This window comes from Rhea pennata, chromosome 9 (genome assembly GCF_028389875.1).
Source record: "Rhea pennata isolate bPtePen1 chromosome 9, bPtePen1.pri, whole genome shotgun sequence".
NCBI lineage: Eukaryota > Metazoa > Chordata > Aves > Rheiformes > Rheidae > Rhea > Rhea pennata.
In genome coordinates, this window is record NC_084671.1 from 10,599,004 (window position 1) to 10,670,340 (window position 71,337).

Here is a 71,337-nt window from a genome sequence, read left to right on the forward strand (position 1 = left end):
AAGAGGTAATATGAGGTGAGGGTTGTTATGTTACTGTGAATCTGCGTTAAGTGTTGAAACTCCTTCATTGTACCCTGTGCAAAGGAGAGATTTCAGGATCTGAGGTATTAGAAAAGTATGATAAAAAGTGAATAGTAGTAGGGAGCTGGCATTAAGGCTTGTGAAATGGCTTCAGGAGAGTCTGGGGGATACCAGGAGAGTGGAAGAACAGTTGGTACTCTGCTTGTTCACTACCTTCTGAATTTCTGGAAGACAGGTGAAATTTGGGAAAGTGATGGGCAGCTGTGTGACCCCTCATTATGGCTCCCTGATTTTGTCTTACAAATCTTAGTCAACTTCTTACTGAACACTATAAAAATGTTCTTTTCACTGAATAGACAGTATCATTAGATGATATCCTCGGTGAACTTTTGTCAAGGAGCAGTCAGGGATTCTTTCATGAGCATCTTTTTTCCTCTTCTTTCCTCAAAAAAGTCCTATATTTGTCAAAACTGAAACCATTCATAAAGCAGGATCTTTTTCCTCTGGTCTCTCAGTGCAACCAAAGCATGGAATTGCTTTTTCAGAATGTGCATGACTGGATGTTTTGACATTTTTGAACCAGAAATCTTCATAATTTTATTTCAGTTGAGGCAACTTTGTACTTTGAAGTTTTAGGAAATAGAGATCAGAAAAATTAACTGAAAAAACATTAAAATAGAAACAAAATGTTTAAAAATAATGACAACAAAACACTCTGAGTGACCTAGACTGAATGTTTTGTTCAGCTCTCAGGTTCTGAGTTTTCAGTATTTTACTGCAACACAGATGCAAGATTTTGGCAAAACAGCATTCTTAGATTAGACCAGTGGTTCCTCTTGCCCTGCAGCAAGCACATAAAATTCTGCAGTAGCAAAATCATCCCTTAGAAACAGGATATAGATTGGTGTCCTGAGTATATTCTGACATTTCTAATAATTTTGTGAATGGCAAATTTTTCCTGTCTGTGTATTCTTGCCTCCCTTGAACCACTGCAAACTAAGGGGAGACCAATGTTTAACTTGGTGCTACCACTTTCTTTGGATCAAATTAGCGAAAGGCTTCTTGTAGGTGCGTAATGGGACTCAAATATTAGTAGCATATATTATCATGTTTATAAGAATGTAAGAACAGAGCAGAAAACCGGCAATTGCAGTCCTTTCACTCTGCATCCATCCATTCAGTTAGTTGTCCCTTTTGAGAAACGGGCTGTTTTGGGTCTCCTCTGCCCAGGTCTTTCTGTAAGGGTGCTGCTGCCTGCTGAGCCAGCCCGGTGCCTGACCAGCCTGCGTGCCTGAGCGCCTGTTGGAGCACCAGGCCCCGGGCCTAGCCCTTGCCAGGCCACACAGCGGGTTTTGCTGCTGCCTTTGTGCAGAGCTGTGGGGTGGATGTACAAAGTCCTAGCAGAAAGACATGCTGCTCAAACCAGTGTGGCTATACTTACAAACCTCCCCCCCCCCCACCAAACCTACACGCAGGTAAAGTAATGCAGTTAACCACTACTTTGGGCTATGCTGTCATTCTGTATCAAGACGAATTAGTGTACTCGGAAGCAATCAGAAGTAATTACTCTTTAAGAAACAATAGGTATCACTCTGTGGCTTCTATCTGACAGCTAAAGAACTTGGCTTCCTGTGAAAAAACCCATACAGCTTAATCTTCTTGTGTCAGATCGTATTTCCCTGTCTTCTCTCGGTAAATGTTTACATTGCTGCAGTAAAAGGGGCACTATGTGATCGCGGCTAACAGGGGACTGTGTGTTTAGAGACGGTAATGGGATCCAACATCTTTCAGCTATCATTCTCAAAATGAATGCCAGGAGGGTTTGGAGGTACTGGAGAGCCTCCCTGCAGGGGCTTGAGTGGCCCCATTTTCAGGATAAAATCCCAGTTCTGTGAAGCCAGTTTCTAGTGTTAGATTACTGCGGCATAGCAATGATAGGAAATGAGTATGGAAACCTGGCTATTCTTTTGCTCTTTAGGAAAGACTGAAGGATATTCCAACCGATTCATTTTAAGAGTGTTTATAGTCACACTGAACCTTCTTTTGCCATTCCAACTACTGCATTTACATTCTGATCCCTGCTTGTCATTTTTAGGGGTTCCCTTAAAGAATTCAGCCTTCTTAAGGGCTCCTCTCGGATCCTCTGAGTGTTATGCAAATCTAAATTCAGTTAGTAAATAGAGCCTGTTTTTGAAATTCTCCAGAAAAGGTAAACTGTAGTATTCACCCTTGTGAAGATGAAGCCTAAAATGGGCAGACTGAGATACTGGTGAGCTCTATACTCATAATGAAGTTTACCCCTTTTTAAGACAGTGAAGTAGGAGTCTACTCCCTCTATCTTCAAGCCTTGGAAAATACTGTTGTCTCCGTAATTCTATTTTATTAAACTGGCTTCTGTCGTAACTGATGCTGTCATGAGAAGGTTGTTTCAGCCTTTCATAACTTTGCATTAGTTTGTGAGAAAGATTAGCTGACTAATGACAAAGTGGTCTTGTGGCTAACGCAGTGAAGTAGTGGATAGGAAATCTGGATTCATTTCCTGGCTTTGTTTTGATGTCCTGTGTGGCTGAGTACACAGTTGCTGTTCACCTCAGCATTCCTCTACATCAGATAAAACCAAGAACATTTCCCTACCATCAGAAGATGATTGTGAGGATTTGTTCATTGGTGAGAGATTGAAATATTCCATGGTACTGGGTGTTTGGAAGTAAAATAGAGATACACTTCCTTAAATGGGATCTGTGAGAGTTAACAGTGAGACAAGGTTTTTAAGGAGAGGCAGTCTCTTTCATCAGACCAAACCTTAACTGACCTTAACTTGTCTTTTAAAAAATCCCACAATTCTCAGTAAACCTTGTCTTGTTTAATTTCTTAGGGTGGTGTAGTGTTGGAACAGGTCACACAAAGAGGTTATAAAGTCTCCATCTTTGGATGTTCTTAAGACTCAGTCAGGGCAAGTCATAAGTGACCTGATGTAGCATTGGCAGTAGTCCAGCTTTGAATGGGAGGTTGAACTGAGGACCTCCAGGAGGTCCCTTCCAACCGGCGTTTCTGTGATTCTATGATTCTAGTTAGGTTTGTCCTTCTAAACTGTTACATGGAAGTAGAGAAAATTATGTTAGGAAATGTTTGTAACCTTGTGCAGTGGAAGCAAAGAAGATTATGAGTTTATTACCATTTATTACTAGTATTAAGTAAGAATTTTAACAAAAGCAGACTCTTAGTGATTCTTATGTGAATAGCCTTGCTTTCTTGGTCTCTCTAAAAAAGATAAAGGATAAATATAAGATTAGAGTAGCTATACTATCTACCCTTCCTATGGCTTTTTATATTTTACCCATTGGTTATGTACATTACATAATACTTCCTTTATTTGATAGCATCATATTTATATCACTTCTGTGTAATAATGAGGCAAAAATTGTCAGCCATAAACTTTATAAACGTGTTGAAAAATACAGTGTAAGTATGTCAGTGTCTAATGAGGACACTTGAGACTAAAATATCTTTCTGACCTACAAACATTTAAAACTAACACATGAATCCTCTACAGAGTTAACAGCTCTACTATTCCATTAATGGAAAGTATCTTTCTTATGAAGAAGATAAATCATTATTCAGCTATTTCTTTCTTGTGTTCAGAGTCCACATACTCTTATCTCCGTAACAGAAACCAGCAGAACTAAATTAGTCTTCTCAAAACCCAAAGTGGTTTCTGTATATACTCCTCTAGCTATTAGCACTAAAAGCTCTCATGTAAAGAACAAAAACTAGTGTAGAAAAACATGAGGTTCTCATTTTATATTTTTATGTTTACTATTTATTACTGTTTCATGTACATGAAATGATATAAAAAGATACTCTGTGTGTATGTTTGCAAGGGTACACAATGTCACAGACGTGTCTGTTTGGTGTTCTGTTAACAGGCTTGGAAATCCTGGTTTTGTCTGTGGAAGCAGATTGTTGCCTTTGCATCTGTCATTGATACATATATGCAAAAGACATGAATGGCAAGTGCCAGGAATTAGGAAGATGAAACACACAGCCAGTCAAAGCACTGAGTGGATGTTCGTTTGTCACAGCTTATTCCTCCTGTTATCTTGCAATCACCATCTTACATACATACTAAATACCTAAATTCTCCTGTCTTGCTGCTTATGTCATGGAAAGAATGTCATAATTTTGGAAACAATAATCATTTTCCTTTGACGTTCATCCGGGGATGTACATGTTCTTTTTAAGCACAAAGGACTGGTTTGCTACTCTGTGTGTGCGTGTACTGGGAAAAAATGGAAGGAATCTTCCCATTCCCTTCTGTTCCCGCTGAGTGTTGACTGGGTGCCTGCCTTGTTCCCATCTAGCCGTGGCCTCCAGGAGTGGGGACAGAAGAGGTGCTATGACAACACTATCTTTGCTGGTACTCTGGGAGCTCCAAAGCTGAATGTACGAGCTGCCATAGCATGAACTCCAACATCCTGGCTCCCAAGTGTCACTGCGGTAGATTTGTATCATTGGTACCTCAGAGAAGGGGCTGGTAATGCACTGCCTGTGGCATCCATGGCATGTCTTTTTCCCTCAGCTATGAGAACTCATGAAATGCAGGGAGAGGTGCACATTATACTGTCCCATGAGGTATCCAAAGGGGAGCTTTCTTCCTAGGTGTATAGATGCCTAAGGAGAGAGACAAGACTGTAAGAGGCCTGTTACAGGTCTGGATCGAGACTCAGCCAGGTCCAAGGCCACAATAAAGTAAAGCATCACAAGCATGGAAGAGGGCACGCTTTGGCTGGACTGTGAACCATAGCTGTCTCCTTTATCTCTTACAGACAATTATTCTTGTGGGGACTGTGGAGGACAGTATTTCACTAAGAGGCAGAAGACCACGCAGAAGTACCAGTTGAGAGTAGCTGCAGTCAATATACACAATGTATGTATGGCATATGGTGGTCCACTGCCCCAAGTAATCTTTTTGTGTTCCTCTCCAGGTGAGAAATTTTTGCGTAATACTGTGGCTTATTGTTTAAATTGGTGATTAATACCAAATCACAGTATGCTCCAATCTTTTAGCATCAATTGTCTTAAAAAAATGAATTGAATGGCCTGATCAAGAGACAAGCATCAGTGGAGGGTGCTGACCTGGCCTGGACTCGCTCTGGAATGGTATTTGAACACAGAAACCCATGTTACTCTTTCTGTTATGTAGATGTCCTTGCACTATGCTTTCAGCCATAATATCGAAAGACTGTGAATTAAGCAATGTAGCTAACAGCTGTCCTGTGTCATTTGCTGTCTTGTTCTCTGCTTAGGCATGGCGTAGTGTGCTTCCTTCAGCAGGGATTGTCTGTCTAAATGTATGCTCTGTGTTTATGTTGGAAATGGAATGCTCAAGGATTATGTGCTAGGAGTTAAAAATGGAGGATGTGTAATTACAGACATCATCTCATTCCCAGTCTCGTGTATGTATGTTTATGTACATGTGTATGCCCACGGCCCTCATCACCACTGGAAACTGGGGATGCTCCGTGTCTCTGAAATGTAAGCTGTTCCTTTAGGTGACCATCAGAGGTCAGGGCTGCCTTTGAAGGGAAGTGGACTTAACCTTATCTCTGACTAATTCGTTGTCTCCTTTGTAATAAGGAGAGACCCAAGATCAGGTGATAAAAGTGGCTCTGCTGAATCAGAACAAAGCTACATCTAACTTGATGTCCTGTCTTTGGGAGTGCAAGTAATGTAAGGACAACAAAAGCACATAAAGAAGCACAAAGGCAGGAGTCCTTTTTCTAATATGCCCTTTCAGCTTCTGTCATTTTGCATGGAAGCACTTCCTGAGTTCAAGGTAGCATCTGAACTGCTGTATTTAATAGCTGTTGGTGGATCCCCACACATTTATTTAAACTGTTTCAAACCATTTATTCCTGTACATCAGTGACTTCCATATTCAACTACACATTGTGTGAAAAGTGATTTTCTTTTTTAGATATGCCATCTGATAATTTCATTGGATGTTACAAAGAGCAAAGGATAATTATTCCCTATTTATTTTCCCCATCTCATTGCATATTGAATACCTCCATTATATCCAAGTCCAGTTGTCTCTTTTATAAGCAAATGAGTCCTTGTCTATGAGGTCTCTTCACTTATAGAAGCTGCTTAGTATCTCTGATCACCCTCTTTGATGTTCTTGCTGCCTCTCCTAGCTTTTTTTTGAGATGATGTGACCAGAATTGCATGCAGTGCTTAAGATATGGGCACACCAGGGACTGACAAAATTGTAAAATGATTTTTTCCATTATGTTGTTTCTTCCTTTCCTGGTTGTTCCTAGCATTGTTTGAGAGTTAACAAGTAGCTCTATTGTTAGGGGACCATACAGGGAGAGTCTCTCAGGCTCCTCCTGGAGAAAGGACCTAGGTAATAGGACATGATTTATCTGTTTAATTCATGTTGGACTGCCTATTTTGAGAAATTAACTTCCTCCCTGAAGAAAGATACTGGATGAGATTTTCAATTGAAAGGTGTAAGGACAGAGTGCGAGATTAGTGTCGAGAGCAGTGCAAAGCTGTATGCTTTGAACCTTCTTTCTTGTTGCTCTGCTCTACAGTGTATCTTGCCTACAGAACAAAGTTTGGGGGCAGGACTGGAGAGACTGCCTTATCCAGAAACTGCCAACCAGATTGTTTCTCTTGGATCAGGTCCTATCTCAGCAGATATGTCCTTGACTTTTCGCAGGCAAAAGAAGCACTTTAATAAAAAAACAAGATACTTCCCAGAGTCCCATGGCTTGCATTTTGAACTATCGCCCCTAACAAGGGACCTTAAAACTGACCCCGAGATGTTAATTTAACCATTACAATTCCATTAGTCTAATTTGTCATGAAACATCTTTAACTAATTACCTGCATTTGTAAGTTATTCCACATGTCATGAGATAAGAAATGTAGCAAGTCATAGGTCACTGCTTTGGACTGCCATCACATAACACAGACCCTAGATGAAAGAGAATTTGGAGTTGATAGCAGGAATCTAAATGACAGCTACTCAGTCAGTACGAGGGAGCCATGGCTGTAATGTAAAAATTGGACTGTTGTTTTAGAAGTGGTGTTTTGGAAAGGATAGGGCATGCCCTCATTAGTAGAAGAAGTTCTAGGCAGACTGAGCATAATGCATCCCTCTAAGCATTTATCTTAAAGGTGGTAATTTGATAAATACAGGCCCCTACTAAAGCCATTTGCTGAATTTGGCAGGCAATAGTATTAAAAATTTATGATGGAATATGGAACTGTCCCTTTTCAAAGAGATCTGGTTATGTCCTGAACATCACTTAAAAAGCGCATTTGGGAACTGCTGTTGATTTCTTCACATGACAAATGTTGAAACGAAGGAAAAGACCGATTAAGAATCTGATTAACAGTTGCTCAAGCCTTTCATTGGCTTTGTGTGTTTGAACTAGGCTCCCTCTTACTTGCTATTGGAGATTTGTCCATGAATTTACAGTGGGATTTGCAACATGATGCATGCCACAAGCACCTCTCTCTCTTAGATTTAGGTGACTGCAAACTTCCCTTCATTTCTCTTGTTGCAGAGCATGTAACACTCCCTCTAGAGACTAAATGAAGAGGACTTTATATATGATTAAAGCAAGGTGAAACATTAAGGATATGTTCTCTTTCACGTTTCCATTTCCTTCTCCACTGAAGTTGGAGGGAGGGAGAGAGGTATCTGAGAGAGATTCCCCTCCCATCAACGTGCGGAGTGTCATCACATTTTTGGCTGCACGTGCTGGGTGTGAGGGGTAATTAACTCCTCCGCTACCCTTCTGTCCCTTAGCTGATCCTTACCAGATAGCAAATAGAATTGAATTCTTTCCTTCTCATCACTCATTTGATCAAAACAGAGGGCCAGCTATGACACAGCTATGCTGCTCAGGCCAGCCTTACCTTTGTACTCCCTAAGTACAGGCTTTCTTCAAGCCATAAATCACAGCTACTTTAAATTGTAGAGGCTGCCAACACATCAGAGGGGTGGAGCAGGAGCTCCTTGTGATCATAGCAGGGAGATGAGGATAAGAAAGCCCCTGACCAAGCTGTCTTTTCTATAGTCAGGGCTTTATTCAGACAGCAAGGAATAGAGTGGACTTAGGAGCCTCTGGGCTCCTCTCACAGCCACAAACCAGCTGCAGTGGCTTAACAGCATTCTGGTGTTACCAACTATCCTGAGGAAAAGCTGAAATCCTCTTCTTTCTTCAGGCCGTAAAGCAGTCACTGAGATTAGGGGGAAAATTCCCTTGGTGAGGTATTACTGCAGACTTTATACTTCCCTACAAATACCCCTTCCTGACGTAGCCGGGGGGAGAAAGGGCTAATTGATTTGTATCTCCCCTTTATCATCAGCCAGCACTGGGTGTGCTCTGTCCTCTGTAAGAAGGAGCAGCTGCATTGCTGCGCTGCCCCCAACCCCTGCCACACAGCAACGACCAACCCCGTGCTATAGCACAGCCTGTTCGTGCGAACACCATGGTGCTTCCTTCTTTCCTATGTGGAAATTTGCCTGTTATTTTTCTGCCTGATATTCCTACATATCTCCAGGTCTCCAGATCCTTAGCCTGTCTGTAATGGGCATAAGGTATCTACCAGTTTGCAGTGAAAAAGCAGACAATCCATCCCTTCAATCTCTTGCTTTTATCCTAAGCTGCAAAGGGAGGCCCTCCTGTGCTTGTCGGCTTTGCATTCTTGGTGTGTGCAGCATAGCTGGGTATTGTAGATTAAAAGTGAAGAGTTGAGCAGGGAAAAAAAGCAGGAGCGAAGCAGCTGTTTAATGAGATAGAGCGGCTTTCCTCTTGAAAACTGCTTATCCATATCCTCTCTGTTGGTAATTGCACAGAGTATTTTCTTCATGGAGCATATAAGCACTGTTTTCCCAGTTTAATATATTTTACCCTTTTGCAGGATCATCTTTTCGCCTTGGTAGCATTAAATCATTCTTGATTGTAAGCAACCCACACATACTTTTTCAAGCTGCTTAGTTCTGCCCTGTGCATCTTTTGCCATATAGTTATGACAAAGTTCAAGTGTGCTGAAGGGTCAAAGCTTAGATGGTATCAGGCTGTCACTAAGTTTGGGCCCATGCAGTCCCAGATTTCAGTGATATTTGGAAACTCCTTTCCACCCAAAATTGTCTCAGGCTATAACAGAACCTATAAAGTTTCAAATCCAAATATTGTAGAAATTACTTACGGTGCTAGGATGTGTTATGCTGACAGTCGGGGCAAACCTTGGAAAGATTAGCTTCTTGGATGCTGTTTTAGCTTTGGCATTTCACTGCCTGTCTTTTTTTTTCTGCTGGAGTTATTTTCATTTTTGCTGACTCCTCCCTATGCCTTGCTCTGTTTTTCATGTATCTCCATTGCCTCTAGGTGCCCCTAAGAACCTCATGCGAGATACCTACACTGCTGCATCTCATGGCTCCATCAGTGTTGTCATTTGCTGAGATTCATCTCTGGAAAGAGACCTAGGAATCCATCATTACAAAATCTGCCTCAGCCTGTGGGAACAAGAGGAGCCCATCATGGCAGCTAAGAAAGATCATTGGAAAATGGGTAGCGTATGTATGCTGCCACTGCAGCATACACTCTCTCTGTTGATCCCTGGAGGGGCCCTGGGAGTGTACAACAGTTGCTGATGGAGAAAAGCGAGAAAAGAGAAAGGATGCCTCTGTTAGGAAGATCATGATGATACCTGCTTAGTGTGATAAAAAGCATGTGCTGCTCAGAGGTATGGTCATGGACAGGTCAAATTCCACTGATGGCTCCCCAGCTAGCTCCTGGAGGTCCTCTCACTATGACTAATGTGAACAAACCTGATTCTTTATGTCACCTTCCAGCAGTTGGGATCTACTGGATTGCAGATTAGAGATGGGAGCAGGGACATTTCAATGTGGGGAAAAGACCAGTCTGGGAATTTCCTGATGCCAAAAGGTTTCTGATGTGACTTGTATATTTAACATCACCAGGTATAAATGATACAGAGGGTTGGTGAAATGAGAGGACCCTGGGCTGGGATTAAGAGTGGTTTGCTCTGGGGTGAGGACTTGTAAAATGGGAGAGGCTTTGAGAATGTGGAGAAGATGGAAACCCTGGCTTGAAGAGCTTTGTGAGAGTCTATAATAGGAAGGGTTAGTGGGATTGAGCCTTGGGGTAGAAGAGAGAATCCACCTCACAAGGGATTGAAGGAGCTTATTTTGGGGATATTTTTGCCCGTCCTCCATCCTGTGCACATGACTGCATGTGACAGTCATTTTTGCTGATGGAAATATAGTAGCCCTATTTTCTGCCCCACCTTCATCCTTCTGTCTTTTACTTGTCCATACAGTATCAAATACCCTATGGCATCATATAATTAAAATAGATGATTATGCAGATGTAAATGGATCCCTAAGGAAGCCTAGTACATGGACATAACACCAGGGGCAAGTTCTAACTGATTATGCAGCTATAAAAAAAGTTTCTTCTTTTTAAAATTAAAAATACTTTTACATTTTTTTCCTTCTTTTTTAATGCTAGCTCCTTAACATTTTCCTCTCCAGATAAATTGTGAAATAGAGAGGGAGCTCAAGCCTAACAAAGAGTGCCTTGTGAAAGGGCTGTAGCTTTCTGGGCTTAGAAACCTCTGAAGACCACAGAATCTTTCCTCTGTTTTGCAACACCCTTCCCCCTTCCATGCAGAGTGCAAACACTTTGTGTATTTATCTTCCAGAGCTGCAACTTCCACTCTCATTTTTACTAGCTGTGAATTTTCTCCATTTCAAAGCAGAGATTCCTCCTTTGGGAAAGTTTTGGCACTGCAAGTGCCCTGGGTTTAAATAGGGTGGAAACTCCTTGTTTTATTCTGTTTCTTCACTGCTACCTCCAGTTCATGATTTCTGCTCCTCTGCGGCCTCTGCTAATATGCAGCATGGCATGAATATGGTGGTTATCTCCCCAGTTCTAATGAAATGTGGCTGTGTTACAGGCACAGATAAGGATGTTGGAGGGACTGTAGGCCTCTCACTAGCTCCATTTATTGTTATGTAGTGGAGAACTTTCCATTTTTCCTTCATCAGCCTAATTTTATTCAGCCTTTTCAATTACCAGCAAGTGATGGCATCACTACCCATGTTTCCTTGTCGCAAGGTTGAAAAGATATGTTCAATGCCCATGTTAAGCCTTCTCCATCCTCAGTAGCACTTTTATGATGGTATTACCTTTCTAAGCCACAGCGATCTTGCAAGCCTTCACACCAGATAATCCAATCTCTCTGGCTTCATTCCCAGAGGCATGGCATTCTAAGGGGAAAGCTCAGTGAGGATATTTTCCCCTGATATTGGTGGATCCACATCTCTAGGGCTGCCCAGCCCTTTCCCATTGCTCTTAGACAAATTCTAGTTACAGAGTACAATCCTTTTTTTAAAGAGCAATAAGAAAGAAGAGTCTAAGCCAAAGTTACCTACATTTTCTGTCACAAGGTACAAACAAGGTGGAGCTGCCCTGGCACTCATACTACTGATTAATGGATAATAGGTTATGTAAAGAGAAATGCAGTCTTCTCTAAAAGTGAATCTGCAGCGGAGAAGGAGATGCCGTGTGTGTGGAGGGACCAAGGGGTAGTTGGTGCCTGATGCAGAGACTGCACCTCGGAGAGCAGTCCTCAGAACAGCATCAGGAACTCTGGCAGACCATAGCAGAACTTTTCTACCTCATTATGTGCTGAAAAGCAACTGGTTTCTACTCATTAGACTCTAATCAAGGTCACCTCATTGTTACTGAATGCTGTGCATTCACTGCACTCTTGGCAGGAGGGCTTGCTCTGCTCCTGTGTTCAACAGAATAAATAAATAAATAAATAAAAGAAGTCCTTTGGCCAACCATCTGTTGGAGCATGGGCCACAGACACAGTGTGGGTGCAAACGCCTGAATGCTTTTTGGAGGTGTGCCCTGTGACCCATCTTTCCGTGGAGGAATTCACTGAGAAAATAGATTGCACTAGACTGCTCCTGGAACTGCAGTTAATCATGCCTCTTCTGTATTACTGCTACAGGATTAACACAAACATTGCTCCTGTTTTCAAGCTTATCAAAGGCAGCAGCACATCTCTCTAATCTCCTATTTCCCTGCTCTCTTTAAAGTGTTTAAATGAATGGAGAGCTGATGAGCAAGGATGTGGTGCCAGCAGGGATGGTGTCATTTAATGTCTCGTTATTTGTGCTATTTAATGCCTGTGTGGCTTTATGTGTCCTGGGTGGCTTGCTAAACATCTGGCATCTTCCACCCTTTCATAGGACAGACGGAGGTGTAGACAGCATCTTCATTTCTCTTACTGGAGGATGAAGCTTGCAGGCCATGGTTTGGTGACCCTTGAGACCAGGCAGCTTAGATGTGAATGAGCTATGGGCACATAATTGTATTGCTGTTGAATTAGCTGGCATACACAACCTGGATTTTTCTTCCAGCTGTGAAAGGAGGAACATATCTGATCTGCCTTAGCACCTGTTTGTACACAGTTAACTCATCAAAGGATTTTAGACAAGCTAAAATCAGCAGAATGGTGCATATTGCATTGGCTCCTTGTTCTAAGAGCCCTACATCTGGATTTACTGTATCATTGAATCATTGCCTGAATTTTCAGCTTTATTACTTTCACTAATCACAAATAGTTGGGTTGTGTCCTCCAGTCTGCTAGGAAGTAGGCTGAGATCCATCCTGCTGCTTTCACACCACTGTCAGCTGACATTAACTTTCAGTCATCTTCTCCTTTGAGGCCAAATTGAAGTTGGTGACCTAGAAATAAAATACTCTATATTGTGTTAGCAGGTGATTCCTCGATTTTTTCAGTCTAAGTTGGGATGTTTTCTCAGCTAGGTCTCATGTATATATGTGTGGCCTTTGTACTGTAACTATCAACAGTTCTCTTTGGTAGCAGGTTTATTAATTGCTTTCTACTTTCTCCTATGTATAGCTGCTCAGATCACAACTAAATGAGGGCTTTCTTTAGTCTGTGGAGTGGTCATGATATCTACTATAAAACATCCATTTTCAACAATGACATTCTAAGGCATTAAATTACAGATTCACTAGTACTTCTGAAAGGACAAACTGGAGTCTGTGTTACTCTACTGGCTGTTAATGATACAGATGTGGGATCAGACCCTGCAAATGCTCAAGCCTGTGGGAGTATTTGCAGGAAGGAATAAGGATTAGTCATGTATATAAGCATTTTCACCGTCAGCCTGTATGTTGTAGGGTCAATTCTGGACAGAGTTGATTGTCTACTGGGAGGTGTTGGCTACCCTTTTCAATGATGTTGCTGAGAGTTCATTTTATTCAGTATTTTATGGAGGTGCCCAGCTCATGTTTTAACTTTAATGTGGACTGTTAATATGAGTAAGTTATATCTTTTTTTTTTTTTTTTTTTTTTTTTTTTTTTTGCATTCAGATTTAAGGTCAGATCCAGTTGGCCAATTTGTGGAGGTATCTAATGAATTGCCAACATTTCATAAAGTATACAATTTGAGATTAGAAGCAGCATTGCCTTATTACCATGATAGTCAATTGCAAGAGGAAATGCAGTGGAAAAAAGGGCAAAGTAATGTAACGTGGGTGGAATAGCACTCAATCCACACATTCTGAAATTGTCATTCTGTACCACTGTTCAACATAAATGGACTAATCTTCGATTTGAAAATGAGGAGAGCTTGACTGTTAAAGAATAGGTCATTTGGCTTCTGACAGCAGGAGAAGACGCTATAATATTAACTATAAGAACTTGTGCATTTTTGGTAAAGGAGATAAAAATGATTGAATTGTACTACTTGCTTCTCTGTCTTCTGAAGTAATTCATATTTGGACCTGGATTCATCTAAGTATTTGCATAATTCCTGAGGCTATTCTTATTCAGCCATGCATTTCAGCTTGTGCTTAAACTTAAGCAAGTGCTGAAGTTATATTCAGTTCCTGGGGCTTAAGATGTGCTGGACAAAGTCTTAGTTATTACTTTAAAATGTTTCAGTAGCTTCTGAGAAGTCTATGCTATAGCAAATGGAATTTTGCTGTATTTGTTGTATTATGGGCTGAATATTCTTTAATGACTCAGTAAGGTTAAGGGCAAACCTCTTGGGACCCTGGAGAGAATCAAGAATCATTTTCTATTGGGTATGCAAGAGCCAGAGAACTAGAGTGATGCCTCCTAAGAGTTTTATGGACTCTGCAAAACTGGCAGTCAAACTGGTAGCCTTTTTTCTGTTGGATATTCTTCAAAGGGGATGAGTAGCACTAAGAAAATGTTTTGGGGGGGCTTCTTGGGACATGGAATTCTTGAGACCAAATTCTGCTCTTAATTACACTTCATTAATCCAGAATCCAGAATCTGTCTTTGGTAGGGCTATGCCAGATAGTAGCCATTGCCGATGTGAATTGTAGTACAGTTAAAGTATCTTTAAGAAATTCCAGTATTGGAGAATATATTTCTGTCCAAACCTGGGGCAGCTTGTGGGGAGAATTAATGTATCATGGAAGAAGCAGTCAGAGAACTCATGGGCCTTAGAGGAAGGCCTACAGTTTTCTGGTGGATTAAAAGAGCAGTGGTGGCTAAGAAGTAAAGACTGACACTAATTCTGCTGTCTCTGTGATGGATACAGGAACTTTCTGCAATGGGTGGAAGGCATTGCTGCAGTAACATCTTAAATCCTCCTCTGGTTGCTCTCTAGAACTTGCGAGTCAGGTTAGGAGACAAATAGTTTTGAATTTGGGTTGAACCCAATCTAAAATTAAATATTTGGTTACAGTTTATTGAAATAAAATACAATTAAGGCTTTCTTTTTCCTTTGGAAAAAAAAACATTGTCAAAGTTTTTGATAGAAAATCCATTATAGATTTATGACCTGAAGTCTTGTTCACAGTGAAACTTGTAGGAATTTTGCTGTTAACTTCCATGTAGCCAAAATTTCACTGGGGTTTCCTTTGCAGCAGGCAGGATTGTGTGGCCCTTTATCTAGAGGCATTAATGTTGCTTCAAAGCTTCTTGGCCCACTTAAATAAAAAGTGTTCTTACATACCTCATTGATTTACCAGAGAACTTGTTCCAGTGAAGGTAACATGATTTTAGTTTCTATCCCAGAGACTCACAAGGATCTTAATACATATTTGTTAAAAAGGAAACTATTAACATGTACTTCTAACATGCCAGTGGCAGAAGATAGGGCAAATGTTCAGGTTAGTGCTATTCTTTGCTGGGCTGTGTTCAGAACATTACTGCAAAATATTTGTTCTGTGAAGGGGAATCACTGCAGGTACCAGATGTAGGTGTTTACAGTGGGATCATATTTCTGTTTTAATGTAGTGCTGTATATCACACTGTCTCTGTTTGCATGGTCCCAGTGCATACAATGATTCATCTACTGCAAAATTTTCCTGTCTGTACAACAGATTTTATTAACCCCTAGAGATGTCTATTTGGAAGCTGATTTTCCATCCTAGATTGAGGTCCCACTATTAAGAGTCTTCCCTGAGCAAGGAGCAGTACATTCCATTACTGGGTGACTGGACCCTTCCGTTACCTCTTCTTAACCTGAGGCAAGGTGTCACCAACAGTGAGAGAGGAAAGAGAAAGGAGCAGAAAAATCAAAGGGAATTGGGAAGGAAAAAAAAACATTTCTAAATTAAAAGGGATATTCAGTGAACTATTTTCATAAGATACATGTATTTGGAAATTTGCTAAAACGTGTTTGGAATATTTTTGATAACATTAAATGAAAGTACAGCTAGTTCTGGACTTAGTTTATTGATTCTTCCTTGGACTTAGGGCAAACTCAGAAAAATTGGCTAATTTTGCACTTTTAGCCCATATCTACATGCTTTACTGGCATGCTTCACTGTACCGACGACAGCTCTGATAGACACATAAAGAATAAGCTCCTCCATGGAAGAAATGGTCCCTAGAAGGGCCCTCAGAGTAGAGTTTCAAAAGCACCATGTTCCCAAAGGAGGGCCAACTTTTTCAGAAGAGCTTAGCAATGAGCACTCCTGCTGTGACAGATGGCTCAGTATTTCAAAAGATCTTGGCATTAAAGCTGGCTGGAAGTTGTCTATTCTCTTGTTTTTGTCAGGAAGTTGGGTTTTCTATTAAAAATAGTAAGTGTGGAACAGGCAGATTTCCTTTCAGCATTCTATTTTTTAATGTGGGAGTTTCATCTGTTTTGGTCAGAGGAATTCTTACTCCAGTAATACATTCATGTACAACTCACTGTGCTTGGAGAGCTATGTGATAGATGGTCCTGAAAATCTGATCACTTGTTCTGATACCTCAGTTGCGTGAAGCTTTTCTGAAGATCTATCCCAACACAAAGCATCCAGTGAGTGATACAGTGGACAGAGCACTCAAATGTGCTACTTGCCATTCAGGTTTTCCTAGGTAAGTTCCCATTCAGTTTTTCTAGAGTGAGATAAGTTTTGAGAGATCTGATTTGGGATCCTGAGCCCAAGATAGTGGGTTGAATGCCTTCACTTCTTGATTGTTCACAATCAGGATTGGAAGTACTCAGCCCTCTGGAAGTCAAACTGTGTTTATGTGTAGCTGGACACTCAGCAAGTGTTACCAAGAAACAAATAGAGGATGTTTTTTGAAATGTGTTCTTTAAAATTTCTGTGGTTTAACTTTCCTATCCATAAACTGGAGGTCATTCTTCATTCTCAGTAAAGAGGTTTGAAAGTTCAGTGTTCATGCATGCAACTTGGAAGAAACAGAAACACACACACAATAAAATCCTTCATTTCCATCTGAATGTCTCAGAGCTCTTTTAAACTATTAAATAATTGAGCAATCATAATGATGCTTCTGTGGGGATTAAGGGGGAGGAATAATTTACAGGTGGGAGAAATGAGGCATGAATGACTTCCTAGCCTTACCTGTGCCATGCTGTTAGTCTTTGACATATTCAGACAGATACCTTCTGTCCTGTCTCCTTTTGCATCTGTGATGGATATCTGGGAACATCAGCTTCCTCCCCCTTTCCTCCTCTTTGTCTGTAGAGGATCCATTTCCTCATCACTGGGCTGCTGTTTGATTGCAAGTACAAGGAGCCTATGCAGCCCATCTCTGGGAAATTTGTTTTGACTCACAAATGCCACCTGCTGAATGAGACATGGCCAAAGAGTCTCCACCGCACAGCAGAAAAAGAGTCAGGAAATTAAACCTTTGGGTGCTCTTAGCACAACTGTACATCCTGCCCTGCCTCCCTCCTCCTGGGATTCATCCATGGCTGGATTATAGTGTATTGTCTTCTGTGCATTTCCTGTCACGCAGGCAAGACATGCCTGGGTTTGCAAGACATACCTGGGGTTGCTTCCATACATTTTTCTCTGCAGCCCCTGCAGAGAAACTATGAAAACTATGCTCCAAGCTCTGGCAGCTTCACCAAGCACTTCAGATTATCTCTCTGCTGTGCTGAGCTGAGTGGCTGAAGGGTATCTGCCCTGGCTCTGAAATACCAGCTCACATCTGAAGGGCAATGTGACCACTCTGTGTCACCTTCTCTTTCCTGTCTGTACAAGGAACTTCAGGTCAGTAGGCTCCTGCACAAAAACAGTGTGAGTACTCCAAGTATGTGTAGAATAAATGAGCACAGAGTTAGTCCATATTGTTTAGAACTTGTGGGCTAGGCAGGATAAAATACTGCTTTGGAAAAGGCTCCAAGACACAATTTCATTTACAGATTGGCTGGGAATCTTATTTAAATTTAATTCTTAAACACACAGCTGTGAACCTCATGAAGATGTCACATTGGCTGCTTACCCAGCAACCTTTATTGCCTCCTGAGAAAATAATAAAAACAGCAACAGTAAGCAGTAATTCTAACAGGCTGTTTTGCCACATTCTTCTGCATGGTACTGACTGCTACCTGTTGTGGTCCTGCGATTCCAGGCATAAAGTTTTTCTTTTTGATAGTTTTCTTCCAGTGAACCTTGTTGCAGACTACATCTCCCTATCAATTATTCATATATAGAGAGGAAAAAAGTACTGGTATAATTTGCTGGTCCCTGGAATGCTAAGCTTTTGATTTAGCTCATAGTGCTTTTAGTTACCTTTAGCCATAGCTTTTTAAATAGCTTTTAGCTGGTAACAATAAACTCTATAGGAAAGATCAGTGGTAAATGGTTGCTTATGATATATATTTTGTACTCCTGTCTGTGGTAGTATATGGTATTTTTTTTCAATTTATGTACTTTGTAAAATGTTTCTGGTAAAGCTGTTGCCCCCTGTGAGGTGAATTTAAGCCGATTGACTTCTGGCTTTCCTAATTGCATTTTACAAACCCTCTCCTGCATCTGGGACCAGAGCTTAGAGAGCCTTTTTTAATGAAAAAATTTGTCTTGTGTAGGTCATTGACACCCTATATTCTTCCTTACCTAAATTAGGTGGTCTCCAGTATTCTCTGATCTTATCTCTAAAGTAAAGATGGTGTGTTATGTGCAGATATAATGCTTTCATATAAATTTCCTACTGAATAGTTATTAAAAAAGGAGACGAGAGCAGGTAAAGCTTGACCTCACAGCTGAGTGCGCGTGCTGTCAGGGACGCAATGCCTGTGAACAGCTGGCTTTTCTGCACCACGGCAGGTGATGCAGTTCCCACTAGTTCAGGAGCCCACTGCCAATGGTTATCACATGCTGTTGTGAGAAATCTCATCAGTCAAGTATCTCATAAATAATGTAGAGGAAAGCAATTAGCACACACAGCTGTAGCTGTTTGCAAAGTCACAGTCATACCTGTCATGGCAATATGGAAATGGCAATTTCAAAACCAATTTTTAACTGCCCAGGCTGGTCTAGCTAGGTGCTGGGGCTGGTGAGTAAGAAATAATTGCATTTTCGTGTCTTTTTATAGAGATATAATGCATGAAGATTAAAAATCCATGAGAGAGAATTTTAGGAGTCTTTCTAGATTGGGAAAGGGATAAAAGAGATGCACATGGTTTGAAAAATCCCAGCAATCAAAGCCTTATCCTTCCAGAGGTTTGCAGCTCACTCAGCTTCAAAGTGGAGGGGACAAGTTTTATGAGAGCCTTAGACTTGGATTTTGAAGGCATCAGTTAGTTATAGTTTACCTATATCAACAGACTGTCCAGGAAGTATAGGCAGGAGGAAAAGGAAGAAGATATTGCTTGAAATATCTCATCTGAGTACATTTGCCATGACAGATTGATGGGAGGTAAATTGTCTGAGACCTTCTGAGTAATGATAGAAGGGAGATGAACGTATTCTTTAAGAGTCTCAAAAAACTAAAGGGAAGGTGTGATGAGAGAGTATTTTTTATTATTTAGGTGAGCGCTGGGAAAAGGATTTCCTTAATGAGGATAGGCTTAGAATTCAAAATCATCATGATATGGTGATTCAAGGAAGGCTAATTGGAGCCCAGATGAAAGCAATAAGAGGGAGGAAAAGAGGTCTAGAAAATAGGAGTTCTAAGGAAAAGTTAGGTTGTTTAGTCTGTGAAGAGAAGGCCATGGAATATCTGATAACGGTCTTGAACTAGGTAAAAGGTAGCTTCAGGGAGGAGGGGAACGAATTGTTTTCTAGCCTAAGTGAAAAATACTAGGCTAAGGTTAAAGCAAGGGGAGATTTAGACTTTGGGAAAATCTAATGGGAAGAATGAAAACAACTAGAATAGACTGCCTAGGGAGTCAGCAATATTAGGCTGTCAGAAATGATGTAGATATTATTCATCCTACCCTAGGACGCAGGATGAACCAGACAACGCGACAAGGTCCTCTCCAGCTCTCATAGCTGTGCCCTCAGTAATGATGGCTCTGTTAAAGGAGTACCCAGAATATGTTCATTTTTAGAATATCCTCTTTTGGTAAGGAGTTATCATTCCAGTTTTACAAACTGGAAACTGAGTCACAGCGTATTGCTAAACTAGAATGTCTCAGTCCCAGATGCTGAGATTCCTTCCTCTTCCTAAAAGAAAGTTCAGCATTGTGTTGTGAAAGATGAATTCAAATCCTTTTGTTCATCTCGTGAATGCTGAAAATTAGTTCAATCCATGCTTAATGACCAGATGAATTACAAAAGATTGGAGTTACAATTTCTAGCTGTGACACAGAGTAGTATTTTCCTCTCTGTGGTTCTCCTGTGCAAAAAGGATCACAGTTACTGCTGTTGTCTGCACCATTTGACTTGTTCTCCTAAATCAGTGCGCCATCATCTGGCCAAGAAAGTGGCACAGAAGTCCAAGGATCTGACAGCTGCTTTCTGGTGGCCAAGGCCTTCATCCAACCTGAGTTTCACTGGCTGGGCTTTTATGGTCACCAAAAGCAGCAGCTAGTCATTGGCTACCAGCTGGACAAAAATCTATGTGGTCTATCGACAAGCTGTGCCTACTGGCCTGGTCTCACAGAGACAAATAAGTCCTCCTTTAAATGAAATTAATTGCAGACTACCCAGAAATCCCATATAGTAGATTTTGTTAGCTTGAAATGGGAACTTTCTGTAATATATTATTGAGAACATTAGGGAGAACATTATGGCTGTGTGCCTTTTAGGACTGCATAATGATTAGCCATCAGTGGATTTTGCTAACATGCTGGACTCAAATCTTTAACTTGTTTCTTTCTTTCATTTATTTATACTGATTAAGTTTAGTAGAATCTGGGGAGAATGAAGAACTTCCTCTGGAACTACAAATGGATAATTGCTCAACAGCCAGAACTGTAATAACTTTAAAAGTCTTTATTGAGCAGACATTCAGCCTTCAGGGCACTGGGGTGAGTCTGGAGCAATTTTGGTTTGTCTTCTTAGTAGTTAATCCAACTTTATTCCAGTGTAACATGTTAGCTAGCCATGATAAGTGTCTGGCTCTTCTTAAGCCAATCTTCACCAAATTAACACATTTTTAAAGATGCTAGATCACGTTATATGTTGGATCACAAGTAAGTGTCCAAGAAATGTGAGTTAAAATCATTATCATCTAATGTGTTTTAAATTAACATCTCTTCTTCCTGTCTAGAGAAGAGTAATGAATGCAGAATTTGAATTGCTATCCATAAAACTGGAGTTACTCCTCTTGAAACAAGCTGAGCCTCTGATCTTTGTAACAGTGTTGCAGGTGTATATTGACAGTGCTGCAATGCAGATATTATTTAAGGCAGAAACTGTTCTTCACTAAAGGTAGGATTCATCTCCCTCAACTTTAACTTTTAGGAACTGCTTTCTGTAATGAATGGAGCAAGGTTGGTATCTCCAGCTAGAGATTCCTCCTTTCCTAATCTAAATGGGATGACTTTCCAGTGGTAGTGTATGTACTCTGCTGTCCATTTCAGAAGGACCTCAAGCAGCAAGGTGGAACTGGATGTCTCCTTTCTAGATACTCAATTTTGGTTATTTCCACAATACATTTCAGCACAGTGGGGTTCCTAATATTTCTTGGTGCTACCATAATTCCAGTAACATTGTACAGATTCCACTTTGGTTAGATTTTTTTTTCCTCTGTAAATTAAAGACAATATGGAAGTATCCTGTAATGAACCTAAATTTCCCTTTTTAGGATCATCCATTAGCAATAATCTATCTGCTTAGTCTTCAACATTTATCAGGTTGAAGTTTAGGTGTTTTCAGTCATTGGCCGTGGACCAACTATACTGGAAACATTTCAAATGCTAGAAACTGATGCTTGAAGCTAGTAAGGTTGCTTTTTGCTTATGGCTCAGCCTTGCACTGCTTGTGTGAGAGCTCATATTCATTCTGAAAATACACATTATATAGAAGACTTTTTAATTAAGAGGTTTTGCCCCTTTAGCAGTGAGATGTGGCCTTTTCTATAACTCCTTCTGGGACTGTAAAGGATAAGAGGTTGTGTTTGAACACCTTTACTTCTCTCCGTGTGGTCAGGATGCTAATCCACCTGGCATTTAGAAAATTCAAGTACATAGAATGGACTGATGTGTCTGAGGTATAGACTGACAAAGCTGCATTTCTTGAAATAGCAGATGAAATCATACCTATCACTATAAGATGGTAGCTCCTAAGTTGGAAGGACCCCATGCTTGAGCTGGAGCCTTCCCCTTTCACTTGTAACTTCAACTCAGAAGATGGCAGATACCAGAGTAATGAATCTGTTATCACAAACACTTTCTGTACATGCCAGTCTCCTAATATGTTGCCTGCATTTTTTTTCTTTGAATATTTTTTGAGTAGAGATAACATTTTTTATTTTATTCATCAGTAGTAATTTGAAAAAGTGAAGTTCCTTATTTATCAAAAGTCTTAGATATAGCAGACCAGCTCTGGATGACGTTACATGAATGTCTTGGTGGGACACCAGGAAAGGCTGACATCCTTGCTTGTTTCGTTCTGAACTCCCTGCTATCATCTTATCTCTGCTAGTTTTTTAAGTTTCTCTCAAGAAAAAATCATAAACACAATCCCCTTTCACTGATCTGAAAATATGGTGGAAGGCACCTCCCCAAGCATTTCATTTTCTGAAGATGGTCTCAGCTTCTTCAGTGTCTCATGATAATGTAGATTTCGTTGACTATAACATCCTCATTTCTATCCACTGCACACTTCCCATGTAATAGTACAGTTCTCACACTGCCATGACCATAGCTGTGTATTGCTTTAGAAGCAGTTTGACTATTACAATAATGGTACAATTTGCAGCAACTTGTAATTAAATCTCTGCTGTAAGAGGATTTTGCCTCTTGTTCTTTCTTTAAAGTCCTATGACAGCTTCATCCTGCTTCTCCCTTATTCCATTTCATTCTTGTTTCAGATGAAACAACCCCTCACAGTCTGAGTGAAACACAGCACAGTGTCAAACGGAAGTCCCACATTTGGCTGCCAAGCAAAAGACAAAATGTACCAATAGGATGCTGTGTATCTGTACCGTTTCCAGGAGGCAGCCCTCTTCCAGGTCTTGCCCCCAGTGTGTCACTGTTAGAGAGAACACATCCAGCCTGTTCTAATCAAAAGTAGTGGCAGTCAGTGGGAAGAGAAGAGACCACATTTTTGCTTTCTGTAACCCTATTTGCCCTAACATCATTTATACGTGCTTAAGCGTTTCTGTTCACTGCAGTAAGCAGAGCAGTGCCTGGGCATACCCCTGCTGAGACTGTGGTTCCGTATACATTATCCTTGGTGGCTGACTGGATTCCTGCCTGCCCTTCCCCTGTTGACTGCTCATGCCTGCCTCTGCCCTCCAGTGGTCCCTATGCAATTCCAGAGAAAAGCTGTTGGATGTTGTTTCTTTTTCTTTTATTCATGTGGCTGATTTCAAGCATTCGGTTTCCAGTGAGCTGCACGCATGCTTGTATTGCCATGCCAGAGGAGGAGAGAGGCAAAGATACAGGAATGAAAAAGAGTGACTAGAGGCAAGAAATTCCCCAGTTTCAATATGCCTGTTTTCAAAACATGCTGAGTGTCTTAAACCACCAATGAGGCTGGCCTGAGCTACTCTGACTTGCATGTGAAGTGGACTGGAAACATATATATTTTCTGCCCTACTGCCTAGGCTAGAGAGGCAGCAGCCTCCAGCCAGCAAGTGTGGTGGCCATTGTGGGGCCTACTGCCCTGAAATGCGAGATATTGAGAGGTTCGGTGTAGGAGTTTGTGGCGGGGCAGAATATTAACACGTAATTCTTAATCATTAAGTATCTTTTCTCCCTCAAGAAAATCAGCCTTCCCTCTGAAATTTTTGTCAATATTGTAATTACAAAAGTATACATATTTTAAATCTGGTTGAGTAAGTATGCTAGACGTGGTTTTGTACTTAAAAAGCCCTGGCTGTATTTATATAAATGGGTATATAAACATAGAGAAGGAAACTGAAAAACTCTCTGTACAATGATGGAAATATCAAAGGTCTCCTCACCCCTCTCTCTGCCAAAAGCTCCCCCGATTGAATTGTGGAGCCCACTATGCACACATGGAGGTCGAAACCAGCTGTGAGAAGTCTGTTCTCAAACTTCTGTGCTCTTCTTTTAAACCGGGACACTTTGTGGATCCATTTCAGCATGTGCTGCACACTTTATTGCCACCCTCTGCTTTGCGCTAACCTGGATGTACTAAAATGGGTGGCTAGAAATTTGGGATCCTCATAAATGAGGCTTGCCTCTATCAGACAGTGATGCAGCATCACAGATCAAGTCCCTTTGCTGTTTCAGAGATGCTGGTCAGTGTAATATGAAACTGTAGTGATATAGGGCTTAGACTTTATCAAATGTGTTGAAATTGAGAGAAAGGCTACTTTTTGTTAACCAGGAGATAGAATCCAACATTTAGATGTTCGGAGACTCACTGCTGAGAAACATTCAAGTGATCTTATTTTCAGCAGCTGCTTTGCACTTGTTCCTGATTGGGAGGGCAAACTGGGTGGGTAGAGATGGAGGCACCAGAATCACTGGTAGAGCATGAAGATGCAGGCTGGTCAGCAGCAGGGGCAGAGCTGCTCCGACTGATCGAGGTTCTCTTCAGTAACTGGGAATCTGTCATACTGCTGTGCTGTGGGAAGGTTAACTTTATGTTGTGCCTGCAAAAACTTTATCCTTGGCTCCCTGGAGCATGGTGCAAGAGCCATGGCCCAACTCCATAGTCTGTAGCTGAGTTCAGTTTAGGATTTATTTGTTATGAATATACCTTTTTTAAGCTTTTTTATTTTGTTACAGTTTAACAACAACTGTCAATATATTTATTGACAAGTATCTGTTGAGATGTACAGCTATTTCTGTGCATAGATATAGTCTTTACAATCACAGTCTTGAAACTATAGAGTAAGTCAGCTCTTTGGAGTAATCCTTAATTTTATTCCTATTCAGAAATGGAAAAATAGGCAGTGACAATGAAGAAAAATGTATTTTCTCTTCTAAAACCATGCCAGTTTGAAATTTTCGCTGAGTTTCCTGATGTGGCTATTTGCATTCTTTGGTGAATACAGACTGACTGTTAGCAGCCTCCAAATAAAACATGGTTATACGGAGATTTACTTGGCCCTATGTTTGGTTGGCTACATGAAGCACATAGCAGCCAACTGGTTCAGATCATGCTATACGTCCTCTTGCAACAACTGCTTCCTGTAAGAGCTCGCTGCTGTCGAAGTTAATGGGATTGTTCCTTTAGCTCAAGAAGTAGAAGATTTAGTTCTAGTGGCTGTATTTGATGATCAGGGAGCTCAGGAAACTGCATTTACACAGCATTCAAAAGCTCTTTTATTCTGAAAGAATAAAATCCAGGCTTTTGTTAAATGCAGTAAAGTCTACCATCGTTAAAACACTGAGGCTGCAAGTCTGACCACAAAAATGTTACAGTAATGTAGTTGGTATTCAGCCCTTTCTGTTAAGTCAGTGTTGCCAAGTCTGGCGTTATTTATTTATTTTTTAATTTTTACAAGTCTCATGTCTTTCATGCATTTCATAAAGCCCCAGTGTTTACAGACATCTTATTCATCTGAGAATCTCAGCTTCCAGTTTTAAAAAATCCGCTACTAGCCCATGTGGACAAAGAGGAAGCATGAGCACGTGGTAAGACTGATCCTGAGAGGCAAAACCAGGCGGCTTATAAAAATCCACATTTAAAAGTCAAATCATGTTTTTTTAAGAGGATCTCCTGAGTTTGGGCTCTCGGGTTTCTCTAGTGCCTGGGGCTGACTGTACTAATGAATGTCCGGGTCAGGCCGTGGCCTCAGTGCGGAGGTGCTGTTATATACAGGGGGCCAGAGAGCACTGAAGTGCTGTGATGGGTTGGGTGAGGAATCCTCTTTCCAATTATTAAAATCCTGTTTTACCTTCACAGCCTGAACTTTGTGTTGTGCACCCTGTTTACTGCATGTTTCATAAAGGCCGGAGGACTCATCCTGTTGTTCTGAAATGCTTAGCCCATGTTTGGCTGGATATACTGAACAGGAAGAGCAAATGGTTGCTTAGGAGAGGGCTGTATTTAATGAGGGAGCTGGTCTGGACATTTCTCAAACAAAAGCCAGCAACTCTCAATCTGGCCCTCACTTCACTCTTTTGTTTGCAGCATCGCCCCATTGTATTCCACATCCCCTTCTTTTATTTCTCTTTTTTACAGTATTTCACAATGCACGTCCTGGATACTGTAATTCCTGGAGGAATGCACAGCATAATAGATACTGCGTGATCACAATATAGTTCACCTACGCCCCACAAGGCAAAGCTGTAGCAAAAATGCTGCAGCATGCCCGTTCCCCAGTGTTCCTGCTTCGCTGACTTTCTTGTATTTGGAGAAATTCCTTTACCTTCCCCTCACAGGGGCTGCCGCCTGGGAGGAAGCGCAATCTTCCTCCGCCCAGCGACAAAGCTGCAATGGTTTTGGAGCACTTCCCGCTTGGATGACGTCTGGGTACAACACAGCACGGCAATAAAAACTGCCCGGTATTTTTATCCCCGTGCTTCAGGCGGAGGGGGTGGGTACCGAGACGCGAGGTGACCCACGTAAGGCACCGCGAGCAGAACGGCTCCGGCGGCCTCTGCTGCAGCCCTGCCTGCAGCCGCGGGTAGGCCCCTGTGCCAGGCCGCCGAAGCTGCAGTAACTACAACGGCGTTTCTCAAGCCGCGTTTTCTAGGGACGCAGCGCGGGAGGAGCGGGGCGGAGGGAGCGGGGCAGGCTGCGGGCGCACCGCGCTCGGGGCCTCGCCGGCGGGCAACGGCCGCTCGCTGCCGCGCGGCCCCTTTAAGGCGCGGCGCGGGGCGCGACCCTGCCCCCGCGCGCCCTCGGCCTAACGGTCGCAGGGGGGTGACGCGGCGGCGCAGCGCGCACGCGTGGCGGCGGCGGGGGGCGGGGCGGAGCGCGGCCCTGGCGGCGGCCGGGAGGCGCCGGGCGGCGCCGGCGGGCAGAGGTGAGGCGAGGGCGGCGTGGCCGTTACGGCGGTTACGGCCGTTGGCAGCGGCCCGCTCCGCGGGGAGCCCTGCGGGCAGCGAGGAGCGGGCTCGGGCGGCGTGCGGCGCCCGGGGCCGGGGCTGCGGGAGGCGCCGGGGCGGCCGCTGCCCGGCCCGCAGCTCCCTGCGGCAGAGCTCCGGGCTGGCTGCGCCGGGCTCGCTCCTGCCGTGGGGGCCGGGGGCTGGCAGGCGCTCGGGGCGGGGGCGGCCCGGCGCCGTGCCCTGCCCTGCCGGAGCGGCTGCGGGAGCGGGGCGGCCGGCTGGCTCGTGGCAGGCCGGCGGGGCGCAGAGCTGGCAGCCCTGTTTCTCACCGTGTCTTGCCTGTATGCCGCCTACTCAGAGCGTGGGCGTTGCGTGGCGCGAGCTGCCCCTTGGTTCCCCCTTAGCGCTGTTACAATGTTTTAACTGTGTTAGCGGGAATAAGGAGGTCAGGGAAAATACTGAGCTGGTGTCGAGTCATTGAAGCACCAGTCTGCTCTGGGGAGCACGGTTAGACTCCTCAGCCTGGATAAATAAAAGAGCTGGAGAATATGGAGCATTTACAGAACTGGGCGCTAGGAAGGCTGGAGAAAGCAGAGGGAAGAGATAAGAGATTTGGGGATTTTCTGTTGTTTGCCAAGACCTTTTTCTTCTTCTCCCATTTTTGAACTTGCAAGTTCTCTTCTCCACTCCCTAGTTATATCTTGCCTGCAGAGCCTCCTAGCCTTGCTGATCTACTCTGTCAGTAGACAACTTACCTGCTCCAGTACAGTTTGTTCACCCCTCGCTGTGCCTTTCCAAACAGGGCTGTGCTGGTCAGACAGTAACTGGGAACTCTGCAAAGATGTCTGTCACAGGTGGGAGTGCTTCTTTAGGTAGAAAGAAGCAGAGCAGTGCTCTTTAGTTGAGGGCTTGATTTAACTAAAGTGTGCCTCCTGGAGCTGTGTGTAAACTAGAGAAACTGCTCTTAGCCAGAACATTCAGAGAAGCCGATTACCTTTAGTAACAGCTTTCTTTATTTTTGCTTATCTGCATGTGTGTCACTAATATGAGTAATGACTTTATCTTTTCTCAAAGCTTTTGGAAGGTGTGTGAGTGTGTTTAACAACCCTAAAAATATACATGTGTTAAAGAAAGTCTTGTTTTTTTTTTTTTTTTTTTTTTTTAAAAAGTCAAGGAGACCCTTGATCCCTGATATGTGAAGGGACTTTGAAATTCTAATTCCTGTTTTTACGTGGATAATAAGGATCAACAGAGTGTATTTTAGCTACTTCCGTGCTTCCATGAACACCATAGAAAGGTGTTCAGGAAGGGATGGATAAAATTTGAATAATACACAATTAACATCAATTCAAAACTTGAAGGTTAAAAGAGGCTTATGTCCTTACTGTGCTTCTGTGCCTTCTTTGTGTAAAGAGTAAATATGATCTCTTTAATCCAGTTTTTGTTTAGCCTAGAGGAAGGCATTGACATAAGTAAATTATAATGACCTTGCCAAAAGTAAATTTAGTAGATGTCTAGCCAGTTGGGTGAGATTCTGTGTTGGTTCCCCAAAAGTGGTAGTTCAAGCCTTTATAATAGCTGACTGTGATAACTGAGGTCATCAACTTCATACCCTGTTTTGTTTCATCCTGTCTCATGAATTGGTGATTTTGGACTTCAGCAGTTTCTGTAGAATCTTGTGTTAATATGTAGTGTTTTGTTAAAGTGTGTTTCCCTATGGCCTTTTTCACCTCTAGGTCAAAAACTTGATGTTTGGTTAGCAGTTCACAGAAGTGTGCTAGGCAGGTCAGAAAAGGAAGCAAAAAGGAGGTAGTTCCCAGTGCTGTGAACTAGTAGTGCTTGTGCATGTGTTAATTGAATCGGTTTCAGACTTCCTGACTTTACCAATTTAATTCTGACCATGCACTGGTTTCAAGAAGCACCCTTCCCCAGCTTCCTCTACCTCTCTCCAGATCTGCAGTCCATGATGGGACAAGGGAGCTCCATCTTCTGCTTTCGCAATAGGCTGCAGAGCCCCTGTTCCATGCACTGCTTGCACAGCATATCCCAGCTCTTCAGCCTCAAGCCCATTCTCCTTCCTGCCTGTCTTCTGTCCCTGAGAACCTGCCTTCGATCTCCAGTGGGAAAGCCAGTGTCTGGGCTAGCTCCATTCTTGCAGAAATTGCATGTAAACTGTATTTGAATTGCTCACAGAGCATGTGGCTCTTGATCTGCTGTCTGGGTGCCCTGAAGTGGCCTCGTGCTGCTTGTTATGTTCTGGATACTGAGGAAGTGTGCTGCTGCAGTATGAGGACTGCTTGAGGCTTGTTCTGTGCGTGTGGGGTCGAAGGGTTCCTGTGGTCTGACACTTCAGGTGTCAGCTAGAAACTTTGGTTAGAATGCTGTTAGCAACATCGGCTGTTCTTGGGCTTTAGTCAAAACCTGGACTCTAAAACTACTGAAAACAAACAGGACTGCCAAAAATCAGTTAGTGGTTAAACTGTAACAGGCTTGAAATTGGTGAAAGATGTAAATATGGAGCATCTCTTCCAGTGCTTAATTTCAGTGAAGGTTATGTAAGCTGCAAACATTTAAGTTGCAAATAGAGTGTAATGTTAATTGCTCTCACTAAAATATAACATGTATCTGCACTGAATTTATTGTCCTCAGCAATTTTTCACCTATTTCAATGTATTGGGCTAAATTGAGGCTTTCTTGTCAGGTTGTTAAACTTTGCAACTAAAGCATAAGCTAGCCAAGGCTTCCTAGACTACAGTTTAGTAAAGACCTAGATAGTACCTTTGTATTTTGGCTTTAGGCTATGGTGATTTTTGTGCTAGTTCTGAAGTTTGAGCATGCACTTGCTTTATTTTTGTTTTTAAATTGCTCACTTCGCTTCCTTTTCTTGCAGGGTACTTTAAACTGCATTTTTACCTTGGTGATTTATGTTGTCAAGTAAAACCAGTAATGCTCTTGTAGTGCTGATAAGCAAGTTCTCCAAGCAGCAACTTTCAATACCTGTCTATGGATTGTATTTTGCCACTTTAATACTACTCTTGGGGAAGTGAACTGTTCTAGCCTTTAGGACTTGGACTAACTGCTTGTTGGAGAGCTTTATTTTAAATGGATATAGATTCAAATTTAACTGTGTGAAACAGGGAAGGTGAGAAAGGATAGATTGCATTATATGGTTTAGATTTTTTTTCTCATTTTTAAACTTCTTTCTGTTTCACACAGAAAACTTTATCTTCAGAAATTGGAGTGTGCATCACAAGCATGACATGAAATATTTTTTTTAATGATCTAAGCTATAATGTGAAGCAGAAGAGCAAGAATAACTTTTTCTGACATTTTCTATTGTTGCAGTTAAAAAAATTGGATTTTGCACTTGCACAAATGAGTGAGTTTGCGGCTTTGGACTGAAACTGTAGCAGCACTTTCGTCTCTCAATTCAAGTTTGCCTCAGGTTTATTGTCAGGATTTATCTATGCTAGAATACAGTTTAGTATTTTTTCTCAGTGTGATTATTTGTTCAGTCCACTGTGGATAAAACAGTGGCAGCTTGTAGCCATTTCGGATTCTGTGTAGTCCCCAGAGAGCCAGTAGCCATTTGGTCTGCGTCTGTGTCAGGGTCCGCGGAGGGGATGCTTCTTGTTGGACATCATTAACATAGCAAGGAGAAAAGTGATGACTCCAAATTACTCATGAGTGTTCTTGAAAAGAGCAGATACGCTAAACAGTTACTGGACTAATGCACTTAATGCTGAGACTGTAAGAAGCAGCAAAACTGTTACTTTGATATACCATGCTCTTCCTAGTGTACTTGAGATTGGCACTATTGGCAGATGCCCCTTGGATAGGTGGCTATGTTGAGAATGCTGTGATTTTTGCTGTTTTTTGTTGTTGCTGTACCTGGATGAATGTGTGATTCACACACACATAAGCTGTCCTAGCGAGAGTGTGGTTTGGCTGAGGTCCATTCAGAGAATCTTTTGCAGGTAGAGTACTCGGACAGACATGTAGAGTTTGTAGTATAAAAGTAGACCTAAACTAGATCTAGCTTAGAGAAACATGTAAAGGCCAGAGGAGAATATATAAGAAAATTAGCTTGATGAGATGTTAGGTCCAATTTCTTGATAACTAAGTTGTGTGGTGATTAATAAAAGGCTACAAAAGAGCTAAATCCATTGCAGCATTTATACCTTTACACTATACTGTCTTCCACATCTCTGTCAATAAAGATAGTTCTGTTCCTTTCTATGTAGGTAGTGAACTCCTGACTGTTTTTTATACGAAGGGAATACCTACTAGAGAGCTAAATGTTGTTCTTTATCTTAATGCTTCTATTCTTCCCTTCCCCACTCTTCCAAAAATTGCTGCCTCCTGCTTATGTATAAAACTTGCTAGAGTTAAAAATACAGAAGAGCTTATTAAGTCTGTTTTTTTAAAATGCCTGTTTTGAAAGGTGTCTAAATATATATGAATATATTTGCCTTTAAAATACAACGTATTAATGTTTTATTTACATTTAAAAGTTCCCTTATTTTAAGCTGTAGATGGTCCCTACATGTTGTGTTTGAGTCTAACTTTGCTGTGGAAAAGTTTGTAGTAATAGTTCTTAAGTCAATAACAATTGTTTAGTGAGAAGAAGGAAGCAAAGTTATTCCAAATGAATAACAACTAGTGAATAATGATTGTAGCTTCTTGAGCACTTTTACTATCACCTCTGAGCTTGAGCAAAAGTATGAGTCCTTTTGAAATATGGTAAGTGATGTACTCGGTGAGGCTGTAACAAGTTGCATGAAACATCCTTTGTGTGTGTAGATTATGCCTTTTCCTTTCGCTTCTGACACATCTATCTGTAGTGGATATACCTTTGAGTTACTACCACTAGTCTATGAACTGTGGGCTGTCTTGTGAGGCCGAACAGATACTGCTCTGCAGGCACAAATATTGCTATGTGGGCTTTGAATTCTTACACTTGGGAAGTCTCAGATATGTCCTTATTGCATGCTTTGAGAGGCAGGTTTTTAGTGGGAAAAGGAGCTTAATTAAAGCAATGCTAATTCAGGATGCTGGTTAATGCAATGATAAATGCTGATAATAGCAGCTTATGGTGTTGTCTATGGAGTAAGCAGTGATTGTAAATATAGAGGAACCATTTGTAGAGTAAGCTATGCCATTCTTTGAACAGACAGAGCATCAAAATTCCTTGTATTGCAATATGTGAATTGCTGTCACTTTAAGTGGAAGAACTGTGTAATTACGTGAACATAGTGCCCGCTAACACTTATTGCCCAAGAACAAGCATTTGCTCTGTATTGTGCTGATGGAATCAGGTACCTGCACACACTTGTTGACTGACTTGCACTTCAGTGTTTTGTTTTTTAAAAGCCTTTTGAGACAAGCTAATTAACTGTGCTTTACGATGCGATATTGAGAAAGATTTCTACCAACGCCACAGCATGTCAAAAATTAGATGTAGGGAGGGTGGGCTGGGTAGGAATTACCTATTTATTATTCTGTCTCAAGGGAAGGTAAATGAGAAGAGCCTGCTTATGTACTGTGCTGTTGCAGCGCCAATGTTTTTTCCATTTGGTGTGGGCAAGAATGTCTTAGTGAATGTGGGATTGTGTTTGGGAGGCGGGTGGAATTTTAGATAGGCATGTTGCCTGAGGAATGTGCCTTTAGTGTTTTGCTATTATGTTACAGTTCAGATAACTCTGAATTCATTTCCCTTACTCTTTCAGCTGTTTTTCAAGATCATAATGCAGCAGAAAAATGAAAGAACATAGAAGAAACTTGCTTTATAAAAGAAGTCAGTTGCTTTCCCAGTCTAGAAGATGGACCCCCGGATTTTGGGAGCTCAGGAAATACCACTTCCAAAAGTGTTTCTTCCTATCTAAGAAGAAAAGACAGCATGCTCAGCTAATCGTGAGCTTGAATTGCAACAAATTGCACTTGAGACTGCAGTGCAGAAGGAAGGCACTTGAGCTCCAGAGCAGGTGGGCTCCTGATGTGCTTCTAAATGCTGAAACTTATCAAAAACCTACTGTTGAACATAGCACTTTCACTGCAAAAATACTGAGGGCGAGGTCCCATCCTTATGGTAAAACCAAAAGCCCATCTGCTGGAGCAGTAAAAAAATCCTCAACAATGAATCCTTTCAGCATGAAGATCCCTTGAACAAAGGATTAGAAGCTGATGCTGTTCTTGATAGCATCTGAGGCAGTATCCATTATGTGTCATGTGGTATGCTGTGTGGTGCTGCCTTACCTGTAATGAAAGATGGTTTTGTGTATAATGGGGAGGAGAGAAATAATGGTGAGGGCAACACAGTCCTAGCAGTTTAACAACTATAAAAGGAAATGCTGTTGCAAAGGGAGTGGAATGGAACTTGTGTCCCCTTAACAACTATAAAAAGGTCCAAATTTAACCATCATACTGTAAAAAAGAGATCTCTGTGTATGATGCATAAGAAATTTTTTATGGTTAAATTTCTGTATAAAATTATAAAATCCCCAGAACTTCGAGCAAAAGGCAGAACCTGCAAATCAAGAAAAATCAAGTCAAGGCAGGTGGAGAAAGTTACAAGGGAACATCAAGAGACTCTCCAGCGGGACATTGAAGGTGGATTGTGTAATTGGCTTTCCTACTGGAAATTTAAAAGTTACTGTTTTTGGAACCAGTACAGCTTATCAGATATGAACAGTAATACGCCTGAATCTTTAGGCGAGGAGAATGAAGTATGTGCATCTGAGATCTGCTGTACACAGGATGTGTTACCGTGCACTGAGCTGTGTTCTGAGGACTCAGAATCCAAAGGTCAGGATGGCGGTGCTGACACTGTCCAGCCAGAACTGCATGCTAAAGCTTCTCTGGAGGCGGAGACCTTGCACGAAGCTCTGGCAGAGGATCATTGCTCTGACCTTTTCATCTCTGTGACAGAAAAAGAAATTGCTATTTCAGGTCAAGATGATGAGGAATCTAATCAGGTTATGAGTGTAGATGAAATGATACTGTTACAATCCTCCTTGCAGAATTCTGATGTGAATGATAATTTTGCAAATGGACCTTTATCCATGGAGCTGGCACAAAGTGAGGATAGCTCTAGCCAAATGGAAGTAGAAGGCTCTATAAACCTGGACATTTTTAGTGCAAAGTTACTAGATCATCCTTACTGTAAAAGTCCTCTTGAGGAGCCTTCACCAGAAAGCACAGGACTAAAATCAGGAACTCGGAAGGGAGGCAAAAGGAACAGTCAGAAAGCATCTCGGGTGGCTGACGAGCAGTTGACAACGTGGCTTTGTGGTATACCTCTTACACATCTTAGGGCTTCCAGCAGATCCTGAAAACTGCTGAATGTATCATCAAGCTTATGTTGCTTTAATTCATTTATTAAAGTGGTTTCTTATTAAGTGTTACACTAAGCACCTTTTAGAACTCACAATGAAATGAGGCTGCAAACAGAAGGGTTGCATGAAGGAAGGCTGAATTAATGCTTAGCTGAGAAGCTGTTTTGAGGGATTGTTGAATGATGCATGTGCTTTTTTTTTTAAGGTAATACAGTGTGATTTAATTGGATGCTTTGTGCAGGATTATTGATAGACATTTTAAATATCTCTTACCATGTATTTTCAGAAGATGGTATGGTCTTAAAACTTCCATTTTTTAAGTAGGTGACGATTACTACTATTGACTTGATTTTTTGAAAACCCTTAGTGTTCTAATGCTGTCTTCCAGTCTTGCTTATTTGCGTTCTACTCCATCCAAAACTGAAACTAAACCATGTAATTCCATTATCTCAGGTCTTAAAAAACAGATGCTGGTCACTTTACACTCTTTTTTTTTTCTTTATGATTATTGATAAAGTACATTGACTCTTATTAGACAATTTTTCTAAGAAGAAAGGCAAGACTTGTCCTTCTGGAGTTTTGTTTTGCAAAAGGCTTTGGGATTTTTAGTCAATGCAGGGCATGCATAATTTGATAGTCTCTCATATGAATGTGGTTAAAATTGTAACTGTTGTCTTATATGTATCAGGATACTTATACATAAAGTAAGGATTAGTAAGATAACACTGTCATCTGGTACCCCTAATTAGTATAACTTTCAAGTCCAGTGGGATTCTGATAACATAAGTCATCTTTTGGAAATTTAGTTGTATAAATTCCCATAAACCTGAAGGTGGTGTCATCTGATTTATTTTAAAAAAAGAAAAAAACGCAGAACTTTGAGGTTTAACATGCCCTTTTTTCCTTTTCTCCTCTGATCCCCTTTGTCCTTACTTAGAACTCCTGCCTTTCCCTGCCTCTGAAATTTTATAGTTGATTCTCTAAAGCATTATGTGAAAGAATGACAAATTGGATGCACAAGAAGATTTAACATTCTATGTCCACATGCGCAAGTTAGCGTGGGAGAGGTTGCTCTGTAGTTGACTTTACATGATTCAGCAGGGACCTGACACTATGTGAGAAACTGAGGTACTACAGTGAACATGCTGTTTCTGCAGTGGAGTTTTAAACTTTGTCCAGCAGGAAAAGGGATGTAGTCCACCTTGCAACAGAGAACCAAGATTGCATCAGAGTGGGATCTGTTAGGCTCTCATGTTCCTGTTCATGGGAGGCCTGAATAACTTCTAAAAAGGAAAAAAATATATTTTAATTACAGCCAGCATATGCAATAAACTTTCAAATACTTCACAATTTTTCAGTGAATTCTTACTTAACTTTTGAAAATAAGTGTGAACAGCTTCCATTTCAGGATTCCCCTCTGAGGACTGAAGCTAGATCTCTACTAGGGAAGATTTACTGATGTCAGTACATCAGTATTCCTGGCAGAAACTAACAGTTTAAGTATAGTTTGTACTCATAGCATAGCGCTTTTGAGTTTTCTCAGCTGAGAGAAGAGCTACAAAAGCCTTTCTAATGTTGGTATAACTATGTACATGAATTCTTGCCTGTATAGGAGTGTTAGGTTAACTATACCCTGAAGTGATAGTGCTAACCTGGCATGAAGTTTCTAGTATAGGTTCATGAAGGAGATGTCTGAAGTGTTACAGATGCTCCCAGGGTTTTGAACTTCTCTGCAGCCGCTGAACTTGGATGTTAAAGGGCTACAACATTTAGTGCACTTTAATATACAACTAAGTGTCTAACAGGACTCCAAGGTAAATTGTTTGTGATAGTAGTCTCATCTCGCATCAGATCTGAACTTACCTCTTTTAGGTTTTTTTCTTTTTTTTTTTTTTTTTTTTTTTAGTTACACCAACTCAAATGAGGTCAAAATCTAGGTAGATGTCTGCTAAAACTTTCTAGGGCTTTAGTGCTGTGGTTGTAATTCCAAAAGGATATTTCTCTTGTCGTCTTTCCATCACTATCCTTGAAAGTTTCCTGGCAATATCATTAAAGCCTTGATAAGCAGAGAACTGAACATTGCAATATGCAGTGATATTCTGTCCCATCATACACAGGGGCTGAGAGAAGTACTGAAATTTGAATTAGAACAGTTTCTCTGGACTCTGTTTTGGGATCCAGCTTTATTTCTTTAAGTATAACATATTTGCTGCACTTTAAAATGCATTTTTGGAAAGCTGGAGAATTTGGTTTTTTTTCTTGTTCTCTAACTGTGGAAATCCTGTTGTTCCATTCTTTCATCTTCAATGTGGTTTTGGATGCTTGGGTGGGATTTATGTCTCCACTGTTCTGGTCTTGTCATCTGAATGCAAACCAATTCCTTAAGGTGTGTTTTAACCCCTCCAGGATTCATCTATTCATAACTTTCCAGTTAATATCTTTGTTTTGGTTGCCCAGTGCTTTCCCAGACGAGGGCAGGCTGATATGGCTGGCCATGACACCTCAAATACTATCCCTAGTGCATTAGGGTAAAGATTTAAACTTGCTGTGAGTCTAGTGTATTTTCCACTTGCTCTGGTGGCAACTGAGGAGCTGAACAGACTGCAAGCACTCCGACTGGAGGTGTTTACATCTGAGGAGAGCAAATTGCCTAATGTAAGGATAAGATATCGGGTTCTCAATGAAAACTGTTGCAGAAGGCAATGGTCTTTCATGTTGCAGGAGAATTACTTTAGAGGCTAGTTGAAATAGGCAGTGGGTTGAATTCTCCTCTTAGTACTGGTGTAATTAGTTTGATATAGGAATCTGTATATGACAAGAATGGGGTCTGATCTTTTCCTATAAAGCTAAGTGATCAGATTTCTGGCTTCCTGTTCTTGTCTTCTCTTCCACCTCCCTCTCCCTTTTATTAAATGTTTGCCATGTGTGGTGCAGTCTAGTTAGGTGCTGAATGCCTTGCTGCTAGTACTTGGTAGAAGTTACTGCTTTGTTGGTCCGGTGAACTCACAGGCTTTTTTTTTTTTTTTTTTTTTTACATGTTTGCACTTTAATTTTTCTGGTATATTTAAAGGATTCCTAGATGAAGTTATGAAGAAATATGGCAGTTTAGTCCCACTCTGTGAAAAAGATGTCTTGGGAAGACTAAAAGAAGTCTTTAATGAAGATTTCTCCCATAGGTGTGTAGCAGTAACATTCTAGACTTTGTTAAGGAAAAATTGCCTGCATTGCTAATGCACGTTCCACGTGGAATATCTCACGGAACAGAAGTCCATTTGCTATGACCTTGAAACTGACTTTTCTTTCTACCTCTTTGATCTTGTTTTAGAAAACCTTTTATCACCAGGGAAATCATGAAGTATCGGGAAAAACATCCAAAATCCTCTACTTGCAATTTCCGGGTCTTCTATAATAAGCACATGCTAGATATGGACGATTTAGCTACACTGGAAGGCCAGAACTGGCTGAATGACCAGGTTAGCGATGGTTGGTGTTTATGTGGTTCTTTACCTCTTTCTAGTCCTTAAATATTAATATATCATTAGCTCACATACTGCATCATTATATGTAAAGACTATCCTTACTTTACAGTTGGGAGGCAAAAGGAAGTGGTGAGGGGCTTTTATGGTGGCAGGTGCAATAATAGTGATTACAGATCTGGAAGACAGGAATTATTACAACTAAATGATTTCCTTTTTGAGAAGGTGATACACTATTTTGAGAAGATAATAGTTACCCATATACATTAAAGTGTACATTCCCCCTCTACTCTTTAGCTTAATATTAGAAAAGCAGAATACAAGACCAGCAGATCGAAGCAGCAGGCTGTGGCCCATAGCCAAAAAACTAAGAAGGTTGCAGTGCCCAGGACATGCACCAGTAAACTAAATTGAATTAAACTCTTTCAAATTGAGGCAGCCTTCAAGCAGCAAGTTACATAGTCTCTCCCCTGGCAGGCTATTACTAGTTCCAGAGTGCTTGTCCTCCAGACTATAGCAAAATGTTCTTATTAACTTCTTATTACTTATAACTTCATACCGCTTTTTTAAGTATGAAAAGTCCTGCTTTTTATGGAAATTTGTGAATTGTAGTTTTATTCTGTACATATTCAAATATCTACTAACTCTTGCAGATAATTAACATGTATGGTGAACTCATAATGGATGCAGTCCCTGAAAAGGTGAGGGTTTCTGTTTTTATGCGAATGTAACTAATGGAAGACTGAATGGGAAAGGTGAAATATTACATATTTTGGATACAAGATCAAGATTTAGTTCAAAATGATGTGCCAAGTGGTTTGATTACAGTAAAAGTGATACTTTTCGCTATTTGCAGCTCAAATGTTGTTTCCTTTCTGCACTGAAATAGTTTTCAGTGCTGTTGCTCTTGTTTCCGGAAGCTGCTTGATCAGCTCTGCGGGGGGGTCTCTGTAGTAGCCTGGTGTTACTGACCGAGCTGTGAAAGGCCGGTGCGCTGCTCTACTTTCCCCACCACACACTGCCTTTTCCACTAGAGGTTTCAGTGTCTCTCATTCCCACTTTAAAGTGCTTTATCCATGCCTTGGTTCACAGTCCAGTTTTACACGAAATTTCTGCTGAAGTTGGATTTCTGCTGTGATGCTGGGCCGTGAATGGTAGCATCTGAACCATGCATGGGTGCTACTTGCCTTCCCCCCCCCCCCCCCCCCCAAGCTGTAGGGCAGTAATAGTAACAGCTCACACAGCTACAGCTGCCTGTCTGGTGAATGTAAATTAACACATAGCTGCTTGGTTCCTCAGTAGTGTTGACTTTGCAGGACTTCATTCTGGTTTGTGCATCCTTGAGAGAATGCTAACTGCTTTCTGATTGCAATGTTTCTAGCTGTTGATGGTAGTACATAGGACACTTAAATAAATAAATCCACTCCACCTTCTGTAACTTGCACTTGCAGCAGTGGCAATTATGAAGAACCATCTGTTTACTAGTAGAGCTGAACAATTTTCAGGTGAGACCACAAAGGAAGAACCAAGCAAAGCCATTTTTAGATGAGTTCTGCAGAATGTAACATTTAAAAATCTTCAAGCTCAGAAGAAAGAACATTGTTGCTTTGATTGATGTTGATGGTGATTCTTCACTAATATTCTGTGTACTTCCTGAGCGTGAACTAGGGGTGAGATACTGGAGATTTTATCTGTTTGCTTGTGCCTGCTTTTTTCGTAGTGCATAATTGAAATCCTCCTGGGAGATCTTGTGCTAGTACCCCAGAATGTGGTTTTGAAATCTGTTGGCATAGCTAATGGATGTTAGCCTGCATTTTCAGATGCTGAATTCTCTTTTTTCAAGTAATAATTCAAGCCTTCTACCACCTCTGCTCTAGCAGAATTATTAAAAACAGATGTCGCAGGTTTGCATTTGTATTAATCTGTTCCTTTAATTGCAAGACGCTAAGCACAAGGGATAATAGTGTTGACCTGAAGCTAATTTTTTTTTTTAATACAAGTCTACAGTCTCTTGCGATATACGTAGGTTTTTAGTTACTCGCAGAACAGATGTGGTATAACTTAAAAATGCTTTTAACGAACAGAGTATTGCTTTTATCTGAAGTCTGGAGCTGGGTATGGCAATTGAATACAAATGATTATGTTGGATTAAATCTCATAACTTTTTTTATTTAAAAAAATATTTTTGAGTCTCGAAGCTTTTAGCAACTGAAAGCAGGAGCAGAAGTTATTCCCTTCTCTACCACCCCACTTTCCCAATCCAATGATCTCTTCCTTAATCTCTGGAAAGGAGAGAAAAACAAAAGTTGCAATTCCTTATCCTAGTGTTCTTCTTCCCAGTCTACCCTCAACAAAAGATTAGATATGATATGCCTGGAGATATCAAAGTGTAAATATAAATGCTGCAGTAATTTACATTACATGTTGTGGGGCAACAAGGCTTGCTCTATCTGTTCTCTGAAGAACAGCAAAACTTTGAGCTTAGTAAAGCATCTATAGTGTTGTTTGTCCCTGTTGGGATTCTGTATCTAAATCTGCATCAAATATTGCCTCATTAAATGTTGTTTTGTGTAAATTATCCTTGGGGAGAGGGAATGACTATGCATGAAGATTTTTGTGCTTATTCCTCCTCTCTCTCTTTTTTAGGTTCATTTCTTTAACAGCTTTTTTCATAGGCAGCTCGTAACCAAAGGATATAATGGGGTAAAACGATGGACTAAAAAGGTATCCTTTAACTCCATGTAGTCAATGCTCTTATTCTTTTGGGCTGGGTTGAACCACTAACTTGAAATTGGGTATGATGTGTTACATGCAAAGGATGGAATTAGGAGGAATGCAAAACAGCACAGTGATTCAACTGTTCAAGTTGGTATAATTGTTCTGAAAATGTATTTTGTGAATGGCTGTATCTTAGGTGGTAGGTTAACTCCTTGGGTGTGTTCATGCAAGCTGTTTGTTTAGCTGCCAGAACTGTCTCTTGCTGTTTCTGACAGTGCCCAGTCCACTAGTCTACAGGAGAGCAGGCTTAATTCTGCTTCCTTTTGTCTTGGAGTAGAGCCTTTTGATAAAATAAATTACTACTGCTGAGTAACAGGTACAGATAACTAGAGAGCAGATATCAGAGCAGTAGTGAATAGACCGAACTGTTGTTTGTGTGACAAGGACAACATTCACCTTGCTTTCCAGAGTGTATGCTGTATCATGGGTTGTGGTATTTTACTGGGGCAGCTAATACAAAGAGCATTTTTTTCCTGTGAACATTTGGCCTTTCTAATATGGGAGATGAGACACTACTAATCAAGAACCATACATCTGAATGTATGATCTTTTTGCAGAAGCACTTAAATAGCACACATCTGTGAAATGCTAGAGATGAACTCATTATCCAAATATAAAACCTATTCATATAATTTATTAAAATCTCTTTAAAGAGACACTAAATCAAAGCATATTTTATTGGTGCTTATTATTGCTGGATTTAAAAAAGAAAAACGGTTTTCTCAGCTTTCTGAGGGCAGAACCTGTGCTCATTGCTACTGAGGAGTACCTGGATGAGAACAGGACAGTTATGTAAATTCCTGAAAAATCTATAAAGCAATGTCTAAGCTATTTTCATTGGAAAGATGCAAGTAGGCTGCTGCTTCTTGCGGTATGTAATTAAGGGGAACTTGTTTCTCCCTTTTAAACATGAGTGTTTTACAAAGTTCTATAAATGTATTATACTCTTTCAGGATAGAGCCCAGTTCTTGTTTGAGACCACTCCAGCTAGATGCACCTGCTGTTCATATCTGTCTGTTTGGGCCACTGATCAGCCCAGCACTCCTGGTCTGATTCACGGTCGTGTTGGCTAGCTGACTTAGCACTGTCTAGGTGAAGTGGCTCTAGGCTGCCACAGTCCTTTCTGTACATCAGCTCTTAGTTAAGACACTTCCATCTTTTGGCTGCCTGTTTTCATTTTTCTGCTGAAGATTTGCACCCCTGCAGCAAACCCAAAGCTGGAGTCACATAAGGGCCCTTGAGTTTAGCCTGGCTCTGCCCTTGCTGTGTATCAGACTACATCAGTGTAGTTCATTTGTCTTATTTTAGTTTTCCTTTGTGGGCTGGGCTTGCTGCTGGCTGACATCTCCCTGCTTCTCCTGCTTGAGCATGATGGATTGTTGTGTACTAAGTGTGCTGTAATCTGGTTAGGAAGGAATTTCTGCAGGTGAGAGAAGGCATAGTAGGTGTCTGTGACAGTCAGGATAGTATCGTGAGCAAGGCTTATAACTACTGTGCGTATTCAGAACTTTTCATGCCTTCTGCTCCTTGTTTTTACTCAAAAAGAGTACTTTTCTTTCTTGCAAATGACCTGTTTTGTACCAGTACTGCAGCAATTATGCTGTGTTCAAATTTCGTAGTGCTTAAAAAAGGCAGCACAGGAATCTTCCATAGGATGAGTTTCTCTATTTGTGTTGTATTTCTGCACTACTGCAACCCCAGCGATTAGATCTCTGTTTAGAGAGAGAGAGAGAGAGAGAGAGACTATGAGAAAGATGATTGTGGAAGGCCCTGGCTTATGACTAGCTTCCAAAGCGTAAAGGGGCTCATCTGCACAAGCAGCAGGGGTGTTGGCTGATCCTGCTTGTTCTGTGCTTCAAAACCTCCCTTGTCTGCTACAAGATTAAATTTAGCAAAGCATGATTCTCTATCTTCACCTATCTTTCTTCCCTTGCTTACCAAAGCATCTTGCATTCCTTGTCCGTTCTCTTCTGACAGTGACGTAGCCCATGTTACAGCAGAAGGCGTCAGAAACTGCATCAACTTGCTGTTTTTGTGGGGCATTTCTAATCACAACTGCTTAATCTGTCACTATCTATAATGCAAATCTGATCTAAATCAGTGGTGTTTATACTGCAAGAATGTCGTTACAAAAGATATGCAGCTGACCTAACTTGAGTCCAGATTGTTTCACCAGCATTACTTAAAACAAGTCCCACTTCATTATAGACTTTCAAGTGTAATGTGAGCGAGGCTTTGCTGCAAATTCAGTGATCGCTAGCTCTGCTATTGTGCAATGCTCCTTGGGTGCTTTACAGTCCAGAACTATATGTTTGTGCCTGCTAATGAGCTGTGTGCGAGAAAAACACAAAGAATGTTTTGGAGGAGTGGAGGGTGGAAAAGACTACTTCAGCTAGGGATTGGTGGAGAGAAGATTGGATACAATTTGTCTCATGCTTTCTTGTGTCCTGTCTGTGGAATTGTTGCTAATGTATGTTCTTCTTGCCAGGTGGACTTTTTCAAAAAGGTTCTTTTGTTGATTCCTATTCATCTGGAAGTCCACTGGTCCCTCATTACTGTGAACATCCCCAATCGAATTATTTCATTTTATGATTCCCAAGGCATTCATTTTAAGTTTTGTGTAGAGGTAAGAGTGACAGCTGTTTGCAAAGTTTGAACTGGTTTCTTAAAAAATGAACAAAACTCCTCTGTCAGCTTAAGGATAAACTTTAAATACACTGTGTTTTGCTGTTGTCATGCCTGTATGAAATGAAAATTAGCTTATTTTGCTGAGGAGGAATCTGACAGATGACCTAGAGGGTCATAGAGTGAATCCACACTAGACCTGGGAGTTGAGGACTGATTGCCTAAGTAGCCTGGCCGTGTAATTGGCACGCCTTCTGTCGCTCTGTCTTGTCACTTCCACAAAAAGCAGAATCTCAAAGCATGTGACATAGGGGGGAAGCAGACTAGTGAGAAGGAGAGCAAGAGTAGATCTAAAAACGTTAGTGGACTTCTGTCTTTAGGAAATGATAAATCTTGGTTTTTTTCTCAGGTAGGATACCTGGCTGAGAGAACAAGACTGAAGACTACAGTGCTGCCCAGTGTTCTTTACCTATTACTATGCTAGTGCATTACGTTTTTCCTATGCGCACACAGTTGGGGTGTGTACCCCTGATTATAACCCATCAACCTTTTGAAGCTGCTACCTGAATATTGGAGTTAAAGCATCAGTCTTTCTTGTAAACAACAGTCAGGAAGCTTTTGCTGGGACTAGCAAATCATAATGACCCTCTTACAAAGGCTAATTTTGTCAAGTTAATTGCCTTCTTGATGCAGCAGCCCTCTACTTTTTAAGTGTGTGTAGTTGTCGGTTTACAGCAAAGTAGTAATTATTGTACGCAGGAGAGCTCACAGCTAGGACATCTGAATGAAGATACTTGTTCCCTGTTGGCATTTGCTGAAATTGAAGCTAGTGTTTGAACGGGGAGGGGGTAGCCTTATGCTCTGTAGATTCTCAGCTTGCTGCATAAACCAGGGGCCCCTCTCAGCAGCGCTGCAGACTCTCCTACAGTTTTGCAATGTGGCCTATCCCATCCCTTTCTGGGCAAAAGATTTGTCTCACAGATGCTTATTCCTGCCTTTTTTGAGGGTGAGGGGATCAATATGCAGAACTCCACTGTGATGTGTAGAACTAAGGTGAATGTTAGTGTGCTGGAATGTGTTTAAACTGTACTATTAAACAGCAACCTGCTTAAAAACAAGTAGAAAGATTTGCTTAACTCAAGACCAGGGTTCGTTTACCTTACTTCCTTTTCGTCTTGTCTTCACTTGTCCTTTTTTTTTTTTTTCACCTGTATGTCACTAAAACACTCCCTGGAGCTTTGCTGGTTAGCTGCAGAATGCAAAGCTCTTTGTATTGAGATTGAAACTGAAAATACTATTATCTTGAGTGTAAGGGCTTTGGTGTCAGGTGAATGAGTCAGGGAAAAAACATGTGCTGGACTGTGTAGTGTCTCTCCATATCCAAGATCAGAATCACTGTGTCTTACTGCTACATCTAGTCTAGTGTTAAATATACCAGTGTATGGTGGGAATGAGAACTATTAAAGCTCCCTTGAAAGACCAAGATAAGCTTTGATGGTAGAAGATGCAGTAACGCCAGTTAGGTCTTTACCTCTAGATCTGAACTCAATTCCTTATACTTAATACTGACCTGAAATTCATCCTCATTGTCAAAAGGATGCCAAGGAGGATGTCAGTGTCTTTCTCCTGTACTTTTAACTGGTGAATAATATTGTTCCTTTTTAATCTTCTTTTAAAGAACATTAGAAAGTATCTGCTGACTGAAGCAAAAGAGAAGAATCGCCCTGAGTTTCTTCAGGGTTGGCAGACTGCTGTGACAAAGGTAAATGCCAGCACATAACACCCTGCCATTGGACCTTCTGGGAGACTCTAGGACACTGTTTCTAAACTGACATATTTTTACAAGTAGGAAATTATTTTATACTGACTGTAGGGAATGCAATAGGAGCTACACAAGTTAATTAGTGCTTTGCTCATTCAGTTCCTATCAGGTCTGTAATACTTTCTGTAAGTGACTTTGTGATCTGAACCTAATCTCTAGTCAATTAAATACATACCCATGCAGCAAAACCTGTAGTTGTTGCCTGAATTGGCACAAGGTCAAGAACTGAATGAGCTGGAGACTCAGCTTCCTGACTTCTCCAGAAGAGTCTGTCCCAAATCATGCCAAATGGGTGGGATTTGGTGAGGGAACGAACAAGCTAATGCTGCTAGAGCTTGTATTTTATATTCTCTGTGGATAGAGGGCTTTGGTCTCCCAGGCTGTCTGGGGCACATTTGATCACAAGTAAACAAAATCTGGCAGCAATAAAAGGGAACAACTTGTGTGTAGTGCAAATGAGGGAATCTGTGATTTGCGTAACCCTCCCATAATGGCTTCAAAGATATAAAACAGGTCATTGCACACTAGACACACTCCCAGCAGCTCCCAGCTTGCACCAGATTATTTTTAGGTGCTGATACAGTGATAAAATGATTTCCCTGCACACTCATGCACACCCTGTTTAGTCAGTTTGTCCTCTTCCACTCTGTCAAGAGGAAGATTTGGGAGCTGAGGAAAACTGCTTTCTTCCCTTTGAGCACTAGAGACATAGTAGCACTAGTGAGTGGGACTTTTTAGTGCTGCATATCAAAACTGAGCACTTTTGAAGAAGTTAAGAAGGTTGAAAGTTACCATTTGAGGTTGCCTCGCTCAGTCGTGGTGCCTGACAGCACACTGCCCTCTGTTTCTGAGATCCTTTGATGTGGCTGAGAGAGGAAAGCCGCTGCCAGTAGCATAGACACTCAGAATAATCTTCGAGGCCTGTGTGACTTTGCTGATATAGTTTGGTTCTGTGTAAAGCAGATAGTGCTGAACAAACATTTATTCACACTAATTGAGCAGCTGTTCTGCATAGGTCACTAAAAGAAAATAAACTTGAAAGAAAGATCTGTAATTTGTTTTCTGTCCTACATTATGTATTTTTCTAAATGTTAGGTGTTACTCTAACAAGATGCTGAGTGTCACCTTGCAAAAGTTGCATTCAGAATAAGTAATTGCAACTCCAGTTTCTAGTGCTACCCAACAAGTCAGCTCTGAGAACAACGATCCCTAATCTTTTTGCAGTATTTCATTCTGAATTTTAAATAGGACTTAGAATTAAAGGACAGCTAAAAATCTAACATGTCACTTCATGTTTCTTTTCCCTTCTAGTGCATTCCACAACAGAAAAATGACAGTGACTGTGGAGTTTTTGTGCTCCAGGTAAGTGTACTTTTTTAAAAAAGAAAGATGAGTGGCCTGTATTGTTCATATTGTAAACTTCTTTTTTTCAATCAAGCCTTTTCCTTTCCCTCAGTACTGCAAGTGCCTCGCCTTAGACCAGCCTTTTCAGTTCTCCCAGGAAGATATGCCCCGAGTGAGAAAAAGGATTTACAAGGAGCTATGTGAATGCCAGCTAATAGACTAATAAAATACAGCCAACCAATTTCTCTAGTATTCCTGACAAGTTGCAGCTGGTGTTTGTGTACTTGAATTTCTGAAAACTTCCGTGAATTTTGAGCGACTCTCAGCTGAGTGGTGTGGCCACTGTTGTTACCTCAACTTTTTCTGACAAGCTCTTTACCTGGCAGAATATAACAGAGCTGCCACAAAAATATTTCTAATGTCTGTTTTATTCTCTTACATTCTTTCCTGTATTTAATATTTATTATCTAAGCATGCACATAGGCAAAGCATGCAACGAAAAACATAAAATTGTAGATTTGGTGCACCTTTGAAACGTAGCTAGAAATGACAAATACAGGTAAATTTGTCTGGAAACATAAAGATGCATGATCTGTTTTCTGATGCAATAATGCTTTGAATGTATCAAAAAAAAGTCAATGCCGTAAAGAGAACAGCTAGAAGCTATTTGATTATTCCATTTTTCCCCATTATGGCTGTAGAATACTGAATTGACTCTCTTCTGGGGTGGCAAATTCATCTACAGATTTGATTTGTGGAGACTTTTTTTAATAGGTCAAGTTGCTAATAAAAAGTTTATTCTGTTTACATTTATCCAGCTGTCATTATCAGCCTGTCTATATAGATAAAAAGCAGCCTTTGCACAAATAAAGCTTCAGCACTTGTCTGTATAATAAAAAGTACAGAGATGTTCAGCCAGTCTGATAGTATATTCCTGCGTGCTGCAGAAGTTTCCGTGATGTGCATATTAAGGGCATTATAAAGCTGGTCCTGAAGTGTCAGTTTAGATGCCAGGGTAAAATCCTTGGCTGTAACGGTTTAAATCTCAAATGGCATTGAATCACTTTCAGTTCCATGATATTAATTGAAATGTACCATTTCAACATCGTTCACTTCAGTTCTGTCTTCAAATCAATTCTCTTACAACTTACTGTCTTTACCATTGGCTTTTGCCTTTGGTCAAATATAATTTGATTCATTTCTGCTGCATTTGCTGTTTGATTGTCTCAAGCATCTCTAGTTTTTTTTCTGTTCAGTAACACTCATGGATTTATTTGGGAATAACAGCACTTGTGGTGGGTGCTGTAGAAACTCAATAAAATGGTGTCTTGCTCCAGAGAGGCTAAAGCCTGCAGGTTCATTACTGAACTTTGCACAGGGCTGTGGATCTTTGCTCTGTAAACTATGATGTGCTTGTTCCTGAAGAGAGCTTGTTTTGTTTGAAGGGACCGTTGTATGTGACAGCTACACCAACAAATGTCTTTAGTTGTGTTTCTCTGCCAGTTAAGTGACTGAGCACATGGGAAAATTTATTTTCAATCCTAAATATCATCCATTGCACTGCTTTACCTAGTGTCTGTCCGTAGCCTTGACTTCTGGTAGAGGAAACAGCCTTGGCTTCGTTGTATCTTGCAAATTGATTCACGCTTGAGCCAAACTAGGTGCAAATCCCTCTTAGATTGCTGGAGGGAGCACAGTGAGGCTAGGAAATGAAAGTGTGTGCACAATGTATTGTGCTGAAGTAGGAGGTCCTGCAGTTTCCTTATGTGTTCCTACTTCCCCTTGTTGGCAGCTGGCAAGGACTGGCTTACCTTAGCAAGATAAGGAGGCCCTTAAGCACTTGGTTAGATAATTTAAATAGAGAACTTACTGAATCAATCTTAAAACCAGACTGGCCAAATACAAATTTGCTTATTATATGAGGCATAGGACCCCACAATGCATGGTTTCTATGTAATTCCTTCTCAGGGCCAGTGGCTGAGTGTTGAGGAGGGTGACTTCAGTGGAAATTTAAACTGGGGATGTAGTTTCTCAAGTGCTGATTAGAGGACTGGAGCATCTCTCTTATGAGGAACAGCTGCAAGAGCTGGGCCTGTTTAGCCTGAAGAAGAGAAGGCTGAGAGGGGATCTTATCAATGTCTATAAATACCTTAAGGAAGGATGTCAAGAGAATGGGACCAGACTTTTGTCTGTGTCCAGAGACACGACAGGAGGCTACAGGCGCAAACAGAAACACAGGCATTTTCACCTGAATATAAGGAAAAACTTATTTCCTGTAAGAGTGACAGAGCAGGTTGCCCAGAGAGATTGTGGAGTCTCCTTTTCTGGAGATATTCAAAACCTGACTGGATGTGATCCTGTCCAGTGTGCTCTAGGTAACCCTGCTTGAGCAGGAGCGTTGGATTAGATGATCTCCAGAGGTCCCCTTCCAACCTCAACCCTTCTGTGGTTCTGCGTTGCACTTCAGTATCCAGTTGTGAACACATCCATGAGAGGCCTCTGAAAAGAGAGAGGGGAAATTGAAAACAGCTAAAATAAGCGAAGTATGTTGGTGCAGGGTCAGAGGCAGGGAGAATCTTAGTCTCTGTAATGGTGTGTCTGATGAAACTGGACCAATTAACTCATTCTTGAGAATGTCTTTGCCTTAAAGGAGATGGATTCCATAATCTTAAAGCATTCTTAAAGCATTCAGAACTATGTAGAGTTTTTATTACAGGAGACACGTTTATGTGGATGCAGTTATGGCTATTAGCAATTCCATTAACATAATATTCAGAATTTCATGAATCACTCTAAACTGATTTGGCTGATGCTTACATTTCATGACTTGTTCTGAAGCAATTGTTTAGCCATGCTGAATTATACAAATAGTCCCAGAACTGGTAAAGCCTCTGTCTCATGCGTGACATATTTAAGCTACTTGAGTTGTAATAAACCTTAAACACAATTGAAAATAAATTATTAGTTTCTATTTTCTGTTTGCTTTAAACTATAGTTTAAAATGACTGTGCAGCTGATATAAATCAAAGAAATGCAAAACCTGGCTTTGACTCTGAAAGGTAGGTAGTGTCTATTCCTAAGCCTTTAGATACTTTGCAGAACGGAGGCTGGACCTTCATGCTGTCTACTGTTGCTCTATTCTTACCTGGCCCTTTTGAGTGTAAAGGTGATATTTGGAATGTTTTATTTGCACTGATTATCAGAGCTAAAGAGGCTTGCAAAGCATTGCTGGCTTGTGTTGAATCTCTAGCATAATGGTTAGCTTATCTCTGTTTCCTCTGAGTTCTGATTGGCATTATCTACTGTAGCATTTGCTGAAGTTAATGTGAAAACTTAAATCTTGGGAAGTGATGTGGACTTAACTCCTCCAAGCAACAGCTGTGTTTTGTGGGTGTGTTCTTGAATCAAATGAAGCCCATGTTCCTGTAGTAATAAACTGAGTAATAAAACAGTTTCACCATAAACCCGATTTTCTTTCAGCAGTTTGGTTTCATTTTAATCTTAAAAGCAACTAATGATGGTTGAGGGAATGTTTTTAGCAGCTTGTTTGGGGATCTGTTGTTACTAGAAGCCTCTCCAGCTGATTAGTTCAATAACTCTGAACTATGTGCTAATGATGCTTCCTGTTCCATAGCATTGCCATGATATAACTTACTGTGGTTTGAGCTGTGAAAACGTACAAGACTGGAGATGTCACATATTGCATAAATGAAGGAGGAAATCTTGTATTAGACACTTCATACTAAGGTGGCATTTAAAAAAACCCACAGATCTGTCAACAGAACAGGTACGACTTAAATTGCTTTTCTAGAAACTCAATTAATGCCCTTCTTGCATTGCTTGTTAATTTAGTTATGTAATTATAGAGTTAAATCTTGTCTTTGAATTTTACAAAGCCATATAGCTTGTAAATTTGTGATAATAGGGGGACTGAAGGCTTAGTGTATGTCTCTTTAAGCTATTAATCATGAGACTAGCAACATCATTGCCTTTATTACATTCATAATTTAAAAATCTATCATGGAGGAGGGAACACGGATGCTTGTTAAATATATTCTTTCAGTAGGAAGCACTAAGAAATCAGATCATTAAAATACAAAATCATAAGAGACACTAGAGCCTTGCCAGGAACAATAATTACTATTTATATGTAATAGACGTTGGGAGGGAAAGATGAGTCTAGTTTGCCTGTGCCTGAACTTAATGAATTTTATGAGTTACCAACTAGAAGGATTTGAGTATTGAATTTAGCTCTCTGTGCATGTAATATTACAACCTATAGAGCTAAAAATTGTTGCAAACTGAGTAAAATATCTTGAAATAAACTAATTTGTTTTCTCTGAACACAAGTAAATAGAACATGTGCAAAGCAGCTTCTACTCCTGCCTGAAATTTTGATGAATTCTAATTTTTGTATTTGATTTCAGCTTTGCTGGTAACTCTTAACCCTTAACATGGCACTTCCTCTCAAGGTTCCAGTTGCTTCTAAAGAGACTTGGACATCACCTAGCACTTAGGTTACCTGACCCTCTTTATGGGGGAACTCTGGGAAGTGGCTGAGTGAAGGGATTGAAAATCCATTGGGAAATCTGTTCCCTCAGCCCAGGTTAAATATATCAAAAGGGGAATGGCAAAGGAGAAAATGACCCTTAAGTAAGACATAGTCAGCTGGATGACATAGGTTGGGTCATGTTTATGATATATGGCTTGATACAGAGAAGGAGCTGTCTTGTGTATGGGAACCTTTGGGAAGAGGGAAAGAGATATCTGGGGAAGAGACCCTGCTTCAGGGGCTATGGCTCTGTCATGCACATAGGGGTAGTATGTCTTGCTTCAGGTTCATGCGTTTTAGATCAACTTAATGGAGACAGCAGCAACTGCAGCTAAAGAAGAAACTCCCTCCGCAGCATTCAGCTGAAGATCGTGTTTGTTTAGCGTGGTGGTGGCTTGACACTGTCCTCAGCATATCCGACGCATTTGGCCTGTTGAAAAGCACACAAGTGTGCTGCTGCTTCAGCACGAACACCAGGGCTGCTGCGAAGGCTCCCACAGAACAAGTCAGGTCCAGCTCACCTCTCAGTTGCTAGTTTCTTTATGTTCCTTTTTTTCCTTTTTTAAATTTTTTTATAAAAAGTCAGGGTGCAGAGAATTTTTAAAATGTACCTTCACCAATTATATTCTCTTCTCAGTCCAAAAACCTGTCTTTGGAGAGCTGCTTTTGGTTTTACTTACTGAAACGCTTGTGTTTCTCACACAGTTAGTCAAAGGAGGCAATCTTTAAACACTGCTATTAAAAGGCGGAGAACAGACTTTGAGGCTTAATTTTTGGCAGAGTTTTGGATTTCCAGTGGGTCACATATCAGTCGAACAGATTTCTTTATTTTCTAAAGTTTTTTAAAGAAATGTTTTAGGCTAATAAAACTCGATTCCTTAGATTTAGTGCTGCTTAGGATTCTTCTGGACATTTAATTGTCCCTAGGTAGTATGACCCAGTCTTTAAAGGAGACTAGTATCTACTCCGAGAGGATCAGTGCATCTGGAAAACAAGATGTCTTTGGGGAACTTGGATTCTGTTCCAGAAAATCACTATTATTTTACATGAATATGCATTATAAAGTGAGCAGGGAGATGCTAGCGAAGTTCTTGGTAAGGCTATAGCTAATACATCCGTTTATGCGTCTTGGGGGGATGGTACCGTGGGTGTAGCGCCAGTCCCGTTGTTCCTCCCAGTGTGCTTTTTGACCACCAGATGTCATGCAAGCACTATAAAAATAGCGTGTGCTGTGCGCTCTGGAGCTGAGCTAATAAATTGACTGAGGAATGATGTCTGATTGCATGTTACTTGCCACGTTGGTAACTATTCTTGCATGTTTCTCAGCAAAATGTGCACCGCACTTGGAAAAAGAATGCGTATAGTCACCCCCACTCTTTCCTTTCACTGTCCATGAAACCCATCAAAGATGTAAGTGTTTGGCTCCAGCACAATTACTTTGGAGTCCCATCAATTTTACAAATTGACCAAAACATTTTTTGGTAGAAAGGTCTTGCATACCAGAAGTCTTTAGCTTGATCAAATTGCTGCTGTACTGTAGATCATGACTGTTATTTTTATAACTCTGTATTACCGTGATGAATGCTGGCCGTGGAGGAAGAGAAACCACATCAGTAGCAAGTTCCCTCTGATTTGTGGTCACATGTTTATAACTTGACACGGCTTTGCAAATAACTAAACAAAACCAGGAATTCGTTTTGGGGCGAGGAGGAGGACACAAAATCCACTGCATCACATGTCTAGCGTGGAGAGTCTGACTTGTTCAAAAGTTGGGTCTTTACATGGAAATTTGTTCAGAGTAGGAGCAAGAACCAGTTACCCTCTACTGGGCAGCTGGGGCTGTAGTATGGCTGTCAGCCACTGCTGAATGCTGTGACATTCTCTGGGCTCTGGATTTTTAGGAATTCTGGTTTAATTGCTGGTTGTCTGCTCAGGCTTTAGCCTAAAATTAGTAACAAATTCAGTGCTGCTCTTTCTCTCTGTAATACCTTTATACAGGAATTTATAATCTAATCTCTAATTTTAGTCTTCTGTCATTTTTGAGCTGTATATTCTTTAGCTTTAAAAAGCACTATTGAAGAAAAATTTAAATTCAAGATTTACCAGAAGTGCATTTTTCTGTAAATTATTCATTGGTTAAAACGTCTTTGAACTTGTGTTTGTGTAGCTGACGAACGTCGGGGGCAGGTGGTGGATGGGATACCTCGACTGACACTCGCACAAATACGATGTGCATGCACTCCTTGGCTTTACTGCTGGGCAGCAAGGCAGCAGTGAGAGCTTACTGCATTTGGTGTCCCATCCCCCTGTTACCAGTCCTTCAGAGAAACCCCCTGTACATGACATGCTGTTCTGCTCTTGTTCACTAGATGGCATTGCTTCCCAGTCTAAGAACTTGTAAATACTTGATTAATTATGCTAATCCACACAGTGGACAGAAAGCAAACTGCATTGCGATAGCTTTGCCCTTCTGTATTTTTTATTCTGCATATCTAGTTCACTAATAGGATTTCTCAGCCTGGCAGAAATCTGCACCCTCCTTATCCAAAGTATTGAGAAGTTCTAGGGAAGGCTTTGGTTTGGAAAATTGCAAAGAACATATTGGGGAAAACACTGCCTATACTGACCTTGTTGCCCACTCTATTCCATGTTCCTGAAAGTATTAGTCAATGTCCTCCCTGAGTTACTCTAACATTCTCTATTAAAGGTGGTAATCAAATCAAGTTCTTGAAGTGTGTGGTACCTGGAGAAGGTAGGTAGCAAAGCCTTGCCTGCTGGAGAGCAGGAACAAAGGGTGTTGGCATGGGGATATTCTCAGACCTCTGGCAAAACAGAGGCAGTAGAAGAGCAAAGCACTCTGAAGGCTGATGAGCCACTGTCCATAATGTGGGTATTTTGATGGAGATTTGTTCATTTGTTTCCCAGGTAGCGCTGTCATTCTACATTCTTCTTCCTTACCCTTCCTGCCTCCCTCCAGCTTCTCCTCTTAGCATGAAGGTGCAGATCAGCCAATTAAGAACTGAAGAAAGGTAGATTTAAGATGCCTGTCTGTTGCCCATGGGAATTAATTGAAGCCTTTGATAGACTTTAAAATGAGGAGAGGAATTTTGGCTTCTCTGGCCCATTTTTAGTACCAGGAGTACTTGCTTTGTCCAGGTGATGCATCAAGACAGAAGATAGCATGGTCTCTAATGAGTGTAGCTCTCCACTGTGTAGGTGCCAGGCTGTATATGCAAAACAACAAGAGCCTGCTAGGAAGCAACAAACACAAAACCTGGTGGAGAACAGGGCATGCCCTTCACCTTGGAGGGAGATGGTAGTACCACTTCTCAACACATGTAAGTATCTTCCAGCTCTAGGTTTCAGAGTATTTCTCAAGTTACAACACTGATGCTCTTGTTTCTTTGCCAACTGTGGAAGTTTAACATCTGAACTTAGACTTCCTGAGGCAACTCTCAGTTCTGAGCTGGGTAGGAAAATCAGAGATCACTTACTGCTGGAGTAGCACTAAAGCTACACTGGGGTCAAACATACCCTTATTTTACTCTGATAAAAAGACAAGACAAAGTAGTTCTAGAACATGATTTTTCATGAACAAGCAAGATAAAAATAAATGCAAGTTGAAGATTCTGTTTCTCGTATGTATTTTATTAAAAAATAGAGTTGTTCATTCTTGCTGGGTAGTATAATTGCTAAAACATGATTTGTATCCAAATATAGCTGTTTACATTAAATATGGCACTACTTCTTACTGGCAAAGATGGTATAGTAAAGGAATACTCATTTAAACATTTGCATGGCTCAATTCTGTATTCAGAACCTTAGCTTTTTCACTTTTAAAGTGAATGTCACCTTAAGTAGGTATTTTAAACTTGACTTTTGTTGAGGTGCATTTGGTTGAACATGGAATTACAGTTAAAATATACAAAATCGGTCTTGTATTTAATTTTTAAAAGTAAGCTCGTCAAACTGTTTTGCATTTCTAGGTGAGTAAATAAAAGGTAATGGATGCGACATCCTGGTTGCAGCAAGGCAGATTTCATAATGTACTTGGGGACTCTACAGATGTGAAGGGAATTTCCATGAGAGACTAAGACCTACAGACTTTTGAGAAGTTTCATAAGTGTTTTTTTTTTCCTGCAAGATTCCAAACTTGCAGGTCTCATCCTTCCCCAATTGATGTGAATTTATTGGATAAACAAAAGGAAGATTCCTTGCTTTATCAGTTCCCATTGAGCTGGACTAAATGAAGATTATCTTGCCCTGCATATGTTAGCTGAACTGGAACCTGGTATTGTTAAGAAAAAAGCTCCTGACAAAATATGTAAATATTTACATTATAAAATCACCCTTTGTTCCAGTCTAAAGACTGACATTTTAGTGCAGGACGCAGCACGTTTTAAGTAGCCCAAAGTATTAGCTATATTGTAAAGTTAAAGATGTTTTCTTTCTGATTGTTACCTATTAAAAATTCCGTATCCCTTAAACCATTAAGACTGAGGAGTGAAGGCAGCATATTTGTATTTGTTTAGGTAATAAATTACATTTAAGTGGTGTTGCATTCAAATTTAGAAATATTTTTAAAAAGCTTGAAATGCAAATGTGCTTGCTTCAAATCACTTTAAGATAGCATTTTTAAAAATCTAGTTGTACTTCACCTGCAAGAAGATGAAGGCTGTGAGCTGGTTGCTGTTCCACTGTGTAGCATGTTTCTTGAGCAATCCTTGTTTCTCCTTTGCCCTCAGCTGAAGGCTTAAAAAATATGTTGGCTGAAGTTGGATTGTGACTAGAAACTCTGTTTTGCAGCAGTTCAAGAGCGTAGGAGAGTGGTTTTTCAAACCTCCTTCATGGTGTTTCCCAGACACTTTTAAGAGTCTCATGTCCACATCTTTAATTCCAAAGGGCCTCTCTTGTGAAAGCTAGATACAGGCTGCCTCACAGATGTCTAAAAATCAATAGTTCTGGAAAACAGTAAACAAGTTTCCTCTGAGATTAATGTCTTCAAGAACCTGTAAAGGCTCTAAGGAGAATTAGTCTCTCTGTTTTTTTTTTTTTTTTTTTCTTCCTTCCTTCCAGTACCAGAATTTTCATGTGGGGAAAGAGTATTTTCATTTAACATAAAATGCTTTGAAGAACGGTTGATGCTAATTTCTTTTTTTTTTTTTTTTTAAAGAATCAGTGGAACGTCTTATATAACTCCAGTGTTATCAAAACAAAGAAATTCAGTTTGATTAGATGTCTCTAAAACCACACTTCTGAAAGTTCATTCAACAGCATGTTTAAAGATTTTTATTTTTGTCCCAAGGGTAAAAGAAAACAGCTTCAGAATGTCAGAAATACTGTTACCTGACAAGATCTATTTCTTGTAAGGTCAAGAATAAAAGATGGATACTGTAACTATTGCCTTTTAATATATATGTTATGCTCAAGTTTATAAACATGGCGCTTGCCTTTTTAGAAGCTGAAAAATAGTAGTAGAAACCAGGAGTTTTTGGTCTGTTCCTCCTTCTTTCTTCTGAAATCGATTTTTTGTTTTAAGTTTCTGTAGTGTAAATAATTTTAATGAAAAGGAGAAAATTGCTAGTTGGAGTTTATCATCTGGAATATATAGACTTAGACAGTTTCTTGAAATACAGAAGTCAGGTGAGGAGTGTTGCGTTGAGTACCCTGGAGAAATAGTACCCTAACCATAAAAAAGGGAGTGGGGGGAGGAAGGAGTGTCATCATCCTGCAAGTAGGCTGACCTGGTGCAACTCAGAGTGAGAGGATTGGGGTCTTTTTGGTTCATGTGTTATGTAGCTAAGTTGTTTGAGCATTTGATAGCTATTTTGAATTCCACTGAACTGCAGGAAGCTAGCAGGCGTGAGGCTGCAGCTGTGCCCGTGGCTATGAGAGATACTGCAATGGCTGGAGACCAGACCCTTTCCTTATAGCCCATCTGATCAGGCAACCAAGAGCAGGTGAGGAGGTACCTTCACCGAGGCTCCTGCAGACCTTGCTCTGGCCCCTGTAGATGCTTTTCTGCTCTCTGACAGCAAACGATGTCTTCTCCCTCTACCTCACAGCGCTGAAAGCTGGGCAACCTGTTTTTCCTCTGCCAAAGCTCACATTTAACTTCTTCCCATTTTATCTTTTCAAAAAAGTGATCCCAAGTGATGAGGGAAGCGTGTGTTGGGGGGCAGGGGGAACAAGAGGACTTGAACAATGTTCTGATCTGTCCCACAGGGATGGTCAAGCATTAAAGGTCTAGCTGAGCAGAACATTTGGGTATGGCCTTTTCCTATGTCAATTCCTTACTTGGATCAGACTGTTTTGTTCAAAGAATTTCATTCTATAACGCATCTTTCCAAAGGGGTTGCGTGAAATTATGCTTTTGGTGATTTCAGACTGATGCATCCAAACTGCTGCCCTGATTAGCAGGGACCAGTTGCCAGGTGCAGTGGGAGAAGAGAGCTGGGCCATCTCTGGGATGCAGAGTTCTTGTGAAAGTGAGGATTGCGAGTTACAAGGTTTTTACTGTTGCTTGCCCTCCTGGACCTGGGGGAGCAATCTCGTCCTGGCCCCAGGACTGGATGAAATTAAAGAGGCAGCTTTTCCTCTCTGGTCTAATAACTCAAGAGCACCCGACAGAATCCTCTGCTGGGAAGACTGAAGCCACTGTGAGTCTGGATATATGGGTAAGAACATTTAACTTCGGTCTAACTCCTCTCTGGGTGATGGTGGGAACTTTATGGCTGACTTTATTGAAAACATGACAAAGTACGGGTTGAGCAATTATAAGATCTGAGCCTATGCTCCCTTTTCCCTTAGGAAGGTTGCTGCACCCAACGAAGCTACTTTTGCAGTGCTGGAACCGCCTGGAAGAGGTCTGAGCCAGCATGTTGGCTGAGGCCTGCAGAGTGGACATGCAGCAAGCTGTAGGGCACAGGAGTGGGGAGGAGTCTTGTCACATGCAAACCCTCTTGAGGTGAGAGAGCCAGTACCACCCAGCCACTTCCCATTAGTCATCACCTTGTACAAGGCATGTCCTGTGAGGACCAGACTGTCCTGGCCCCTCTTCCTCTTCCCTCTTGTGCTTACACTTGCTCTCTGTTCCTATTTTCCTCCTCCTCTGAGTAACTCTGATAAACAGATGTAGGCTAGAAGTAACCAAGCAGAAGAGGAAACACACTTGAGTTAGAAACCAACTGGGTCCTGTCCCTCCATGCCCCTGCCAGGAGAGGGTTGTATGCAAGAATTCTTGCGCCCACAGAGTGCTCTGCTGTCAATGTTTTTACTGCTGGGGCATCCTTTGAGGCAGTATTTCAGTATTTAGCCTGTATGCCTCCTTTCCACCTCCCTCTCACCCTTGTCGAGGTCCTGTGGAAGATCCTCAGCGCTCCCGCTCCTTCATGTCTGTGCCTTGGGGGGGCTGGCACAGATGCAGCTCCCACCCATGCAGTCTGTGCTCTTTTAAGGAGCCCAGCTCTGCCGCAGTAACTCGGCTTCCCAATCCTATTTGTTCCCCCCAGTCATTTTAACTGCTCTTCTCTGATTCTTGCTCTGGTCACATCAGTGTGGTTTGGGCAAAGCATTGCCCACGGCTAGGTCGTATTTGGTGACGTTTGTCTGCTTGTGCCTCTGCGACCAGCGTGGCAGCAACCATCTTCGTGGCCTGAAGCCTTGCTGACGTGAACAGGAAGCTCTGTGCTGACTCCAGTGGGCGTTAGAGGGGGTCCAGAATGCTTTGCAGACCAATTTTCTCTCTGTTATTGTTTTAAACTCCCTGTTAGCCATTCCTCCTTCCCAGGTTTCTGCATGTTTCAAATTATTTTCCCCAGAGGCATCAACGGCATTTTTCCAAATTGAATCTCATTTATTTTCTACCCAGGTTTCCAATCTCTCTGGGGCCCTTTGTATTATTTCTCAGTCCGCACTGCCGTGTACAATATATCCTAATTTAGTATCGTCTGTGAATTATATTAACATGCCCTTTAGTTCCTCTTCCATTTAATGAAGATATTTCCAGGAAAAAAAATCTAAACTACATTTTATTAAAGTAAGAAGGTAGAGTCTTAAAAACTCCTTTGTGGGTTTCCAATATGAATTCTAAATCTTTTTCAGAGAAGTCTTCAATGCTTTAAAGTGAAATTAAAAACTTTTAAATATCAAAGATGGTAGGTGTAAAAATTAATCAGATTTTCAATTAGCTGAGACCTCTATCTGTATATAGCAAGCTCTACAGAGTGCAGTCTCCGAGGGTAATGGAGACACCATGCTTTTTTTTTCAGTAATTTTTTATTTAAACCAGCTCCAAATGTATGTTTGAATTTATTGAGAAATTTGTTCGCTTTCCCTTTCTGACCTTTTTGGGTTTACTCTGTGGCTGTTCTAGCAAAAGTACACTGGAAGCAATGATGCTGAAGCAGCGTATTTTAATGCAAACTGTGCAGGCTTATTCATAGAAAGTGATTTTCAAATTCATAATCATGAATATTTGCACTGTAAGGTTGATTCTGTTGTGAGCTTTTATTTATAAGCTAAGAACTGCTGTCTGTTGGTGCAAGGTCCTGAGAGCATCATGCCTCTGTGACAGGAAAAAAGCCGTGCTATGGAGCTGTACGTCCTATCAAAACAGCTCAGATTTCCAACTGTGAATAGGGAAATAGCACTGGCAGCAGGCAATTTGCTGAAGATACACATACTGAAATATTTGCTGCATAATTTCTAGCAATGAGCAATTTCATGGAAACTATGATCTGCTTGTGAGCAGAAATAAGGTGTAAATTGGATGAATAAATTGTTCTCTGCAAACAGTTTGCTAGCTCTGGAGGACACTTCTCTCTGAGAAGCACTGCAGCTAGTTGGTATCTTCAGTCCTTTGGGTATTAGTGGTTAGACCACACAAGCAGACTAAGGAGAGATACCTTAAATGCCTCGTACTTCGGCACAAGCTGACTATTCTAGCGTCCCAACAGTCTGCCTCTTGCAGTGTGCTCCCCTGGAGACTTGCACCATGCAGGTGGATGTTGCCACACGAGCGGGACTGCGGCTGCTGCAGGGAGTGGATCTGGTGCTCACTGATGGCTTGGAAAATTTCTGCTCTCTTTACCTGCAAGGACACGTGAGTTACAGGGATATGTATAATTCAGGGTTGGAGATGCTGTGAATCTTCTCCAGCCTTGAGGAGTAAGAAGGGGTGGTAATATAGCCTGCGAGCTATCTCTGAGAGTCTTGGCTAACTGGCTTAGCTGCCTGTATTTCTCTATTCCCTTCAAGATGCTGCTGCTTTGCTTTAGGTATTACAAATGAGCCTTGTTTTATGCAGATGTGGGAATGGGAAACCCTCTGGCTTGTGCAGATGTGACCTGCCACCAACCTCCACCTGAGCTATGGGATATAGATGTTTCGAGTGGAACTGGTGGTTCACTGCCGTGGTGGCTTGTGACAGCTGCAGCAACTCAGAGGAGCCTTAGGGCTATTCTTGGAAACACCAAGGGAGATTCCTAAGGTTGTAGGAGCAGAAAACTGGCTTGGAGCTACCTCCCTTCTGCTCCAGGTAAAGCTGATGTGGAGCTGGGGACTGAACCCTGTGAAGCAAAAGGTCCCGCAGACAAAACAGGAGGAACTCACAGAAGCGATGCAGAGGCATGCACTAACAGGAAAATACGCTGTGTATCTGGAGAAGGTCCAGCCTTGGTGCATGGTGTTGTGCTTGCAGACTGTAAGGCAGGCCCCAGCCAAGGAAGGCTGGAACAGCCCTCACTTGTCACTGCTCCTTTGTGGCATGCAGCTGAAATGTGTAGGGCCTGACAGCTGATTTGTGAAAGAGGGTGTAGGATATTGCGTGCCTATCTCTTGTGTCAGAGAACATATTAATTCTGCATTGCATTGGAGAGTTTCAAAGGCAATAAAGATAAAAACTTACCCTGTTCACTGTTACCTCGTGGAAACTTCAGGCCCTCAGGACTTTTTCCATCTCTGACTCATGCCTATAGAGAAGTGCCTGGTTTTAAGAAATATCAACTCATCTTGTGGACAGGGGCACGGTTTCCTTTAAATTCACCAAAGATGATGAGAGTTGGATTGCTTGTCCCTAGATGCTAATTTTTGTCTTTCATGGAACTAAAACCTTACAGAAAGAGTGTCTAAAACCGACGTAATACGAAGTGGTAATGTTTGCACTGGGACTCATACGTTAGCACATACAGGTGGGGAAAAAGCTGGATCTAGCTCTCTCCTTAGGAGCTTCAGTTCAGCTGAAACCACACTTCATTTGTTCTACCTGAAGGCTAGAGGCACCTGTTATCACCAGGACCAGTTTTCCTTGTTCTCTTGATGGAAGACTCCAGCTTGGTGGGAGTTGTTGTGTTAAACTGCCATGCTCGGACCAGAGAGTGACTTCCTGGGCTTGTCGCCTGCAATCTGCCTGCAGAACAGCTCCACAGAGCACGGGATGAGACTCTGGTTTAGCTGAACTTGCCTCTGGTTTTGATGGGAGGGACGTGGCCCCAGTCTTAGACTCAGGTCCTCGGTAGGGGAGCCCCACTATGCAACACGTAAAACGTGCTGGATTAGGCACGTGTGGTCACTGGAGGCTTCTGCGCTCCTGCAAGGAGCTCGCAGAGGAGTATTGCAATTCCCTCCCCAGCACCCCTGTGCGCGTTTGGGGACGTGTCTGTATGGCTCTCCCGTGAGATCACGGCTTTAAGCAAGTGTTTGGGGAGTGCCACGTCCTCAGATTCAGCTGTGATTTTACCCTGTGCGACAGACCCAGACCTGTGTCCTCCCACTCTAGTGCTACGGGCCAAATACTGAGTTCTCTGACCAAACATATTTCCTCTCCTTTATCAATAATCTAATCGTTTTAATAACGTCCCCTTGCATGGATAGGATTACAATTAGAAAATGTCAGAGCCTTGTTATCATCTAATTAGAGTCACATTTCAGCAGAATAGAAAGGAAAATCTTCAAGTGCGGCCCTGTGTAGTGAAATGGGAAGAAAGCGATGATTTAAACCAGCTGCAGGCCGAGCCCTGGGTGCAGCCCCGCCGCGGGCCTGCCCGGCTCAAGCGCGGGGTGCGATTAAGGATAAGGCGATGGTCCCTGGTCGGAGCCCTCCGGAGCAAGCGGTGCGAACGGCTCCCAGATCAGTCTTGCAAAGCTAGAAACTCCCATGCAGTCCAGTGAAAACAATCACGCTGTCAAGTTCGCCGTCTAGCAGCTGAGGGGGTCAGAGCAGCAACGCAACGCAAACCAAAATAAACACCGCCTCGCTCTGCCAAAAAGCCTTTATCACCCTTCTGGGAGGGAGGCGCTTTCCGATGGCTTTAACTTTTCCCATTTTTTTGTTTGTTTTCGTACGCGTGGATGTGAGCGGCGAGCTGGGCTCTCTTCCCTCCTCTCCTCTAATGCCGTTACTGCACCGAGCGCTGCGTGGGGGGTTCGTTCCCTTCGGAGACCCCCGCTTTGCTTCCCTCTGGTGGGAAGGGAGGCAGGAAAGGCGGCAGCGAGGAGGAGCGCGGCCGGCCCCCGCGGTTAACCCTTTCGGCCGCTCGCTTGCTTTGCCTTAGCTCAGCCTCCGGCCTCTGCGGCGTGTCCCCGGGAATGTCGCCTTTGGGAGGCCGCGATGGGGACAGGGCTCTGCCGCAGCCCGGGGCTGCCCGCGCCCGGGTGGGCTTCGCCTTGCCGAGGCGCTCCCGGGCTTTTCCAGGCTGAAAGATCCCAAGGGCGCCAGCAGCGGTGCGAGCGGTCGCTCCGGGGAGTCGCGCGGCGCAGCGGCCGGCCCCGGGTGAGTCCTCCTGGTGATCCGCGGTGCCTCCACCGATCCGGACTTCTCCTCCTTCCCCGAGCACCACCGGCCGCCGGCTTCCCCCTCGGGGTGCCGGAGGGGAAGGAGGTGGCGGGGCCGCCTCTCGCCTCCGCCCTTGGGGCGCCCAAGTTACGCGGGCGCGCGTGTAGCGCGGGGGCCCGGACCGCCGCAGCGACCGGCCCCGCGTAGCGAGTAACCGCAGCGAGAGGAGTTACCGCTCGCACGGCGCCCCGCGTCCTTGGGGCTCAGCGCGAGCCGCTCGCTTCGTGCACGCGCGGAACTGGAATTTTTGGTCTCTGAGTAAAAAACGTGTTTTCCGGTGCCAAAGGCTCCGTTACCAGGCCTGTTAGGAGAGCAGGATAAGGCCCCATCGGAGGCAATTTACTGCCGTACCGGTAAATTAGAGGCTCTCGGTCCGCCTGCGGGCTGCGCGGGGCGGACAGCGCGGGGCGGAGGGGGACGGCGGCTCGGGAGCGACACCCGTTCCCGCGCCACCCCGTCGCAGCCGCCTCCGAGCCTCCCGCGCGGCGTCGCGCAGCGGGACGGGGCTCGGCTGCGTTCAAGGCCCGGGCGGCTCCGCTCGGCGGCCGTCTCCCTGGGGCGCCCGGGGGCTCCCAGCCGGCCCTCCGCGCCCTGGGCCGCCGGCGAAGCCGTGGCCGTAGCGCCGTGCGTTAGGCGGATCCGAGGCCTCCGGGGCCGATGTTTCGGGACGGGGAGAGTCGGTCCCGGTGCAGGACCTCTGTCTGCGAGAACCGGGCGAGGGAGAAACAGGAAGGGAGGTTTTTGCGGGTCAGCGTAAGCCAAGCGCTTTCCAGAGTTTGGCGTGGGAGGGAGGAGAGTTTCTTTAATCAAAATGAAACCCATCTCTGATTTCATTTTAAGCTGTGCTAGAATATTTCATTCAACCTGATACAAAGAGCTGCTTTTCATCGTGGCTTTTAATTAATTCCGTGATCCTTTAAAAGTTCATTAGGCTAATTTGAAAGGAAAAATGTTTCTCTCGGAACTGGAAGTCAAAGCACTTTCATGATCGTTGCTGTCTCTAAAGTGTTGCTTAAAAGCATTAGATACATTTCTGCCTTTCAAGAAACCCAGGTTAATTCCTGCTTTCACAGAGACCGTAAATGCCTTGGGAGTTAAACCTATGGATTGATTTAGAAGAAAGGCCTTGTTTCTTAGAAAGTGAGCGCTGCTGTCTGTGATCCTGGGATGAAAGGGGCGATGGTCTCATCTCAGACCTTTCCTACTCCGGAAAAAATTCAGGGCGCTCTGATGCTCGCAAAGGGAACCTGAGCCCATCTCCAGATGAGGCACCGATGACTTTAATCAGCGGGGACATTCCTCCGCTGGCTCCGAGAAGCCCAGCGACGGCGGCTCTCCCGCGTGACGCGTGAGCTCCAGCAGCGTCTCTGCTCCGACAGAACCTGCAGCTGCTCCTCGTCGATGCTCAGCAGGAGGATGCAGCTGCCTCAGCTGACGCCGCCGTAGGACACGGGATGCAGGCACCGGTGAGAGATTTCCTGCCGAAGGGAGGAGAGCCGAACCTCCAGCAAACAGCTTTTGTTGTCTTGTACTACTTTGCTGCTGCAACAGAGTAAGAGCGTGCTACGAGGCGCGATGGAGCGCCTTTGGTGCAATAGCCCAAGGGCTGAATCTCTGCTCGCTCCAGGTTCAAACACTGATGGTTCTGCAAGCAGCATCCTGTGCAAATACCCAGAATCATTTGATAATTTGCCAGATTTTCATTTCTTCTCAGTGTGTCACATTTTTCAGTCAACTAACAAAAAAAACCCATAAAACAATATCAGGCTATAAAATATATACATGTTTACATAATATTATGTCCAATAAATTCCCCTATGAGCTCCCATGGGTTTCCCAGAGCCATCTGGGCTCCGCTGAGCTCTCTGCATTTCTAAATATAGAGGCAAAATATATTTTTTAAAGAAAAGTGTTAAAAATTGCAAGTGACTGCTATAACTGCACTGCTGAAATGATGGCCCTGGAGGCAGATGCTTTGCCGCTCCTCTTGTGCTGTCCCTCTGCACACAAAAATCATTAATGCCAGTATGAAGGAGACCTTTTAGACTTTTAGAGCCTTAAAAGAGGAAACAGCTCATCTGCTGACCGTTGGCAGACCTCGGGCATACCAAGAGTTTGCTGGAAGAGCAACCTGCTGATAGAGGGATGGCTGCTACATTTATCATCCTAGGATACCGCAAGGTTGGCTCCGGCTGTGTCTCAGATGTTGTGGCCTCTGGTCGTGCAGCCCTTTCTCCGTGAGACGCCTTCCCAGGAAACCACAAAGCCTCCGTGCTCTGGAGGTCACATCCATTGCTGGGTCTCTAGCCACAGGCCAGCTGAAGAGGAAAATCTCACGCAAGTGGTTTCAACCCAAGAAAGAAGACAAGGGCAGCTTCACAGACAGTGGTTCTTGCTCTATCGTCGTACAGATACGACTAAACTGCAGCTTGGTCCTGGCAGCAGTTTACCTGAATGAGGGCCCGTGTCGCAGAGGACGTTGCAGTCTGCACTCACGCGCTGCCGTTACAGGTGCTGTGGGCTCATGAACACCATGAACTCTGCTGGGTCCCTTCGTGGAGTTACATACATACAAAGTTCAGTTTGTAACTGGATTGCCAGGTATTGACTCAACTTTATATCGCGCAAAAAGTTTCACTGGGACGCTTAGAAAGCAGGCGCTGGAGCAGCTGACTGCTGCCTTGGACATCCCTTTTCCAACGTGGTGCTGAAAGGAGAACAGGTACCAGAAACATGAACTGCTTTTGCCAAGCTTTACCGTTTATTAGCAAGAAGGAGGTCTGCGTTAGCAGGAGGTAGCAGGCGGCGAGGCAGGGGCGTACAGAGGAGCGCGAGCCCGCTGGGTGCGGGAAGCGGATGTCTGCCCGACGTGAGCCCCTGGCTTGACTCCGCTGGTCGGCGCATCTCCCCCACTGCTGACCCGCTCTGAGCCCAGCCTTTGGAGCGCTGTCTCTGCGTTGGTATGCCAGGGTGTATTTTCTCTGCTCAAATGATTAAAAGTCAGTACTGAGGGGCTCCCAGAACAAAACACCTTCCTTGAGATGGCATTTGCATTTGAAAGACAGGATGCCTGTTTCAGAGACTTTGCTATTTTGTGAACTCTTTCTATGCAGTCTCTTGGCTCCCCCCTCCTCGTGCTTAATTCGGGGCTCCATACTCTCATCCCAGCAACCTGCATCTGGCTTGAAGCCAGCCTTAATTGTCCCATCTTGGGGTAGTTAGGCGATCCGTCTAGCTCCAGTGCAAATTACAGCCGTTGGAGGACGGCTATGATTTGTGTCCTGCTGCCCCTAGTTCCTGGGAACGCTCCTGGCAATCAGCAAATGATATGACTCATGCGTGAGGAAGCCAGATCCACTTTAGCCTAGCTTGATATTTTGATTAGTACGAGGCTGGCATAAGAGCTGAGAGGTTCTCGCACGTGTGCCAGGCTGCAAAATTCATTTGCCCGCTGCCAGCTACACTGGGCTTTTCTTTAGTGCTGTGCTTTGGGCAGCACTTTGGGCTGCTCCATACCAGGGAGCACGTTTGCTCTCCTCCTTCGATGCAATGGGGTGAGGCGCTGCAAAGCCGTTCTCCTGCTGATGGCTGAGCCTCCTCTCTGCCCCCGGGCTCTCCCCAGGGCAGTGGGACATTTGCAGCCGGCTTTCCCCACACCACTAACTCAACCCTCCTGAAGCTGGTTTGGTTGTGAGGTAGGAGAGAAGCAGGACTTCAATGCCCAGCACAGCTGGCTTTAAAACCGAGCACCGTCTGGCCCTCGTTTCATTGCACATGAATTTTATGGCTGGAAGTTGGGCTTCATTCACCTAAAAACCTAAGCAGCTTTTCAGGAGTCCAACTTAGGTACACAGATGTATGGGCGAGATGGGGGAATTGCATACGCTCACACCTGTATACGTGTGTGCAGGCTGGTACGTGCTTAGAAATGGATGCTTTTATCAGCTGCACCTACTTCTGGAGATGCCTGGTTAATTTATCAACTGAGAAGTTCCATCTCGCTAAAAGTCTCATTTCCATATTCTTTCCAGATGGTCAAGATGCCACAGAGACAGTTTCTAAGTAAATAACTTGCTGCTTCATGCAACCTACCATCAGCCTCACCACTAGCTGCCCCAGATGGCAGGAGAGTCAAAGACGGTACCTGGGTTGCGAGAGGAAACGCGCCGCTGCATGAATAATAGAAACAGAGCGACTGCAGGATGGTAAAACAAAATCTCTCGCTTTGCATCTCCTGCTTCAGGGTGAAAAATGATCGCTGCTGGGAAGCGGCAATGCCCCCTCCCCTCTGCTGCGAGCGCGGTACGGTGCGATTCGCTGGGTTCATTACATCTTGTTTGCTTTCCTGGAATCATAGGCGCTAACGACGGAAAAGACCTGCCGAAGAAGCCGCCTGCCGTCAGTCTCTCCAGACACAGGATTATTTTCCGCGAGGGCCGCCGCAGGAGGTAGGGTAGGAGGCTCAGTGAACTGTGTCAGAGCAGTGAAGCAGAACTCACGCTCCCACGTACCCTGGTTTTCTTTTGCTGAATCCTGATTGTGGGTTAAAAACCAAAAGGTTAAAAGCGTTTAATTATGCCGATGCTTTCCTCCTGGATTAAACAAGAGGATAAATAGGCTAGTGTGGTTTTTTTGGATTTGATTTTGTTTTTTAAGCGAGTGAAAGGAGGCAGTAGGCTAAGGATCCTTGGCAGCTGTCACATGTTTCGCTTTTGATGGTGTCAGTTTTGTCTGTTAGGAGGTGTTTCTCTTGCCACTGTCAGCATTTTCCGGGGGAGGATGAATTCATTGATACAGTCTGTTTGCTGTCCACATATTCACAGTTCATGTGTTACATTTTACATAAAGTAAACTTAGCAAGGGGAAAACTAATTCTGCAATTCTTCAAAGCTAATGCACAGTAAATATATTCTGACACTGACAGGTATTTCTTATTAAATAGCTCTGAACTGCGGTACTAGGTTTTGCTTAAGTGGCATTATTCTCCCTGAGCAAAGACAGTTCATTTATTAGTCATTCTGAAAACCAAATAACAAATATTATTCTCGAAGCAAACTAAACAAACCATTTAAAAGGGGCCTGTCTGAAATGATTAAAGTACAGTGTCTGAAAAGCAGCTGACATTGTAGTGCCAAAATACCATATGGAGATTCAACTGCTTTATTAACATACTTTGACCTAAGCTGCAAAATCTCCCAACACCTTTGAAAAAGGAGGAACAGTCTTCCTGTGTGCAAGGGAGAATTCAGCGGCAAATCTTTCTGCCAGTTCTTAAGATGTCATTTTGGCACAACGAAGAGCGAGGTGCAATAATTGAGGGCTGGATGCGAGCAGATTTTTCAATTTCTGCCAGGGATATGCTGTAAAATAATTCAGCAAAGCTGAAAGCTTGGGCTTTCCATTTACACCATAAAAAGTAAATATATAGTGTTTGTCTTACCTTCTTACAACTCTCTTTCTCTCTTAACTAAATATTTTCTTTCTTCTGAGCACCAGACATTATTTCTAGCTTTCAGGCATGCAAAATAGAGGCATGCATGCGTGTATATGTACGTATATATATTTATTTATGGTCTATGTGGGGGCGTGCTCGTATGTTTGTGTATCCCTAGCTCAGCTCTGAAGATTTCCTTCATGAGGAAAGCAGTTTTCTGTTGCAGGTCAGACAGAATAACTAATATCACTGTTTTACAGATCTTTGTTTACTGGAGAAACTTATTAAGTTGCAGTTCTGTAAGAAAAAAAGGTTGTTCATCCGCAGCGGGATGATAGGGATACGGGTAAGGACTCGCGTGGACAGCGCAGCACGAACTGATGGGAATGGCCCCAGCGGGTAGTCGTGCACCAGGCAGCTCCCGGATGCTGCAATGAGATGCTCACAGAAAGGGCCATTCAAGTGGTCTTGTATAAATTGTCTGGTCAATTGTTTTAAGCCTGTTCTGCACAGAAAATACTTGTGGTCTGACCTAGTTTTTTTTATTTTTAAGCAAATGTTTTCATTATTCATAAGAATTCACCAGATAGCTAGAGCAAATAGGTTTTAGCCTGGGGTTTGTTCACAAAATATCTCCCACAAATGTCTCCTTTCTTGATGGAGCTTTCCAGCATCTGAATCAGGGCAGCTTGAGCTGGCAGGGAGGAAAATAATATAGAAGTTATTTGAGGAGTTTAATAAAAACTAGCAGATATTGAGCTGATGTATATTATTAACTTGTTTCACTGGGATTAGGTAGTTCTGGGTAAGTGAGGAGGTATCAGTCCAGGTTTGCTTTCTTCCAGTGTTTTCCCAGTGACAGAAGATTACTCAACTTTGGGGATTAGCCTGATGACGTTACATCACCAGAGTAACAATTTATGCGCTGATGTAATTCGGGACGTGTGGCCGAGTCGAGAGTTTCTGCTGTGAGCTGACGTCTCTTCCCCTTGGTAGCATCCTTGGGCTGAACCCTTGCTGAACGCAGATCTTGCTAAACCTGCTGAACGGCACATTTCTCTAACCGGGTACGTTTGCAGACAGCAATCTCTTTTCCCTTTGGCCAGCGTGTATCATGTAGCCAGTCACCAGCTTCCTCCTTGTAGACAAGAGCGTATAGATGCTTCTTCATGGCCAACATCAGCAACCACTGTAAGATAGCGGAAGTGCCAGAAATTCCTTTATGGACAGACTGAATGGCTCGATATGATGTATTAAATAGTTCCTCTCTGGGGAGAGACAGAGATGGTCAAAAAGGCTCACGGGCGGTGGTGCCAAGGTCGCGTCATCGTCGCTCAGTAACGGTCGGAACAGCAGATGTATTTTACACGTTCAGAGGCGCTACTGCAGAAAACTCGCACTAAGGAACAGGAAAGCCGATCTGTTCCTGGAAACGCGGTACCAGCGTACGGGCCACCCGCGTGATACCGGCGAGGGTAACTGGGGTCTGGGGAAAGGCACAGCCTGCGCCGCGTAGCTCCGCTGCTTCCTCTCCGTGGGGGCTGCTGGGTCCCCGCGGCCGGTTTCCGGGAACGGTTTTTCCCTGCTCCAGCTGGGTGGCAGGTGAAAGCGCGGCCCGCCCTGACGAAGCGCGCGCGGCTCGGAGAGCCCCAGCCCTGCACCCGTGCGCCAGCGCTGCGGAGGAGCTGCTTCTCTCGTCTGACACGGAGAGCAAACGTTGCTGATGAGGATCCCAGGCTTGGGTTTCTATGACAACTTAGGGTCCTGAAAATGCAAAACAAAGTGAGGGAAGGGGCCAAGCCTGCTGCGCTCCCTGCTCCCGCGCGGTCTCTGCCGCGGCTCGCCGGCAGCAGCGAGGAGAGGAGCTCTGGGAGCTCTTCCCCCGCGTCCGCAGCTCAGCGTGACCGCGGAAAGTAGGGGCAGGGTAACCGGCGCCAGGCCGAGCCTGCGCAGAGCCGCTTCTCGACCCCGCGGGGCTCGCCCGCCCCGCCGCTGCCTGACCCCTTGCAGCCTCGCATGGGTGCCGGTCGGGTCGCAGCCATCTGGGGCCATCTGGGTGTTCCCTGTAAATTTTTATAGAAAATATAAAACGACACCTGGCAGCCCAGGGCAGAGACGTTTCCGTCCCTCCTGCAAGAAGGGAAGGTCGTTGCCCGCTTGTAGTTTCTCGCGAACGTTGCTGTCGAGCTCGGTGGAGGGAAGAGCCTCCAGCGGGGTCTCCTGGCTGGTGGACGCTCTCCCCAGCCCTCTCCGAGTGCAGAATTGCTACCAGCTGTACATGTCTCGAGGGGCGAGCGCAGGTCCCAGCCCGCGCGACACTCGCGGAGCCGCTCGCAGCCTGCCGTGCAGCGGCGAGAGCTGAATCTCGGCGGCGCGAGCAGGCGGCAGGGCCGGGGGTGCCCCCGGGGCCGAGGCCCCTCCCGCGCTGCCTGCCCTGGCGCGGGGCACCCGGGGGGCGGCGGAAAGCCCGCGGACGCGGAGGTGGCGTTTGCCGGACACCCGGGCCGACAGCTCGGACGAGGAGGAACCGTAAATCCCGGCCTCCGCGGCACCTTTTGCTGCCGATTAGGATTAAGCCTCGGGGAAACGTGCTGCAAAGTGAAAGCCTCTACAGAAAGGAGGGGCTTCGCGTTACTTAAAGTGCAACGGGGCTGCCGGCTCGGACAGCTGACAAGGCGGGGGGGTTATTTCGGCTGGAAGCTGGGGAGCGCCGGGGGAGCGCCGGGGTCGGTCGGAGACGTCTGTCGGAGGTGCCGGCGGAGCGGCGGCCGTCGTGTTGGTCAGGGCGGGGGAGCCGAGTCGTGCAGCGCTGTCGGGCTGCGGCGCGCTGAGATCAGAGGTAACACGTGTGAGACGGGAGGGAATGAAACTAGGCAAATAGCGTTTAAAGGGAAAAAAAAAGAAAAGAAAAAGCGGCAAAACACCGCAGGTGAAAACCTCCGCAGGCCTGTGCCTGGAGCGAAGCTTAGCAAGCAGACGCATCAGGATCCAACAGCAGCAGCAGGACGATTTGACGCCGCGGACGGTTCCGACGGGCGCCGAAAGAACGAGCAGCCACCGCGCGCCGTGTGGATCCCGCGCCTGCGCTTCGTTTCGGAAGGGGGAGATGATCTTCGGAAGCGCCAGGAGCACGGAGGGGTCTGTACGGCTCCGAGGTAGCCGGCGGAGAGCTGTGCCCACGGGGCCCGTCTTGCGCTTTTAGCTCCTTGGCAGCCCGCTAAG

General features: G+C 43.0%; 1 protein-coding gene and 1 long non-coding RNA gene across 4 annotated transcripts; both read left to right on the plus strand.

Moving 5' to 3' along the window:
* The first annotated feature begins 32,809 nt into the window (after positions 1–32,809).
* Positions 32,810–49,755, plus strand: SENP5 (SUMO specific peptidase 5). 3 transcript variants are annotated; one of them, XM_062582768.1, is made up of 9 exons: positions 32,810–34,207; positions 37,322–37,427; positions 37,577–37,724; positions 38,381–38,428; positions 40,374–40,451; positions 42,994–43,131; positions 44,809–44,892; positions 46,264–46,314; positions 46,391–49,755. In XM_062582768.1, exons 1-9 carry the CDS (start codon positions 33,265–33,267, stop codon positions 46,517–46,519), a joined length of 1,725 nt encoding a protein of 574 aa, XP_062438752.1. In that variant the 5' UTR covers positions 32,810–33,264; the 3' UTR covers positions 46,520–49,755. The 3 variants fall into 3 exon arrangements, with proteins under 3 accessions (XP_062438752.1, XP_062438753.1, XP_062438754.1); XM_062582769.1 differs by having other exon boundaries at positions 46,409–49,755; XM_062582770.1 differs by lacking the exons at positions 40,374–40,451; positions 42,994–43,131.
* Positions 49,756–63,359: 13,604 nt separating this feature from the next.
* LOC134144014 (uncharacterized) lies at positions 63,360–67,256 on the plus strand. Its single transcript, XR_009959260.1, has 3 exons — positions 63,360–65,403; positions 66,713–66,886; positions 67,039–67,256. It is a non-coding gene; the product is annotated as an uncharacterized LOC134144014 (long non-coding RNA).
* Positions 67,257–71,337: the final 4,081 nt, after the last annotated feature.

Bases quoted from the DNA above. Each gene is read 5' to 3' on its own strand.
- SENP5 (XM_062582768.1), top strand. From the start codon at position 33,265: ATGCTGTTGCAAAGGGAGTGGAATGGAACTTGTGTCCCCTTAACAACT. The intron at 37,725-38,380 runs GTTAGCGATGGT...TAACTCTTGCAG, and splicing joins AGAACTGGCTGAATGACCAG to ATAATTAACATGTATGGTGA. The intron at 40,452-42,993 runs GTATCCTTTAAC...TCTTCTTGCCAG, and splicing joins TAAAACGATGGACTAAAAAG to GTGGACTTTTTCAAAAAGGT.